General features: G+C 47.4%; 2 protein-coding genes across 4 annotated transcripts; both read right to left on the bottom strand.

Annotated features, from left to right (window-relative positions):
- Positions 1-12,730: 12,730 nt before the first annotated feature.
- Positions 12,731-24,941, bottom strand: nt5c1aa (5'-nucleotidase, cytosolic IAa). Of its 2 annotated transcripts, XM_072705660.1 has the most exons (7): positions 24,461-24,914; positions 22,501-22,545; positions 20,424-20,591; positions 19,003-19,132; positions 15,978-16,100; positions 15,266-15,450; positions 12,731-14,587 (listed from the first exon to the last, which is right to left on the bottom strand). In XM_072705660.1, exons 1-7 carry the CDS (start codon positions 24,602-24,604, stop codon positions 14,231-14,233), a joined length of 1,152 nt encoding a protein of 383 aa, XP_072561761.1. In that variant the 5' UTR covers positions 24,605-24,914; the 3' UTR covers positions 12,731-14,230. The 2 variants fall into 2 exon arrangements, with proteins under 2 accessions (XP_072561761.1, XP_072561762.1); XM_072705661.1 differs by lacking the exon at positions 22,501-22,545 and having other exon boundaries at positions 24,461-24,941.
- A 6,451-nt stretch (positions 24,942-31,392) lies between these two features.
- hpcal4 (hippocalcin like 4) lies at positions 31,393-43,777 on the bottom strand. Of its 2 annotated transcripts, XM_023831944.2 has the most exons (5): positions 43,626-43,777; positions 37,152-37,234; positions 32,542-32,716; positions 31,906-32,121; positions 31,393-31,590 (listed from the first exon to the last, which is right to left on the bottom strand). In XM_023831944.2, exons 3-5 carry the CDS (start codon positions 32,701-32,703, stop codon positions 31,393-31,395), a joined length of 576 nt encoding a protein of 191 aa, XP_023687712.1. In that variant the 5' UTR covers positions 32,704-32,716; positions 37,152-37,234; positions 43,626-43,777. The 2 variants fall into 2 exon arrangements, with proteins under 2 accessions (XP_023687712.1, XP_023687711.1); XM_023831943.2 differs by lacking the exon at positions 37,152-37,234.
- Positions 43,778-64,942: the final 21,165 nt, after the last annotated feature.

Below are 64,942 nucleotides of genomic sequence, written 5' to 3'. Positions count from 1 at the left end.
AGGCAGCACAGAGGGCTGGCATTGAGGATGAGGGCAACGGAGCGGGACAACCAGTGTCTGCTCTGCCAATCCAGCCCAATTCATGGGCATGTTACCCAGTGCCACCACTAGGGACGCTCTAATGCATGGGCTTACCCGAGCTAAAGCCTGGGGGGGGGGGCTCATCTCCTGATTAAGAGCAGGGTGGAGTGGGTCCTCAATAAAGCCTGAGTATGTATGCCCATACATACAAAAATTTGCAACAGATTGTAAAATGAAATATTTTTCAGGGGGGCACAATCTAGAACTGTTTATGGCCTCAACTGACCTTGTTTGATAAAATTTTAAACCCCCACCAACAGCTTCTACTTTTGCCACCCCCTGGACCACCACCATAGAAACAGCACAACTGAAACATCCCCGGGGCCCCTGCCCATGTTAATGTGCCCCCCCGCCTCCATCGTCAGTCTCATGAGTCTCTGCTCTGTGGGCAGAGGCAGGGGAGGGGCCCGGCAGCAGCGATGAGGGGAGGGCAGGGGCTAGAGGCGTGCAGGTTATGGTTTCACACTTTGTGGCGATGGGGTGGTGTCGCCATGGAGATCATGACAAAGCCACCCCCCCCCCCCAAGATCCCGCTTATGACATCACACTTCCGGTCATCGATAAGGTGCTTCCCGCCGACAAGATCTACCGGCAATCATGGTAGACGGTGCCGACGAGGCTAGCTGAGTGCGTCTGTGCTTTCAGAGATAAAAAATCAATGGCCGTCTCTGCACCGCTAATTCACGACATCACGTGTTTATCTCCTGGCACTCGCTGTGTGTGCGACTCCGCTCTACCCATCTACCAGTCATCTTCCAATTAATGCTTCATCATACGCAAAGGTAACACAATGTCTGCAGCTATATTAAATCATCAGTTTCCCTGCGCTGTGACTGTGTGCTCTGCAGGTGCTGGCTTGCATGATTTCCGTGTGGCTCAGCAAGTTCGGATGCTGTGTTAGGGATCGGAAGGTTGTTGATTCAAATCCCAGAGTTGGTTGTGTTATTTTGCCCCTGAGCAAGTCTTTAATCTCTCGTTTACTCCAAGGGCCGTCTGACCCCGCTTTCTCAGAGATGTACGTCGCTTTGGATAAAAGTAGCTGCTAAATAATGTAAATGTAATAAACTAAATTGACACAGTGATCCCTGGGATGGCGGTGTCATGGTGTCCGTGCCACGTTTGGCCATTTCCTGTAGCTGAGCACCATTGGAAATGGGAAAATATTATTCACAAGCACGGGACCTCACTGGGTAGCCGCTACAGATGAGGAGAGCGGGTTTCAATAACACTTCAGCAGTGAAATATACTGTACAGACACACACACACAGACACACACACACAGACACACAGAAACCTGCCCTTAATCTTCAAGAAAATGGAACTGAGAAAACACTGGTTTCTGGGTTATAGGCAAAGCTCAATTGGGACCACCCCCACCCCCACCCCCCCACAATAGCCATTTGGTCACCCTCCTGCAGTACCATAAAAGGAAATAAGGAAATGAAAAATGTCACCATGTGTGTGAGTGTGTGGACGAGGCCTCGGGACTGAAAGGAGGTCCTGTCCCGACACGCGGCCTCTGGCCGGCTCCTGCACGCTCTCTGTATGGCTCATGAATTATGGACGTGAAGCATCGCGCACTCTTACCAAGTTATGGCGCGCCTGCATTAAAAATGGAAAACCGCCTTCATCTGGCCGACGAGATAATTACCAGCATGGACCTCGGTGGTCTGATTCATTGCCAGCGAGTTCTCTGCACTCTGCATTCCCATGTTAACGCAGAAGTGCGGCCTGCTGATTCCCCCATTCCCAGCGCAGGCGTCAAGCGCCGACCGGAATGTTCCGGAAGCACCTCGGCACCCGGGCTGCAGAAGAAATCGATGATACTGACAGGCAGCTTCTCATTACTTGATGCTCCACTGTCTTGGCCTGGTGGGGGGGGCCCAGGCTCATGAAAGCATGACGCTCGTCCCAGTCCCTGCTTCTGGCATTATGCCTCTTTGTGCTGGACTCGTTTTCAAGGGGTGCCGTCTGTTTGTGTTTCTCCTCCATTTCTCTGATCAAATGTTTTTCTGCACTTGTTTTTTTTTTTCCTGTCCATTTTCCTTACAGGCGTGTGGTTTTGGACCAAAGCTTGCACAGAAAAACATTTCTGCTTGTTCCCCCCCCCCGTAAAAACACGGTTCCGCCTGTTCTGTAGCCATGCAGAACCTTTTTTCCTGTTTTTCTGCTGCAGATTTGCACAGATTATCCCATAATCATTGTAATCCCTGTGCTTTTCCTTCAATCTCTAATCATAATTCGGCCTGCTGCCTCTGCCCCCGTTTACCTCCGATTATTCTGGATGCTGACATGCAGCACAGCCCTGAACCTTAACGCCAACATGCCCCCTGGATAATCTGAGAGAAGCTCTGTACGCCTGCGCTCTGGGCTTGAACCTCTAATAGTGGAGGTACTGTCAGTGTAAGGACTCAGCATTCTGGTTTAACTTTATGTATAAACCACACAGGTGCCATAGCTTTTCATGTACATATTTAGAAGTAAAGCGACACACAAGCGAGGCGAACAGCACATTGCGAACATATATGCCGTTGGGGCATCAACTAGGCGTAAGTGCAACTGGGTTGAGCCTCCAGTCAACGCCCCGATATGAGTATAAGCCAGGAGCTACACAACATCTCCCAACAAAGCAAGAACCTAATAAGACTATTCCAGGACTAGAAGTGCAAGAGGAATATTCCGGGAATGTAAAGAGACGTCAGGCCAGTAGACCTTATACCTCCAGTGTGGTGGGTTTGAGCACAACATCCCAGTCTGCGTACAGTTTGCATGATTTCTCTGTGTAGGTTCCTCCCGGGTTCTCTGATTTCCTAACTGTGCTGTCACAAAATTTCCCTGAGCATGTGGCCCTGCAGTGCAATAGCTTCCTATCCAGGCCGGTTTGTGCGCTGTGCTTCCTGCGATCTCAACCCTGACCTGGAATTGCAGCTTAGGCAGCTGGATGGATTACATTACTGCTTCATACCCCCTCCCATATATTTCATTAACTCTCACTTCCGTTCGATGGTGTGCTCAGCAATTTGCCGGGCCTGCCAATTAAATAAAAAAAAAAAAAAAAAAACAACCGTGGAAACAGAAATCTCTAGAAAGCACCTCTAATTTTTGCTGTCAGTCACACTAGTGATAATCATGAGACTAAAGTCCAATTTGAGGCTTGCTTCACATGGGAACGATTCAATTAGTTTAGATTGCATTCTAATTAGCCTGCTTGTGACTGCCTTGGCTTTGCAGGACAAAAACAGGACAGACACACAAGGTATATAGGTCTTTTATTTTTACTCAGAGGTCAATTGTGTCCTGCCTGAGCCACGTAGATTTTTAGAGCTGCCGATGTCTTTGAAGGATAAATTTGGTGTCTCAACGTCTACTTGAGATTCAGCAAAAGCCAGATTCACGTGCGACGTGCCAAATTCCCCCAGGTGGGAGATGAAGAATGAGCAAAGCGGTGTTACAGAATGCGGTGGGATTTCCGCATGGGTGAGCAAACACACAATTCAACTTCTATATTGCCTATATCCCCCCAAAAAGGACATTTTCAAAGATCCTTGTTTCTCTATGTTTTGAACGTTTGTGCAGGTATAGTGGCCGTAAAGGAGGCTTTCCCACAACGCTTTAGAAGCACAGCTCTGTGCTGAAGAACAAGAGACCCAGGTGAGACAGACGACACTGTCATAAGTCAGGGCAAATGTATCGTGACGGTGTTGACAAGCGTAGAACAATGTGATCTGGCTTATGGCGACAGAAGTGCCTTCATTCAAGATAACAGAGGCAGGTGGGAGGTCTGGGGTTGCTATGGAAACAGAACCTGTAGGTGATTCCTTTTGATTTGTTTGTTAGCTTGTTTGTGTGTTTGTTTAAAGGAAAGTCTTACTAAGGGCAGATGTTAATCACAGGGGAAACCTTTTGGGGTCATCTGCAAGGAACTGGGGTGTGCGTGTGTGTGTACATACAAAGGTCTATCTGTGCCGGCTCTTGGACTCTCTCCAAGTGGGTTTTAGTTGGTAAGGACATCACGCCATGGTCTGGTGGTATTACATATGTCCTGTCCTGTGGAATATGTGGTGCCCTACAAAAAAGATACAGACAGCTGTGTTTGATGTGTATCAGTCATGAGTGGCTCAGGACTAAACGGTGACCCTGAGCATTGTGAGTAATATCTTTCCCTCATGGTATTTTCCTGCAGTTCTCTTGACATTTACATTATGCGGCATTTACCCCTATATAGATGTACATTCTCAAATTATCATGCCACGAATATGTCGTATACCTATTTGTAGCTCTAGCTCTATTTTGCACTTTTTGGATTAGATGTCAAACCGCATTTTGTTGTCTGAGTCCTTTGTACAAAGACAATAAAATTGAATCTCATCTAAAATAATGTGTTTTATGGTGAAAAAGGACCAACATTTTTAGACTGAGACACAGCATCACCCCCTTGGGTTGACAGTTTTAATGAGACCTCACGTTTTTATGATGCTTCGCTGTCCCCTCCGAATTTTACAGACGTTTTATCACCCATCTCACCGTCTTCACTGCAGTTGGGTTGGCGTGCATGCTGGGATACGATGCTCAGCATCGTGAACTGCTCATTAAAGGGTGGCGCGCATCGATAATGCCGTGAGCTGAAGATTAAGACACTGAGCCATGAATTATGAAGCGTCTGTCACGTTTCTGCTGTGCTGTTGGCAGCCGTAGAGCCTACCACAAACTCCAGCTAGTAACTCTGTCACTGCGCCCTATCAGGTATGTGCATGTATCTGCCAACCTTCAGAATAAAGTAATACAAACAAATATCGCCTTGAGAAATTGTCTCCTTGGGCCCCTCTCACGGCCGTGTTCTTAGGCAGACACCTGCGAGATGATGTGACGCTGGCTGTGTGCTTTCAGCAGGGACGCTTTTATGAATGAAACCTGCGCCCTGGGAACCAGACTTGTCTCCTCTCTTCTCCGTTTCCATAGAGACGAGAAGCAAGGGAAAAAAAAAAAAACAGCCCCCTCAAACGTACAGTAAATTGATTCATAAAAATGGCTGACAACAAAAAGAGGAAAGTATTTTTTTGGGCTTTTTTTTTGTCAGCGCTGGCATGCAGGCGTGCCTCGGGCAATCAGCCGGACGACTCTGTGACACAGCTGAGCTAAAGGGTCCTTAGAACTCAGCGATCCGATGAAAGACGAAACGTGAGCACCTGTGCTCCCCTTCCCAGGCAGACACTATGACTCTCTAAAGGCTGCCATATCTACACAGGACCCATCGATTCATGTGGCAAAGGGCTACATTTTTAATGCACTTTTCAAGAGTCTAAGTCAGATTACCTTTTTAGCCAATCAGGCTTGAAGGTTCTCTGACTTGGGGGTGGGGTTAGGGTCCTAGGATTACAGTGGTCAGATGTACTACAGGGTCTCAACAGGCCCTCCAAAGCTGGAAACAAAGGCCAACCCGAATGAGGGGGACAAACACTGCAAACAGTGAAACGTTTAAAATGGCAGGATCCCATGTTTGTGCTTCTAAACAGCAGCTAAATCACATGTGCAGCGATGTGAATTTGAGAAGCTTTGGGAGACTTAATTACCTCATGCAGAGAATCCAAGAACAAAATATTTTGACATCTTTGCCTCATTTTCTGTGTCGCTCTGATTTCATTTGTTTTGTGCACAAATAAAGTGTCTGAAAGAAACAAATATTAGGCCGTAGAACAATTTATGCCAAACAAAACCACAGTTTTGAGATTACGGTGAGCCAAGCTGGCTCACACTCCAGTGGGTGGCTTGGCGAGTTAAGACACCATGTCTCTGATCAGAAGGTCATCAGTTCGATTCTCAGAACTGACTGTGCGATTTTCCTGTCAGGCCCTTCAGCAAGACCTACAACACCCTGTCATGCTCCGTATAAGATCCTGCTTTCTCAAGTACATGCTGCTTAAAAGTGTCTTTTAAATGAATGTAAATCAAAATTAATTTTGGACCAACTTCAGTGGTAACCTGTCAGCAAGAATCGGTCTTCCGTCTGATTATCCACAGCATGTCATCTTTTACAGAATGTTACTTGTTACAAAATGTGGCAAATAGCAAATTCAGGTAATCATAAAAGAAATAAATATTTAATGATAGATGCTGGGAACCAAAACAGCTGGCTTCCTGTTCGGGACATGGAGTGAAGGCTATGTGAGCTGACACCCCGAGTCTGTGACGACTCATCGCTGGCAGTAACACCATGCTTAATGATTCAGCCTCAGGGCTCTTAAATACACATTTGGCTTCCAGATTTTTGTTCTAAGTTCAGGTTTTTACCCACTAGGCTACCCTGGGTTAGTCTGAAGCATTCAACTATTTACTGGTGTACATCTGAGGCAGTGGGGGTTGCAGTAAATACAGCGATGTACCCCCTCCCACCCTGACACACACACCAGCTGTGAGATATACAGGGCATTTAGACCCACAAGGTAGAGGGCTCCTCAATCAATGCTGTGGGCATTCGGCACCCCATTGGTTGCTATGGGAACCCTGACAAGGTGTTGTCAGTCTGATAAATACTGCAAAATCAACACTGATTACCCCCCGCTCCCCTCCCCACGGCACCCGCTCCCCCAGTCTATACCATGAGCCGTTCTCAGCCTGTTGCCATGGTGATGCCTTTTCCAAAAGTGACCTCTAGTCTTGTGCTCCAAAATAAATAAATAAATAAACCCAGACATTTAAAAGTTTAAACACTGCCGTTTTTTTCACATACAGTGCTGTCTCCGAGCTGCCACTGGGACAAACGATGCATTAATATGTAAATTGAATATATTTTCCTTTGCAATAAATCAATATAACTCTTGCCCTATAGTGTGTTTATTTCTGAGCTTTTTCTAACTACAGGAGAGGATGCAAACTGCACTGCTCCATTCCAGCACGGATGCAATGCATGAAGCAATCAGTTATTTAGCATCATGTTCAAACCAGCTAATCCAAGAAAGGTTAAGATACACATCAGAAGACAAAAAGACAAAAAGGTTAAGATCACACAGAAACAAAAATCCACCATCCCTTTACCAGTAAAAACACTGGGTAAAAAAGTACATACTTTGCACTTTCTGTCTATATGCACTGTCTTGCACCACTGCTTGCTTGTACTGTTAGCACTGAGTCGTTGTTCTGTTTTTGTTTTTATTTACACCCTCTACCTCCCAATATTTATTGTTCAGCTGCTATTTGTTCTAACTGTCAGATACTATAGATAATCGCAGTCTTGTTTTTATGTGCGTAAAGTGACTAGAATGTAGGAGTCCTGATAGTCAGCACAACATCAAGTTTGGGGGGGTAGCATCTGCAAGCGTTTATGTGCGACGCGGGACCAGAGGGACTGTATGATAATCGATATCCCATCCGTGCTGCCGCTCGCCCTCCCGCGGAAACCATGACAAACCCCCCCTTCTCTTTTTCTCCCTGTAAAACTCAAACGGTAATTGGCATAATATTGTTCTAATGGTTGCGGTCAGCATTACCGAGGTCCCGTCAAGCATTTAGCACAACTTAAGGAAGGACATCAACCCCATAACAGCAAACCTAGCTATTGAGTTCCATCAGGAAACATTTATCCGTGGTTTCCTGCGGCATATTTAAGAACAGTAATTTCAGCCTATAAAACGTAAAGGTGCCGCAGCCGATTAGCGTTTTGTTTCTTTGTCCTCCCTGTGATGGACTGGCTTCGCATTCAGTCTCCTGCCAGATTTGCAGGGCTACCAGCTCTCACGTATCTGGCGTGACCCTCGTGCAAAAAAATCTCACAGTAAATCTATAGGCCTAACATTCCATTATAAAATTAAAATTAGCTACATCAAGGGCGTTGGGGTAGTTTGCAAACCATACAGACTATTTACAAGGTAATAAAACTGTTACATACATGTTGTTGTAAATGTTTATGCGTGTGTGCGCAGGCTTGTCTCGAATTGTAAATCTCACGCCAGCCAACTGACCAAAGCTGGCAACCTTGGGTTCACTGAGACCCTGGGCTGCGTTACCTCTGGAGGTGCAATGTGTACTGGCTACCACCCCTCGATCCCAGGCATACTAAATAAACAGTGAGTTCTTGTGCAGAGATGTTTTCTGTTATGAATGTATTTCCTTGTCCAGTGCCGCTAAGCCACCGGCCCTCCCGGTTATCAGCTGCCGTTGTGCTCGCCGGTCTTTTATTCCGCATGCAGCAGCGCGCCTGTCCCGGCGATAAATTATTCAACATCGGTACAGGCCCTCGCGTGCGTCCCGGGCGAGCGTCACGATGTCGCGGGCGTGTCGGGCACGCCCTTACCGACACCCCGCCGCTGTCGCCATCCCAGACGCCGCGGAGATCGCTAGGTCTGACACACCGGCGCAGCGCTACCCCGTACGCTGATAAACCGCCTCCGGCTGCATGACGACTTCTGTGTAAATGCAATTAAATGTTGCGCAGGCGACAGGCGCGGGCGCTGCGCGGTGCGCCGGGTGCGGGGCTGAGACGCGGACTTGCATTAAGGGAGGGATGTTAAATTGAACCCAGCACAGCAGCACAGTGCATCCCCCAGGCTGAACACAACTGCTCTGGGGCATATAAATGCCCGCATGCATGAGGAATGGGCGCGTGGAGTTTGGGGCGCATTCTCTTTGTATTCAACCCCTTTGACAAGAGCAAGACTATGAATACTGTGAATACATTGTTTATATAAAAAAATGTGTTTGATTTTGCCAGCGGTTCCATGAAAGCATATTATACTGCCCCACCCCCCCCTCCAACTTAGATCAATAGGATTATTTTCCTAATTTTTTAGGGCTGCAGTCACTCAGGGCCCTTGGAATCGCTCCAACTTTCCCCCGCTTTGCGGCGCCCCTGGTTGTCGCCTATAAGCGTTATACAAACGTGGGAGTCGACATTCAGTATGAATGACTTCAGCCATATATGGTCATTCCAGTGCCAGTGATCATTATGTGAGCATTACAGGAATCGTGGAGGCTGTGCGTTATACATGCAGCATATTAAAAATGCCTCAGGAAAGACAGTGATCACAGGCATATTTGACTTGTCTGGGGTTCTATAAGAATATGTCCATTAAAACTGCACCACTAATAACCAGCAAGTGCCTTGTAATCAGCTATAGGAAGCGGAGACACTTGATACGTTCAAATAAAAAGACTCTCCTAGGGCTTTGTTGTTGTTAATCTTTACTCAGGTTTCCGAATAATATATTCTCCCCTATGATATAAATTATACATCATATATTCACCAAGTAACACGGGCGAACAAGTTTGCCAGAAAGCCCCGTCAGTGATGTTCCCCTACTGACATCTGGTGGATACATGTGGAAATACATTTTAATGTTACATAACAGAAAAGCGAAAAAGTGCTGTGATGCCCGGAAGTGTTTCATTAGTGAACTATTACAGACACATAAGAACATACGAAATTTACAAACGAGAGGAGGCCATTCGGCCCATCAAGCTCATTTGGGGAGAACTTAACTAATAGCGCTACACTAGCAGAAAGACTATTCCATACTCTAACTACACTCTGTGTAAAGAAGTACTTCCTCAAATTCGTTTTAAAATGTTCTCCCGCTAATTTCCACTTATGGCCACGAGTTTTACTGTTACAGACACATTAATTAGGAAATTATTTTCTTTCTAATATCGTGGACATGTGGCATCCCCCTCTCCCTTACTGAAGACAAACCCTAAAATCAACAGTCTAAACCATTCATAATGGATAGTCAAGAACATATCTTTCTTCCGAAAAATGACCCGTAGCGAAGATATACATTTTTAAATATGAACACGCTCTCCTTGGCTCATGTTTTTCTCGCCACAATTTTGAAGGTGACTCTCAACACAACTGATTTCCCGACTCTGACACACAAACGCACCTGTTCCATCACCTCCGGACTATTTAATATCTGTTCCTGAAAGCCTATAGTCACACATCTAGGAGTCACACTGGCCCAATACGTTGACACTGCCCTTTTCTCCCCATGAATCACCCAGCAGAGCATTCATAATCAGCTTGAAGAGCTGAACTGCCATCTTTTCAAGAACCACCGAAGGGCTGTTTTTGTACCTCATCGGTAAGACCCGCCCCTTTTGCCAGAACCCGCCCCTTTGGCAAACAAGGATACGCTCCTTTGACCAGGACCCATCCTTTTGACTAGGACCCATCCCTTTGGCGAGGACCCACTCCTTTTTCCAGAACCCGCCCCTTTGGCCAGAACCCGCCCCTTTGGCAAACAAGGATACGCTCCTTTGACCAAGACCCATCCCTTTGACCAGGACCCATCCCTTTGACCAGGACCTGCCACTTTGGTGAGGACCCGCTCCTTTGACCAGGACCCGTCCCTTTGGCGAGGACCCACTTCTTTTTCCAGAACCCGCCCCTTTGGCCAGGACCCACCCCTTTGACCAGAACCTGCCCCTTTGACCAGGACACGCCCCTTTGGCAAACAAGGACACGCCCCTTTGGCCAGGACCCATCCCTTTGACCAGGACCTGCCCCTTTGGCAAACAAGGACACGCCCCTTTGGCCAGGACCCATCCCTTTTCCTATTGACACTGTGCACTGATATTCACCATAATCATCTTTCTTCTAGACTGTAGTGCTTCCCTCTTGCCTGAACTGTTGCCATATGCCATTCGGCTCCGCATTCTGCTCACCCAGAATGTCATTGTGCCTCTTACTGTTGACATAACGCCTTCAGATCTTGCAGTCCTCGGGGTCTCCTTCGCCTTGCTACATCTTGGGCCCCATAAGGCTTTAACACTTTGATCTCTAAGTAACGTCGGATAAAAGCATCTCCTAAATAAACAAGCCTAGATGCACAAACATTTTCGAATAAAACAACACATGTTCTGCATCAGCTCATATAATCAGCAGTGTTGGGCTCACAACAGTAACTGGCTTTCAGTTCCACACAGAAGACGGCTGCTACAGATCTGATGCCAACTTATAACGAATGCAACGTATACCAAAGGACTCCGTGTGGTGGCCTGGCTGTAATATCTGCTGCTTCTGATTTGCTATTTTGATGAAACCGATGAATGAAAGCATTGATTCTGCTTGGACATAAATGATAAAAGTGGCAGTAAAACACCGTGGGACCTTGCACTCCTTAAGCGCATCAGGCATTGTACAATGTGCTGGGAATGGTCACTCTGTGGTTTTGGTGTCACAAATGATTCTGCTCACTGTTGTCCTGCTGGACGGGGAAAGACACACCTTCAGAACCTATTGCCACCATCTTTACCATGTTCAATCTCAATCTTCCAGGAATCCCTTCAGCGGCCCCTAGTGGGGAAGAATTAAAATCTGACATTGTCACCATGGAGGTGAGATTGATTTTGGAGACATCAACAGCACCCATTCTATTCTATTCTATTCTATTCTACAGATCCTATGGCTGCCTAGGAGAAAGGAGATTATGTGCTACATTATAACTTGATCTTCTGATTCTTCTTATATGAAAGTGAATTTGGCCGTCTAGGTCCAAAGGTCTAGGTCTAAAGGTCTAGATGAGGTCAACCATGTGCTATTCTGGTAGCTGCTGCAGGATCCCTCGGGATACACACCAACGTTTCTCAATATTCCCCCCCAACCCTTTCTCTCTGGAGCTTCCTGGTTGGTAACCAGTAAAGCAGACAGCGAGAGGCTGACAGTGTACTCAAGTACCTTGGATCTCGTGGTTGGCTCCTCTTTTTGGCAATCCATACCTCTCACAGGCAAGATGTTCACTTTTGCCAATGTTGCCTCCCTGGAGCAGCTGAAGGAGAAGGTGTTGTGCTATGACCTGGGGCTTTGCAGGTCCAGTGAATGTGCTTCCTCTAACGTCACCTTGACCGGAGCGCATCCACTGCCGTGTGCCACCGTCTGCCACTGACAGAAGCTGCAGGTACAACGAGCTCAAGTCCGAGGTCCCGTTTACTAATGTTGGAGGCGACTATATGTTGGTATGTCACCCTCCTCATCAGAAAGAAGGCCTCACTGCTCCAGGCTGTTCAGCTTTTTGTAGTCTTGTCACGCACAAGAACATTTGGACAGTCTTTAAATGCGGTTTGACAATTTCCCAGTGTTTACTGAACTTCAGGCCATATGCAGAATTTCCTGTTCTGCACTTTGATCAGTCGTACTACAAACGGACTTCGCCTGAGAACAGGGAACTCCTGGGTTTTGGGAGCTTACTCAGTGCCATGAGGGCTTCCGGATCCTTAGCCACTCTCATCTACTTTCATAGCAGCAGAAATAGATTGGCAAAGGTAGGGAAACCTCTAGCACAGGGGTGTCAAACTGCAGTCCTGGGGGGCCGGAGCGCTGTGTAGCTTAGTTCTTTCCCTGTTCCACAACAAATAATTCAGCTCAAGAGCTGTGTGGTAATTAGCTCAAGGAGCTGAATCAGGGGTGTTAAATGAGGGGAAACCCAAAAATGTGCAGGGCTCTGGCCCCCCAGGACTGGAGTTTGAAACAAGTGCTCTAGCACTTTAGAACTTCACTAGAAATAAGTTTCTGAAGTGACATAACATGTCACTTCAGAAAGTTTAAATTTCTGAAGTGAAGGGTTAAAATTCTTCAGATTTTTCCTTTGGGGGGGGGGGGTGCTTTATTGCCAGCTTCAATTGGAAAAAAAAAAAAGTTTTGAGTAATGGCACAAATCCTTACTTACACATTTAGTTGCATTTAATAGTCCCGCATACTACACAACTTCGGAGTACAGTTTAGGTCTTGAAAAATAAGGGATTCTTCTCCACATTTCATCACATGAACACCATGAAACAGTTTACATGAAACTCTCAAAAACCAAATCAAAAGAAAAGTAAGATATCACATACTAACTCGAAATAAACACTTGGGAGAGAAAGTTTAACCCTGGGGGGGGGGGGGATACAATGGTAAATAAGAAAAGATTAAATTGAAAGAGGTGAATCTTTTCAGTGGGGCAACGTCTACAGTAATATATACCACTGGTAAATATGTAAACATGGAGAGTAGCGGGGTGGAAGGGTGGAGGGTAAAGGATCGACATCGGCAGGACCAGCCCAAGGCGTAAGCGGACTAAGCTGCTGCTAAAGACCCAGCGACCACCAGGGGGCGCCCCATCTAACCAACCTGTCAGAATGGGAAGGAAGATGACGAGTGACAACTAGGCCCATCGAATTTTACTTGGGGCGTCAGAAAGGGTTTCGGCCAGCCCTGAATATCGGGATGCTATTTCTGGAAGGCTAGGGGTCATATCTGCGTAACACATACAGCAGCGTTTCCTCCCCAACAAAAATACCAAAAAGACAGCGTTTGCACTATCGACAGGACTTTAAAATAACACCTTTCAGGCACTTACAGTAATAAAATGAAATACCAATACTTATATAGTCTCCAAAATATTCTCAGTGTTTTTATATGAAAACGATATGGCTATAAGTAGCTGGAAGCCTTATCTCCAGCCAATGGCTCAGTAGAAGTTCCTCCCCCTTCTGAGGCAAGGTTAGGACGTGTCCGTCATCCAAACACAGCTATGCAGACCATAGGTTGCCATGGTACCCACAGCAGGAGCCTCACCTGCCCCAGACAGACCAGTTAGGTTTATTTCAACAGTATCAGCTTAATCCTCTAAAAAACTGCAATATATGTTATACTTGCAGAATATGTGACTGCATACGATATGGCATAAATCTCCTTAAGGTACATCCACTGTATCTGCAGACTAGACATAGAGTCTTCAAAAAGGATGACTGATCTTATTGACTAGGATTAGATTGCAGTTCCTCCTTTGGTTGAAATCTATTTTTTAACAGTAACAGTAAAAAAAAAAAATAGCTACATATAGCAAAATCAGGTTTTCTTCTTCACTAGTGTAGTGCACAGTGTGTCGACCTTCTCTGTGATCTCCAGGTTCAGTGCCGGTGGATCTGCACAGCTTTGCACGTGGCAGCTCGGTCTCCGGGCGCTAGAGCAATCATGTGACCCCGTGGGCCTCCGATGGAAGTTGGGGGGGTGGGGGTTACAGGAAGCTGCCACAAAGCTTATGCCATGCTGTGTTTGTGTTTTCCGCCCTTGAAAAAGTGCTGTTTATAAAAAATATAATATAGTAACGATAAAAAAGAACGTAAAGTCTGTAGCCTAGATACTGGAGATTCTGAACATAATCCCTGGGCTCCCCCCCACCTATTTGGCCTTGCCCATGTCCTTCTTGTGGGGGTACTTCTGGGCGATGCCATAGGGTACGTGGGCAGCGATGGTGCCCATCTCCGCAGCCCCTTTCACGTGGAACATCTGATCGTCGAAGTAGATGTGGGGCCGAATCTTCTCCAGCATGGGCCCCTTGGGGGCCCCGGCCAGGAAGAGGGCCTCGTCCGTCTCCAGTCCCCAGGCGCGCAGCGTCTTGAGCGCGCGGATTCCTGAGCTGGCGGCACTGCGGGCCGTCACCAAGTAGGTGCGAATAGGACAGTCCAGCCGGTGGCCCTTGGCGTAGAACTTTTTCTGGAGCTTGCCCAAGGCTTCCAGGAAGCCCTTCAGCGGCCCCTAGTGGGGTAGAATTAAAACAGCACTTGGCAGTGAATTGTCAGAACCTTGTGTACACTCCCAGGCACAAGGCAGCTTTAGGAGCATTGAGATTTTATGGATGTGTGTACAAATACAGACGTCAGTGTGTAGACAGAAATCTTAAGGCCAAGAACATAATCAGAAGGTGAGTAACTTCATGTAGGATTATGATTGACTGCGTGTTCTCCATGTGTTGTGTTGAAAAACATGCAGTTAGGGAAACTGGAATCTATAAATTGCCTATTCTGTCCTGCAAAGACATGCAATTTTGGTTATAAATCAATTTTGATAAAATGATGCAGTTACATCGTTTGGCCTTGGTGTGGCAGTGTGCATGTTCATCCTGTGATGCATCCTGTGCAGGGTGTCCCTGCCTTGTTCCCTGTGCTTCTGGGACAGGCTTCAGGCTCGTTAAGACAAATTACTGGATAAGCCGTTTTGGAAGATGGATGGATTACTTAAGATTTATGTTGCTAAAAATAGAACGCTGCACACGAAAAAAGGCATCAATACAGAAGGTATTTTAGAAAGTGTAATGTTAGGAGGTTATGAAAGCCATCCACATGCAAATGCATAAGCAAATGACTCAAAAAGTAGTCACACTCGAGCTATTCAAAATTCAGGCGGTTTAAAAAGACGTATGTGCGCTCAACATACGTGATCGAGAAGCTTGTTTTCGTGTTCCTTCTCATGCTCGAAGAACTTGTCGAGGCCGTGCGCCTTGTAGATACGCTCGGACTCGTCGGAAAAGAGAACGGCGTCGCCATCGAATGCGACTCGCAGCTGGGTCTCGGACACCTCCGTCAGCTTGTCCGGCGTGAACATGGTGGCCGCCGCGATGCCTGGGGGAACGCGGGCAGAAAAACGCTCAGCACTGGGGGGCTGACTAACGCAGAGCCAGAGACCAGTGCTGGCACAGTCCTGTTTTTTTAGTTCAATTATTATTTTAATTTGATTCTCCATTTTCTTTAGCTTTAGTATTCAGTGTCGTTTTATTTGTTTTTGTGGAGTGCTGTTAGCCATTTTTATGGTTGAAATACTACATAGAAGAGGCCCAAAGCATTGCATTGCATTTCCTCAAATGATTTTCATCAAAGAGGAAAGATAAACAGATCATTCCTTTGGCAATATTAGCCATGTAGAAATATCAATCGTTTTCATTGAGTGTAATTCTTAAATTTTATTTTCGTATCTTATTTCATTAATGATAATAACCCTGCCACAGACTGGTTTACAATATAGTGATGCTTTCCCTTAAAGGTCCCTTAAGGTTACCTGATACTCATTGGATGCTGCTGGGTCTGCCCCAGCAGGGGTTTATGGGACAGTCAGGGTTACTGGAACCGTGGACTGGGCACACTGGGCTCACCTTCCGCCAGTGCCTCTCGGACCTTCTCCGAGTCTGCAGACAGGTAGAGGTTGGTGTGGAAAGCCTTCAGGTACCCGATCGGACTGCTGCCCCCGGTCATGCAGAAGCGCTCGATGAACAGATCTGTGGAAACATGCCTGTGATCATCCAGTTGGTCCACCATGGTGACCACAACAACTAAAAGTCATTTTAGGGAACGGCTCCCTGTCACCCAAAAACAGGATCCTTCAGCAATTTAGGGCAGAGCTGGCAGATCAAATTTTGAAAGACATTTAGTGTTTAATTATTATAAATGAGAAAAACCATCCATTTTTTATGACTGTATATTCAGGCGTGAGGCAGGAGACACCTGCAAGTGCACAGACCCCCGGTGAAAGCTGATTGGCTCCCAGAGTGCCCCCTCCTCTGTCACTCACAGATTCAAAACATATGATTGGCTAATGATAAGGTTGGTCCCACTGTATCAGTTATGACCTCTTTCATGCCCCCCACCTTAAAATAATCCTAGAATCACTCATCAGGATGTCAGTCCATCGCAGGGCACACATATGCTGTGGAGACTACCATCACAGGGCAGACCCAGGACACGCTGATGTCTCCCAGCTGACCTGTGGATGGATGGATGGATGGATGGATGGATGGATGGAATGTCCCCAGTGGTCTCCCAGAAAGCTCAGTGGGCTCGTGTTTGAAGGCGGCTCCCTCCTCAGGCCGCTCCAGCCTCCTGCAGAGTCTCGCACGCCAGAGGAGCCCGAGGCTGACGCACATGAGGTCGGTGGTGGTGTGCGGGGGTCAGAGAAGCCACCCCCCTCCCAGGACCACGCACCCCCCCCCGGGGAGAAAGCGGAGCTCAGCGAGACCCCGTGTGCCTTTCTGACCGCGGTTCGCTCAGTGGGAACTGAGCTGGGGAGAAGCAAATGAGGCCATATAGTGCCCCTATAGGCCAGAAATGTAGTTACTATTAAGCCCCTGAATTATCATTTTACCAAGCTGCTTAGTGCATGGAATTATAAAGTTTGAAAAAGTACAGAGAGCATACACAGGGTGTACAAAGAGCATACGCATTTCAAACCGAGAACATACCCAGGGCATACAGATGGCGTACTTAGGACATACAGGGGACTTACAAAGGGGGTACTCAGGACATACCCATTTCATACCGAGAACATACCCAGGGCATACAGATGGCGTACTTAGGACATACAGGGGACTTACAAAGTGCGTACTCAGGACATACCCATTTCATACCAAGAACATAACCAGGGCATACAGAGGGTGTACTTAGGACATACAGGGGACTTACAAAGTGCGTACTCAGGACATACAGAGAGGATGCCTAGGACATTTCCAGAGCATAACCAAGTCGTACCCAGGACATACAGGAAGCATACTCCTGGCATACAGAGGGCATACCCATTTCATACCAAGAACATACCCAGGGCATACAGATGGTGTATTTAGGACATACAGGGGACTTACAAAGGGTGTACCCAGGACATACAGAGAGGATGCCTAGGACATTTCCAGAGCATAACAAAGTCGTACCCAGGACATACAGGAAGCATACTCCTGGCATACAGAGGGCATACCCATTTCATACAGACAGTGTATCCAGGACATTCAGAGGGTATACCCAGAACATACAGAGAGTGTGCCCAGGACATACCCAGGGCAAACAAAGAATGTACCTATGGTACACAGAGATCATGCCCACGACATACCCAGAGAATACAGAGGGATTACCCAGGGCATTCAGAGGGCGCACCCAGAGCAGACAGGGAGTGTACCCTGGACATACCTACAGGGTGTTTCTTGCCTTGAAAATGAATGACTTTCCTTATGTGTAACAATTGTGCACTAATCCTCTTTTGTGATTCGAGAGCTGGAAGTTTACCCTGAATTGCTTTGGAATAGTTTCATAAAGGGATAAAATCTTTTAAATGACTTTAAATAGAGCACATATTTATGCTACTGGTTTAGCGAATGCATTTTGTCCCACAGGGGTTAGTGTTGTGCTGGAGGCACCTGCTCAGATCAGCTGTCTGCTCAAGCCACGGGAACAGAACTGGGGAAGAAAAACACGGCCGGCGGCCTCCTTTACTGACCGCACACTTAGACGCCTGCTCCGCTAAGCCTGAATCGTCCAGATGGGCTCCGTAGCCCCTCAGGGGTCAATGGAGCGGTCAGGAACTCGCCCAACCCGTAGGCTTGTGGAGGACTTCAGGCCTCCAAATGAGAAGCAGCGTGGAAGTTCTCAGGCCATGCTACTGTTGCGTGCTCTAGCCATCGAAACCCCTTTGTTATATTACCCCTCCCCCTGTCCATAAATGGAACAACCCCCCCTATCTTTTCATCTTCACAGCAGTGGCCTTTTCGTGCAGAGGTGCGATGGGCTTGAGGTCGCCGGGTCTGCTCCACAGAGACAGCGGGGTGCGCATTTCGGCTACTCTCACACAGAACAAAGCTATGGCCACCAGGGAAGCGGGATCACAGGAAGAGGCAGGAAGCTAGACATGGGGTCACAGGTCACAGTGTTTGTGTGGGAAGGACAGGCCCAGTTGTTCTGGAAGCCCCAGAGTCAACGTGTGTAGCTCATAGCGAAGTTTTCCATCATCATGACGACGTTTGTGAACGTATCCATGGCAACAGTGAGTATGCAAGTAAACAAGTAATCCAGGTCCCTTACAGGTCATTTATAAAACAGGTATCTTATTAGCGCATGTCAATTAATATTATAGCTTCATCATGCAATAACATACCGAGGATTGTAGAGTATTCACTACATGCTGTTTCTGTTATGATGCTTATGTGTGATGTCATGAAATTAAGTAAAATGTATGTTGCTCATTTCCAAAGCTAATTAATGCAATTTTAGCCTAAACAGTAATGTTGCGGAATCTGATCATAACTAAACGGTAAAAAAACAGGAACCAGATCATTCATGGTTTGTGCCGTAACAGCAAGGTGACAGAACAGGATAGCGATGGGCAGTTTGGGACATTGCGAGATAACGTGCTGAACTCACTGTGGTAGTTGATGGTGTTGATGAGCCTCACCCCCACGTGGGCGTGGTTATAGGTCACCAGGACGATGTCGAAGAGCTCCTCGCTGTCGGGGTAGAGATCTCTGAGCCGCGTGTTCACCGCCTCCAGGGCCTGGGGGGGAACAGGGCAAAATGGGGGTGTGCAGTGCTGAAGTTCTTACTCTCCATAAGAAATTCACAAACGCACTCTGACGTGTGCACAATGTCCTGCTACAGGTTCGCCAGTAATAACAAAGAGCACTGAAAAACATTCACATATTATTGTCCTGTGTATTCAGAGAATACAATGAAATCCTTGTGCTATGGAATCTGTCCTACAATTACATGTAGGACGTGTTGAAGGACAACGCTGTTGTTCACCAAGACTGCAGTGCAACATCAGACGATGCAGTGCAAGGACCTAAAAATACAATAAGCTAGTATGATACAATAAAGCAGCACTAACTGGCTAGACTCTCACTGCTTTTCCTGTCACCTTTGGACTCTTTCTAATAGCGTTTATTTAATAATCTGCCTCATTCTGTTTTGCACATACGCATGGTATCATGTGTACACCTGTTTGCACATGAACACTCCCACTTCAGTTACCTTCTTACATAACCTCATCTCTTTTATCTTTTTTGTCTTTATACTTGTAATTTTTATCTTTGGTATTTCTCAGCTCTGTTTGTTGTTTAATCTTGCACGGTGAGAACTATGCCGTAGTATAACTTTCCTTCGGATGAATTAGGTTTTTTATCTTGTCTTATCTTAACAGTACAATGGTAGTGCAGTCGTCCAAGGAAAGTGCATGAAACCAATGTAATATTGTGCCATCTGAGATTGCACAACATCCACGGTCAGGCCAGGTCAGAAATACTACCATGGCATCATAATTCATAATTCTCTGTACATTTTGGCTGAATTGCTGGTGATCCACCACCTGTATTTGCTGAAAACCTCTTACACTGTATCATACACATTAATCTTCTAAACCACTGTTCTTCCACTGTAAGCTGTTTACAGTCAAACCCACTGCACAGTCCAAGTGAAAGGTTGCATGATATGTACAGCATATTTATTTGTTTGTTTATTAATTATCGCCTTGTGTGTTTATGTCATCATCATCATCAATGACCTGCTTGTCTTATTCAGAGTTGTGGGCATCCGGATCTCGGAAGCTACGGGCACAAGGCAGGGAATAACCCAGGACGGGGCGCCAATCCATCGCAGGTTTTATGTCGTCTTACGTGGGAAGCCATGTTTAAGGTCTCAGACAAATGCTGTTTTGTTTCACTGTATGGCTGACAGTAAAGTTTGACTTAACGTAACTACGTGACCTAGCAGTTGATGCTGCTCACTGCTTTGCCCGGCGGCTGAGGTCAGTGTGCTTGTGTGCAGCTATGTGCATGAACATCGGTTACCTTGATGAAGGGGAAGGCAGGCCCAGGTGCAAAGGGCTCCATCTCGTGCTCCACCTGATAATTAAGGTACTCCTCCACCCCTTTCTCCCGAAACACTATGTCCTCCTTCTCCGTCCTGAAGAGCACCCGTGATGACACAGCGATGGTGACAGCATTTTCTGGCTTAGGCTGGGGGGGGGGAGGGTGCAAGGGGGTCAGTGAGGAACCAACCGAAAGCCCCGACACATCTCTCCTGTCCCTGATCCGTGCCAAACAGTGCTGGGTCAGCAGATGACCAATGATAGGTGAGAAATTGCATGTCACCCTGTCAACACGTATTGAGGCCTCTGTGGAACTGTGTATAACTGAAAAGAAAATTGCAGCAGATCAGCACTATCAAATAACTCATAGGCTTACTCCCCAGCCAATCAGAGTTTACTCAGTCATTAGCCGCGCCCATACTATCCAGCCAATCAGAGTTCATTCTGTCATTAACTCCACCCTCGTTACCAGCAAGTTTTGTGTCTCCATCTCTGCCAGGTCCTCAATCAAGATTCTCCGGGCAACTTTTGAAAACTTACTCAATCCATGGGATATGTTGTAAAGAAAATTTCTGTGGACTTGTGTGAGTTTTGTAAATTTATCGAAAGCTCTTCATTGAGCTACATGCGGACTGAGTGAGTTTTGGTTCCCAATACTAACATGTGATGAGTAAGCCTGACTTTAGGTAATTGGCTGTCTCATCTCAAACACAACAAAAAAAAGGAATTTGGGAAATTTGTTATTTAATCACAAAGTGGCTCGCAGGGCACCTCTGTCAAGAAACATGACTCGCTATGTCAAAAATAGCCTTGAGTATTTAGTGTATCTTATATAAAATTTCCTAGGGACGGTGGGCACAGAAGATTTATTTCGTCATGATCCTCGGAGGACCCCAAGAGCAGGATACCTCCAGAGACCACTTTCCCAGATGCTCAGTGGTGTCCCGAGTGCCACGGGTGTAAAACGAGACCGGCGGTGACCAGGGCAGAAGGGGGTAAAAGGGCAAGCTGGACATTCCAAATGGGGCAACCAACAGCTCGTAAGTCATCCAGCACGGGGCGGCCCTGGGGGGGCTAATTATAGATGTGCTGCCACACAAAGCAAGGCTGCGGGGGGGTGGGGTGGACGTGCATGGGACCAAACAGACACACTCACAACCGCTACCTTTAATATCACCGTCATCAGCAGCTGAGCCGCTCGCTATATCCCATAATCGGATGGTGACACCTACCCTCGTACCCGCTCCACCAGCTGCACTTACCTAATCTTATCTTTTTCACCATTTCCCTGGGGCTGTTAGTACATGTTCTGAGTCAGTATTTTTACATTTGTAATTTTTATTCAACCATTACATAGGATCAAGTAAACCAGAGATTCTCAAGCTATTCCATCCCCGGGTCCAATAAGAAAAAAAAATACATAAATATATGTGTTTGTGTATGTAAGCATTTTTTTTTTATTCAAGGAGGAGCTCTGAGTTGCAAGCAAGCAAAAAAAGCAGGCAAGCAGCCAGTTTATGCTCTGTGTTTGCGATGCATTATTTTGTCCCACTGTAGCCCGGTGGGTCTCTGACCATGGACGGGCATTGGTGCCGGTCCACAGCCCGTAGTTTGAGAAATACTAATCTAAACCATGCCTGCTAATTGTTTTTAGCTACACAGAAACATTTTTATACATTATGTCATGACCAAACTGATGTTATTAAAATGCAGTCCTGGAATAGGTGGTATCCCACATTATAATTCAGATGTTTTTTTAATGAAGGTGATTGTGCAAAATACACACACACACACACACACACACATATCACACATAAATATATATATGATCAGCGTCAGTGAAAAAACTCATATATAATGCAATGCATTTTCAGCTTGTTCAGCCGTTATAATATGCAAACATTTTCAACAAGGCTACAGGTCACAGGTTTTCACTACAGTATGCACTAACATAAAGAATTAATGTCCACTCCGCATGCATTTACTCCACACTGGTCATGTGACACGCTTATCAAACATGGCACGGATGTTTCCGGATGCTCCCTAGTGATACTTACAAAGAAGATGCCTCCCTCCACCTTCCTGGCTCGCCGCACCACACCCTTCATGAATGGACAGGTGAGATCAGAATGGGGCCGTCACTTACTGAATGTTCACGCCTGACTTGGACAACTGACAATTTTCAATTGTAAAGAGCCATGGAGAATGTGTTAGCTGCTGGGATTTGATGTCATTTTAGGTCAATACTTAGATATAATCTACATACCAGCTGAACTAAACACCATGGAGCACAAAACTGATGCATCTAGTAGAATATTTTTAAGGTAAGCATTCGGATATTTCATACTATTTTAGGAGACAGAGAAAATAAATCACGTGCTAGATTCCCTTGACAAGACATTTGATCAGTGGATGGACAATTTGAATTACAGCCTTACATTGTCAATGCACTTTCATATCCACCAACATGAGCTTAACTACAGAATCATAACGGGTTTTCAAGAGGCCATGACTGGAACTGCCTGCCATATCTTCTCCAATTTCAAATGCACGTCCTCATTTAATGAAGTTCATCTGGTTAAGTTTCATGTAGATCTAATACATTCAAAAATATACATAAATTATTACAAATGTCATACATAAATACATTATCCAGAGAGAGCGTGTTTAGCCTATAGGCCACAGATAGAGTACAGGAGAAACTATGCTCAAGTAAGAGACAGGTTAGACATGACAGTGTTCTGTTAGAGGGAAGGTCAGGTGGAACAACATAAATCTTAGGGTTGGTTATTTGCACGTCCATTTATAACTGCCAGTCCTGACTTAGCAGTTATCGAAACACGTAAGCAGATCATTGAACTAGGATAACTGCTAATGAAGTCACTTGTGAGTCAGACATATTTAGTACTGCAAAAATTATGGGGGAATTGTTGCACTGAAACCTGATCCTAGGTAGGGTGTTGCTTGTTTGTGAGAAATAGCAGTACAAAATTAGAATGGAAATCAAAGGAGAAAACACACACAGACAACTGTTATGCAGCCAAGAGATGGTGCCCCATGTATGTCTGGAATATAGTGGACAGTGAAGAGGTTGTGGCTATTTATAGAGCTGGAAGGTGCCAGTGCAGTGGGAAAAGCACTGGATCGACTTCCATGCAACTTCCATCCTACAGAGTACACATTGTGTCATAAACAAGCCATCTCGTTCCATGCAGAATCAAGTTAACTGCTTATTTCAAATATCGACTTAAGGGTTCAACTGTAACCCGGACCTGCAGTAAGACAGAAGAGTCACTCCAAAGTTAGACATGTCACAAGCATATTAGAGGTATGATTTGTTTATATATATATTTGTTTGTTTGCTTGATTATGGCTACTGACAATGTGTTGGATCATATTTTCCACCAAGACAGACATGAGTGAAAAACGTGCATTTTCTGGCATGTTTTGATTGAGTGTGATCCCTCTCGCCTTCACCACTCTAAGCTGCACCTGATGCAGCTCAAATGGCATTAACTCCCCACTTATAGCCCTGTGTTTACTGAGCTGCCCGGCTCTGACCCTGGGGCTGCTGTCGTTGGTGTTTCCTGGACAATAACAACAGCCCTCCAGTCAGAATTCAGGATGCGGATCGATAAGCACCTCAGACAGCCAATTGCTGCCCAGTGCCGACCTAGGTCACCGACATTTTTACATTAATCACCACAAATCCTATGAGGACCCTGTCACAATCTCCACTGGACAATGTACGCCAAAAAATTAAATATGTGCTATGGAACATGAATCATAGCCATTGGTGTTTCTGTTTCATGGAATAGCTATACAAACGGATGTAAATGGTGTGAGGATTATGCTCCACAACGCGTGTTCAGAATGTAAACAATCGTTTTGCAATCTCCCTCAGCTCCCTCCATATTCCTCCTCACCTGCTGACCACGTGGGACAACCTCAGGGACTGTTGGCTTTGAAAGATGACCACAGAATCCAGCAACAGACAGGGTTTTGCGTCAAACTCACCGAGTTCTTGGTAGAAGCGTTCTGGTGGTATAACCCCTTTGGCTCTTCCCATGAGCTCAGGCTGTCCCCATTTGTGGTGGCATTGACAGCCGGGCATGGTCCGGCCTCCTGAGCAGTGGCAGCATTCACTGAGTCGAGGCTCATGGTCTCTCTGTTTACTCATTCACCGTCTTTCAGATGCCTCCTACCGTGTCTTGGAGAGCTCTGCTTGTTGTCCACTCTTGCTCTCTAAGCCCTCAGTCTCAAGGCCCCAGAATTCCCGTGGAAGGTCTTCTAGTGTCCTCCTTGACTCCAAAGCAGGGAAAGGTTTTCTCTTTTTAAGAAACCAGGATGTAAGGGGATAGACTCTGCCTGCGTCCTGACGTCTGTGGCTGCCTGGTCTTGTCCTTCTAGGCTGCTATCTGCTCCCTCTGTCGCATGGTGGCAATGCCGTCACACTCTCTCTCTCTCTCTCTCTCTCCCTCCCACTCTCCGTGCTGCAATGAGACGCTCGCACACGCACTCAATGCAGTGGCAACCTGCCCAGTTTTTAACTCCATGCTGGGAAGCCTCCAGGCAGGCGTGTGGTGTAGTGCGTATTTACAGGCTTTCGCCAACAACCATCAAACAATCACAGACATGCTCTCCAGACAGCACTCATCTTGCTCACACTGACCAATCATAGCCCATAGTTCATACGAATCGGCTGTCACATGGGGCTTCATTGTGCTGTAGTTAATCAGAAACGTCCCCCTCTCGTCATTGTGCTTTACACCGACGTGTCACTATAAAAGGTCCGAGGCACTTCCGGTTTACTGCATGACTTACAAACTGTCTCATCTAATACAATAAAGATGGTTTAACTATCTGAATGTCATGCGACAGCAGACTGTCAGTGGTTGTACAATTGTTTTGCTGAGAAAAGACGGAGGGATGTGCGTAGTGCTTTTCTGCTGAAACGTGTCAGCAAAATGCTTAATCTTTGTGAGGATGTTACCTTGGAATTTTGAGAAATTCACCACTTAAAGACGATCTTCAATTTTCCTGGACACTGCTTTGGTAATCATCAAGTTCTGTTTTCACTTTACAAGCATTTACACAAAATATATTATCCATTCATCTTCTAACCACATTTTCTGGTCAGAAACGCAGGTGGGGGGGTGGGGCCTATTCCTTCCAGCATGGGGCATGAGGAGGGGTACACCCTAGACGGGATGCCAGTCCATCACAGGGCACAGCATATATGCAGAAACACACTCATATACTATGGGAAATTTAAACCCCAGTTACCTTTAATGTATGTCAGTGGGCTACAGTAGGAAACCCATAAGACACAAGGTGGACTTTGTTGTCCAACTGAGAGAAAATATATTCTCAAAAACATTGAGAACAACAGTTTCAAACTTTGTATTGATGCAGAGGGTAGAAGACATCTGGCTGAAGATGACAGTGACAATTTTGCATCATGGTTTGTCAAGCCAGCGATGCTATGACCAGTTGCTAAGCAGCGCTCAGTCTCCCTCCTCAAAAACTGCAGCCCATTGGTCTGCTTCAGTGATGGCAGATCCGCTGCACAAAGTGCTCCTGTCACCATCTTGTGGCCCAGCTGAGAAATTACAAGAGAGCTTTGTGAAAATCAGCATCAGTACTTTGTCTGCTTCTTGGGTGGGCTGTCGGGAAATGCTGCAAAGCTACACACCATGAGTTCTGGCCTGAGTTATCGAAAGTATTATGGGTTACAACTTAGGCCACAAGTTATGAGGTATGGACAGGAGGATGAACTACAGTCAGCAGAAATAGTTGTGGTCAGAACCAGAGGTACAGTATTTACAGTCAGAATTTACAGTGGTGGTTGATCAGGTGACCAACATTCAGCAGCATAAGGAACAGTTATCAGTACAGTCTGTTTTCATAGGTATCTACGCCATCTATGCTTAAGAGTGACAACAGCGATCAGCAGTATATTCTCTGGGCAGAGGCATTAGATGCAAGGTGGGGGGGGGGGGGGGGTGATAACAGCTACATCGGAGAAGGCCATAGATGTCCCCAAAATCAACATCTCATAAACAGCAGCAACAAAAATGACACACAGCTCTTCCATCTGTTTCACAGACATTCATATTTTTAATTCTATATGTATTAAAAATAATTACACATCTCTTTGTTCTATGAGGCATACAAGAACAATAAAAAAAAATTATTGTAACCTGATCATAAAACCAGACGATCACATCACACGATGCAAAACAGAATCATACTGCACAGGCAGAGTGCACACGTATGCAGGGTCTTCCTCACTTCACTATTTGCACTGTTGGATACTTAAATTTATATATAAGAGCGTTTTACTGGAGTACATCAATGCCTGACTGCGTATTCCAAAAGGCATATTGCAGTTACATAATTTTAATGTTCAGGTGGTCGCCTCAGAAGCTAGTCTTTGGTTCATCAACCACAATGGTGTCAGATCACTGGAGACACCCATGGCACAAGGTTACTGCTCAATGCTGTAGTGATGGCCAAATGAAACTTCATGAACCAATTGCTCTATTTTCTGACACCACTAGATGGTGCTCACTGTTCAAAATAGGGCTCAATTCATGCCCAAAAGCAAACCAAGAGTGAGGTAAAAAAAAAATACAGAAAATGGCTCGTGAAGCTTCATTTGGTCATAAGTACAACACACCATTCTCTATGCTCAACTCCAACCTCGAAGCCGGAATGGATGGTTTTGTGAAACCCAGAGATGTCCACTGGAATTAAGATGCAAGGAAAAATCTGGAAAAATGTCAGTGAGATCAAAGCCCCATAAAGGATGACGGAGTCTCACCTCACAACAACCGCAGCAGTTTGAGTTAAAAAAAAAAAAAAACAGCTGCATCTTAAAATCTTAAATATATCCCAAAGATTTGTTTGGTCGGACAGAAATGCAGTTTCACTCTGATTGCAAAACATGTCCTGAAGGTCAAACAATGAATGTTTACCTGCAACAGCATTTGCTCATGATCACTCATGTCAGAGATTTAATTGAATCATTTGGTGATTAAACGAGGGGAGAAGCCATCTTCATTTAATGGAGACCATATCTTTGTTTCAAGATGGCACCCAAGCAAGTGGCATAAAGAAAGAGATATATAAACCACATCATACTCAGAAACATAATAATCATCCCTGGTGCCAGAATCACATTACAAAGTACAGTGTATGTCAACAAAGTTACCACAATTAGATCATTTAAAAAAACAGCGGCTTATCTTGTTATACAGCATAATGCATTCACATACTTGAAGGTAACAGATTTTCTGGTTAACTATAGAAATAACCTGAATTAGACTTGCTACCTATCACTTCACTTCCATTGGCGTACTCGTAACCTTAAAGACACCCCCCCCCCAAAAAAATAAAAAAAAATAAAAATTAATGTCTCTAAAACACATTGGTGTATACATGTACCTAGTGTTATACGTAGCACAAGAAATTAGCATCACACAAAAGCCATCGTTGCAAGAACACCTTACAGCTTAATAGCTTGAAATGCATTCGTGATTTATTACACTTTTGCTGCGTATTTAACAGAATTCGTTAACATCAGACAATACTGGTACTATTGTTATGTATTTAGCTGCATCAACGAGCGACAGTAGAACGGAATTCCGATACCGCGAGTCTGCTTCCGCGGCATTCCTTACGCACAGCTGCGCCTCACACTGAGAGCCCGCCTTTGCGTCCTCTCGGCTGTCAGTACGGGCCAGCGGCCTCCATCGAAGCAGCACAAATATGGACAATAAATAGATACATGCCCCCTTGCTTTCGTACTCGTGTCGTGGGGGGGGGGGGGGGGGCTGACAGTTATTAGGTCATGTGACTGGGAAAAAATAAATACAATTAGCATATCCTTAAATAACAAAATAAAATATTCCTGTACATAGTTAGATGGCCCCATTGAAAAATGCTGAGAATATGAAAATGAATTATCTATGCAATTTCCATCCATTGAGTGATCTGCTAATATTATCCACGTCATTAACATTGATGGTAAAATTGGGTCTGGACATCTTTTAAATATTTTTCCACTGTAAGAACAGGAGAAACAATAAAATCTTCCACCTTCTAAAATATTTTTATATATATATATCTGTGATCACTGCATTATTTACAGTTTAGTAGGTGACTTCTCATATGCACTGCAGTGCTTTCCAGTCCCACAGCATATCACTGTATATACAGCTGTTACAAATGGTTTTGAGCAGATAATTGTTAGAACTCGGTCTAAACAATAACTTATTGGGCGATGAAGCTTACATCGTTTGGCCATAACTTCGACAGCACAATATGTGATCCTGGTCATTTTAATATCCACCATCAGTACACTCAGAAGCTCTAGGCAAAAATTAAACATTTAAACTGCATTTATGCACTTTACAGTATATATCTCAGTCAATCGAAGCTGAAAGAATTTTCCATCACTCTTAGCTGCATCATAAGAACTGAAAGTGTTACATTGGTCACGCTTAATCTGCAGGAGCGTGGAGGTTTTTGGCCTCTTTCCGACTGAGACTGACTTCAAAGAGTTTCGAACCGGTGTAAATAGATTTACCCATGAAAAAAAACAAATTGGATTGGGCGGAGGACACGCTGGAACAGTCCTTTCCAGGGACAACGAGCTGAGGTCGTCCTCCATTTTAAGCAGGAAAATTGACAACCTTGATGAGAGCCAGTTTTCTTCATTCTGCCCCTGGGTGGCGCTGCGATCTAATTTTCTAACAGCAGAAGGGATATAAGCGAATTCATTTCTGTTCTTAATCACTTTTTTAATCGTTTACTTAAAAAAAAATTCTAAACAAAACCAACCCAGCTGTCATTTCTGGATTGCAATATAATGTCGTTCTACACCCCACAACGTTGTTGAGAACTCCCAAAAAATAATAAGAAAAAAATGAATATGCCTAAATAAATAAAGGTGAAGGATTAACGGCGGGAATGTATACACTAACTTCCAGATGGATAATTTGCATGCAAATCTTCAGATGGAATGAAAAATAAAATTATACGCCATGGAGAAATTATATCCTGCCCAGACATAAAAACCGTTTTCTCACATGTGAAACATGTCGATGACAGATTAACCCCCCGGAAACCCGTCCACCCACCATGGAAACTGCACTTATCCCCGGGAAAACAGTGACAGGACGGTCACACGGGTGAACGTGCATGGTACCACCTGCGATGGCTTTTTGACTGACACACAACACACTGGGAGATCGCGAAAGCTGCCGGCGTTTGGTACATACTGCTACGTTATTTGTATGCTCGTATCACAAACGGTGAGAACAAGACACTTTATTACCAGTTATGCTTCTTCAGCAGCGCACACACACACGCGTGCGCACGAGCACGCGCGCACGCACACACTACTCACTCCACATACAATCCCACTCGCGCGCACGCAGACCGCTGCCACTTGTATGAAGAGGACGCGAAATAAGCGTAACATTTACATATACATATTATATATTTATACATTTACCCCATACATCCATCCTCCAGTCGCTTATCCTGGTTAGGGTTGCGGATTTATACATTTATATTCGCACATATTTATATTATCATATACACTTACTTTAAACATTTAACAAAACCAACTGTGCACGGCCCACAGAAGGTGAAGTCTTCTGATACGGGGAGAGACCTAATCCTTCATATAAAATACGTCTGCACAAAGGCCGTGCTTTATCCGGAAATATTCCCATTTTCAGAAATGCGTGTCCCGCATATTTTTTTTTTATCAGTTTTTCTGTTCTTTTTAATCTGCATCGTATACAACACCTTCTACGCACGCCGCACTAACTCCCGGTTATCGTTTAGCTCCAGAATTTCCAATCAGTAGCAATTTGTCTTATATTCTTATTGCACTGATACAAATTGCTTTTTCCCAGTAAGATTGCTTTTTTCCCCTACGTAAGAACTCTCACGTGCTCTCCCCAAAATGAGAATTTATGAATCTGCAGTTCTCCCGGCTTACAAAAATAACACATGATTATTTATTTACTTGGTTATTTTTGTGTGTGTGTGTGTGTGTGTGTGTGTGTGTGTATATATATATATATATATATATATATATATATATATATATATATACACATATACACACAGACATATATATATTCCGATTCAGTAGAACTTGTTCTGAGCTGTCGTTTTCCGCTAGCTGTCGAAGCGCTCCCGCCAGTCGCTCGATGGTGCTTTGACGATCAGTGGATACTGCTCTCCACTCAAGGATTTCAAGAAGGGGAGGGGAAAGTTACTTGACTGACCCAAAAAATGCAAGCGCGCTAGCCAAGAAGCTCGTTCCAAAACATTAGCAGATGTATCGAGCTAGCAGCAGACCTGTGTCACCAGTGTCAGTCCTCTAGGGCTGTTTTGCCAAGTGGACCGTGACTGACTCCTACTGGGGGACGTCAAGGCCGTGAAAGTCCTGAGCAATGAATTTTGCCTCTTCTGCCAAAACAGAGACATGAGAATAGCAAATTTAGGGAATAATTTTGACAGGATTTACACCAGCTGGTCTTGCGGCCAGCTGGAGTCGAGGGATCCAGTAACACAGCTATCAAGGGAGTCTGGAGCTTTCGGAGCTGAGCGTGCCCTCATTTAATAATTAATAGGGTCCGAAAAGCCCCTCGATTAGGGTCAGGTCTGGCGCACCGCTTCTACAGGAACAGGCTGTCCTCGTAGAGGGCTGATCCACAGCTTGACAGCTAGAGGAAAACAGGTTATTTTCCATAGGACTCCCTCTTTGTCACTCTCAATTTTCTGCTCAATACCATCACTATTCTATTACCTTTCCTTCACTTTCCATTCTCTCCACGCCATCCCTCAGCCATGCACCCCCTCGCCTCTTTACAAGCAGCCCCCAGGCTAGCCCCCCCTTCCCGTCCTCCTCCCCCCCCCCACCCCTACTTCTGCATGTCGCACTGCAGCAGGAGCACAATGGAGGGGTCGCTCCTGGCCGCCTCTTTGAACTCCTCCAGTGTGATCTCATCATTGTGGTCCTTGTCCATCTTGCTGAAGATCTTGTCCACGCGCTGCTGAGGGGTCAGGCCATCCTCATTCATGCGCATCATGATCACCGTGCCCACCATCTTGTAGATGGCCTGGGGACGTACAACACAGAGTCAAATCCCTTGACCTCCCATGGTTGAGATGAGGATTCAAGCATGCCTTATAAACAATGCTGGAGTGAAACCCTCTGTTCTCTGAAACTGCTTGGTGATATTCGACAGTCCTCACTAAAAACCGACTGCTTCCTGCACGTTTAAAAAGATCCACTGCACATCTGCAACTGCTCTGTGTCTGAAGAAATTCTGTCTTCCTTTCCCTTAGAAATCCCGTTCCAAGAATCAGGGTGGGAAGAAAGGGTGAATCTTTCCTTCATGCACACGGACGGCGTCAAACACGCAGCAACTCACCTCAATGATCTCCAGCATCTCCATGCGTGTGATCTTCCCATCCCCATCCAGGTCGTACATGTTGAAGGCCCAGTTGAGCTTCTGCTCGAAGCTGCCCCGCGAGGTGATGGACAGCGCGCAGATGAACTCCCGGAAGTCGATGGTGCCGTCCCCGTTCTTGTCGAAGGTGCGGAAGGCGTGCTGGGCAAATTTGGAGGCATCACCGTAGGGGAAGAACTGAAAGAATGAAGAGAAAGCATTTTCAGGTTGAGGTTTTGCATTTTTGGTATAAGGTACATGTTCCTTAAGCTACCTACTGAGCTCCGAACACTTAAGCAACTGATAAACCAAGTGGAAAGTGGATTGCATTCTTCTTGACTGTCAACACATGATCTCAACGATGGTGCCCAGCTTACATTTCACCATTTTTACAGAATCTCGGCAATTCTACTCAATCAACGCATGTTTCTGTGAGAGTCATAGACAATTACACACAATTACCCAGCAAGGCAAACCAGAATCACTGTAATTCCCATTTAAAAATGAAGCCTTCGCAGACCACAGTGGAAAAGCAGCTCGTACTGGCGTCTAATGCCAGGAGCATCAGAAACGAGCTTGTGGTGCGTGCCTACCTGCAGCCACCCCACGCTGCCTCACCTTGACATAGAGCTGCTGGAACTCTTCCAGATTAAGAATGCCGGTGGGACAGTCCTTCAGGAAGCCCTTGTACCACTGCTTCAGTTCGGCCTCATTGAACTCCGTGTTCTTGGTCAGGTCATCCAGGACTTCAGGCGCCAGCTTGCTGTTGTGCTTCCCCATTGTTCCTAGACCACTAGGGGGGGCAGGAGAGACACAGAGCCAGAAAAACATTGGTCAGCATGATAACTGGTACGTTATAACTCAAACAAGGCTCGCAATTAAGACCAGTGTACACATGAAGCATCTTCCAATCTACAGTGCTGTCACTGGGAGATTTCATAGTGTCAGATTGTCCACCGATAGTCATTTTGGAGCATTACAGAATAACAGCCCACAAAGATACCTGTCCACCCTATTCTTGCACCCCTTTGGTGGTTTTTCCATTAGATTATTACACCGATCAGTGGCCTTTGTGCAATTTCGTCTGAAGTAAGTTACACTGCTTATGGCCGCAGTCATTATGGATTTACTGCTAATTTCCCGGAATAGCATGCAGTAACGTGGCAGCGACGTAGAGCTGTAACCTACAGGCAGCTCACTTGCATCCCGGGGAGGGTGTACTGAGTATTTTAAGGTAAAAGAGCAAAGCCCCTCCGCCGTCAGAGATCCTATAGACCTCTGTTAGCCAATAGGAGACTCATAACAAACTGCAGCGCGTCAAATGAATTCCGCTGTCCCATTTCATATCGAAAAATTCACAATAAAAAAAATTCACATTGCTATTTTTAAATGTATATTTATATTCAAGTCTCAATTCGATGGGCATGCAAGTGACCCATAACACACCTTGCACCAAACACAAAAATCAGATATTATCTGGAATATGACCTGTCTCCTCATATAATATTGAGTTACGGCGGTGGCTTGTATTTAGTCTTGCTGTATTTGGGGCTGTAGCCAGATATAAATACGCTGTTGACTTTCTTCCCTGTAGAGACTGACACAGTATAATCAGCAGTGCCTTTTTAAAGGGACTCAAAGGCAAACAATTCCAGAATGTTTGAGCAGTGATCTGTTTTGATTACAGTGTTTAGAGGGTCTTAAAGGGCAATTGTGGGCATTTGAGGGAAACGTTGTTGTCATCTCGTATCGATCCCATAGCGCTCCGATCCTGGAGGGGAACGTTTGCCGATGTCGCATTCTGAATGAGTGACGGTGCACCCTTTTCATCCGCCAGTCTATGCAGATAATTAAAAACTGATGTTTTTCCTTTAAAAAATGAGCACGCTGCCCCCCTCCCACTCTGCAACACAAACACACACAGCTATAAATTCTGTAAGGGCGACCCATGTTCACAGAACAACATGACGTGTGGCTTATAGGTAACGACAAGTGTCCATGGTACTGAATCGGACCGGATCAGACTGGAGCAAACCAGCCAGCTCGGGACACAGTCACCTCCTTACTAATGTTCCCTGTTCTTCCTCTCCTGCCAGCTTCCCGCTATCCCATCATGCCTCACAGACTCCATGCAGTCCCCACATGCACCGCGTCTCACACACGGCTGCACGGCTAGCCTCTTAGCTAGCTATTATCTTCTATGTTTGCTAATTCTTTTTACTTATTTTTAAACATGTAAAAAAAACCAACATTCGGGGATGTGTTTGAATGAATGTTTACGTTCCTGGTCAGAACGGCCACGGCATGTGGGGATGACATCGGCGTGCAAACACACCGCGGTGCCTCAGGAAATCATGGCACCGTGCGTCTGAGGCTGTAGCCAGGACCCCAGCCTGCCTTACAGCTTTCTGGGGCGGCAGGCAGGTGTGGCAGCATGATGTCAGCACTCCCGGCGCCCCCCCCACGGCCACTCCTGAGAGTTACGGCAAGAACTGAGCGCCACGGAAAAGTCACGAGCAGAGAGTCTGGTGCCATTAGCTGCGACAGGCCTGCAGAAACACAAAGGGCGGGTACTACGAGCACCAGCGTGCGATACACTGGGCGTCCTCCAGGGGCTCTGCTAACTCCTCAGCTCATAGGGAAAGTGGCCCCTGGGAACTGGCGCAAACAGGAAGTGACTAAAGGGTGTGTCACAGGAAGCGAATAAAGGGTGTGTCACAGGAAGCGACTAAAGGATTTGTCACAGGAAGTGACTAAAGGGTGTGTCACAGGAAGTGACTAAAGGGTGTGTCACAGGAAGTGAATAAAGGGTGTGTCACAGGAAGTGAATAAAGGATGTGTCACAGGAAGTGACTAAAGGGTGTGTCACAGGAAGCGAATAAAGGGTGTGTCACAGGAAGTGAATAAAGGGTGTGTCACAGGAAGTGAATAAAGGGTGTGTCACAGGAAGTGAATAAAGGGTGTGTGTCACCTCCAAAAATGTTACACCTTCCGAAAATGTAACTTCTGCTACTCCGCATGCGCACACTTATGACTTCTGTGAGGAGGTGTGCTATTTTTACAGCATCGTGTCACATTTCATCGCCTGAGAACGTCGACAGCAAGAGGAAAGAGAAGATTAATAACCGGATAATGACAGACTTTTGACTTTTACTGCACTTTAAAAGATTTTATTTCGTACAGGGCATTAATGCCCAATATGCCTCAGAAAGAGCGACATAAATTCGGTAGTGACAACTATACGTAATAAAGAAGTGCCGGAAAATGTGGTTTCGTGGACGCATGCGTGATGAATATGCGCATATGCAGTAGCGGAAGTTATATTTTCGGTAGGTGTAACATTTTTGGTAGTGACAGTGTGTCAGAAAGGCAAGAGGATCTGGCTGCAGAACTTCGGGCGATCTCCACTGGGGGAAATCCACTCACATGATCTCCACACCTGGCCTGGACATGGACACTATGCAAGCTTCAGGAACAGAGGCAGTACCTCCACTAGGAGTCACATGACCTCCACGACAGTGCTGGATATGACATTAGTGCAACATCGTTATGTATTTACTATGGATATGACATTAGTGCAACATCGTTATGTATTTACTATGGATATGACATTAGTGCAACATCGTTATGTATTTACTATGGATATGACATTAGTGCAACATCGTTATGTATTTACTATGGATATGACATTAGTGCAACATATATGTATTTACTATTTCAATGATATTAGTGCAACATCGTTAATGGACGTTAGTAGTCTCATTTAAATGTACGGGAATGGATGTTAATAGTCTATTTTAAATTTGCTATTTTGATGTGAAATTCTCATCTTTATGTAGCTTAGGATATTATGAGTAATATCCTGTTGATAAATACACTCTCTATCCACATGTTCATGTCCGGGCCAGATGTGGAGGTCATGTGATTTCCGGGCCCACAGTGGAAAGCCCTCCTAGTGGAGGTCGCCCAGTGTTCTGCAGCTAGACCCTTCCCCAGAAAGGTCACCACATGGATGTGAGACAAACTCTGAGCTTGCTGTGAGGGTGGGCAGAGTAGATCCTCGCCTGACCTCTTCCCAATCCACCTCACGCAATGAAGTACCGCAATTTTTTGCCATATCCTCACAAATCCTCCGAATAGACCGGCTATCCGGATGGACCCCCGCTGAAGGCAGACTTCAGGGTACCTGCTATCGTCATAGTGTGCATCTTGGTAAATAAATGACTAGATGGCCAAATAAACAAACACCGTGATGGAAAATCAATCTTCAGTGTTTGTGTTCAAAACGAACTGACATCTGCAAACTCCTTCCATTAAATGGATCTAATCGATGGTGTGATTACTGGGGGGAACTAAAACCAGCTTTTCAGTTGGGGCCCCCATATTGTTAGGCTGCCCCCACAAAGAATGCTGTCCTGGAAAGGATCTCCAGTTAACAGGAGAGCTGGCTGCCGGTGTAAAGAAATCACTGGCAGATATAGATAAGAGGTGTTAGTGGAGCTTAGCAACCAATAATCAGCCTCCGTGTCCTGATCTTTTTTTCTGATTGGTTAATTCTTCATCCCCATTCACTTCTCATAAAGGAAAAAGCAAAAACTTTGAGAGATGCATTTATGTGTGAGCTTCTGAGAAAATCATAGCTAGACCATGCAATGTCCTCTAAACTTCTAAAAGTGTTTTGTTTTCATGATGATGTGTACTAACCTTCTAGAGCCATAACATAATCATGACACAATAGCAATAACAAGTATTTGCTACCCTATTAGCTCTTAGCATGTTGCACATTTGCCAAGGGATTCTGATGTGGAATTTTTGAGACATCCTGCAGTCTGTGTCCCCTCTGCCCCGCGACGTATCGATTGGCCTTAATCCCCATGTGACTCGGCCGGCAGGGGGTGGGGCCAGGCCACGATTAGCCCGCTGATCTTTCTTTTTCGGCAGGGGCAGGGACATCAAGGCAAAATTAGCGCCGCTCCAACGGACATGGTGAATGGCCATCGAAGGGGGCCGTGTGAGTCATTGCTGCCCCTTTACGTCTTTATGTCACCTCTGCGGGGTTGAGTCAGTGGAGTTAATGGTGAGTGTTCACCTTCAAGGTTAAGGTGAATAAAGACAAAGCAGTAAGTGAATACGTCCCAAATGAGACCGCGATGGGATGTGCGATACGGAGCACTACAACTCGTTCAAATGGCAAGTAAAGCATAATTTCATTTTTCATTTTTCCATACTTTGCGCCGTCTTCTCTGCTGGATCTCTCGCTACTGGTGTCATCGAATGTGGGATTTCAGAAGCCTTCTTTGGAAGCTGCAAGCTGGAAGGACAAGATGCTTTGGGTTTTTGTCACAACACAACAACAACTTCCAGTTCACAGGAATTCCAGCATTGTATGAACCATAAACCAGTTTACTTGACCTGTCGTTTTCCAATGGCATAGATGCAGGCCATCACTTACACAGAAATCACGAGGAAAAACAAGCCTTTGCGGCAGAAAGACTTTTATTCTGCTTCAATAGTTTCTCATATCTGTGCAGGGGTGACTGTCCCACCATCACCTGCCTCACACACCATGACAAAGTTTCATTACATATCTATGCCAGCTTTCAACGGGGCATTCTTATTTTTAAAGAATGCTCAGCGGTTGGCACAAAGTTAGCTCATCAGAAATAATTAGTTGTTGACGACAGTTGCTTGACAGCAGAGTCTAGCCCCCTGAAACAGCGTTGTGTTGATCGATATCCTCCATCTGTCAATAGTCAGTGCTTTTGTAGCCCATCGGCTAGAGGTGATTATATGCAATATCGCCACGGGCAACCACAGGCTCACAGCTATGATGAGGAGAGGACGAGGTTCTACATCCTTTATCAGTGTGTTGGGTCTGAGTCAGCAGGAAGTCACAGGCACTGGCCTACATGTCACTGGGACTGTCACTGTGTCACTGTTCCTCTTCCTTCAAGCCGTCTGTTTTCATGGGCGAGGGTCATCCCATCCTATCATGACCCCATGTGTAACCTCCATGCCTCGTGGTTCCATTCACTATTGCAGGCGACGGGATTCTCACAGGCTCGGGGAGCGGAGGGGTGGGGTTGCAAGCGCTCGATTCCTGATCTCAAACGCACGCACCCTGGCCCTCTTGTGATGGAAAACGGTGCCACAGTAACGGTGTGTTTCACCCAGAGACTGGGGTGGGGAGGGGGGGGGGGAGAGCTTTCATTCAGATGCTCCTGCCTAATCGGTTCCCACGGCAACGGGCGCCATGGCCGCCACGGCCCTCGTCCCAGGGAGCAAACGTAACCTTGGCCACCGACTGCTAACAGAAAGCAGTAGCCTTAGGCGATACAGTACATATTACCATAAATCAGCATTCTGGGAAATATACATCAAATGTTTTGAATCCCAAAACATAATTTTATTATACATGCCCAGGACTGATTTTTCGGCAAGACTGACACTGGAACATGACTCGCTTAGTCTAGTACACGCAAATAAAGAATCTGCTCTATCAAGTTATTTAAGCAGGAGAGAGTTGCGAATGCTTCTGATTTTGACCCATGTGAACAGGAGGCCAAGCATGTGTCTCGGACATTAAGGGGAAGACGCGCTTCAAAGGGCCTCAGAAGTGATTATGTGCGGAGGTCGCCTAGCCCTTTAGCCGCACCGGTTTCTGAGGCCTACAGCTCGCAAGTAAAGAGAACAAGACCCACAGTGCAGACTGAGCTCACCACAACCTGCCTATCACAATATCCTGGCTGAAACCAGCATCTCATAATCTGTCCATCGAACTTCCAAAAGGGCTTCATCAGTGCTGTGTCACTGTGAGCATGGAGCCTATAGGCGGAGGTGACACCCAAAGGACGGGACCAATGTCCTTTGTGAGTCACATGCCCGCACACACAATCACAGACCACGAGCATGTTAAAGACATAGATTCTGTCTGATTTTGATGGCTGAGTGGGGAGGTGTACAACCCAATGGGTTAGGATGCTATGCTTGTAATCAGAAGGCCGCTAGATCAAATCCCATGGGCGGGAGAGTGATTTCACCGTCGGGGCCCTAAGCGGTGCAATTAACCCCCAGTAGCAGAAGGGACTGTCTCCACCCTGCCGTCTCAGAAAGTACGTTGCTTTGGAGAAGCTGTCTGCGAAGTAAGATGTAGCATAAAGCGCACGCGTTGGTGTCCTGGCCTGTTCGCCAGCAGGGGCACCGCGCCTCCCCGCTTCCGCCCCCAGCTCACCTTCGCCATCCACACACTCTGCTCCTTGGCCGGCCAAGTGCGGCTCCTGCGGCGGCCCCAGCGCTGCCAGCCGGTCGTTAGCATTGCCAGATGGCTACTTATCTGTCCGGCCTTACAGGTGAGCAGAATTCACGCCCACGCCCCTGTTATTCCTGCACCCTCCCACCCTCTCAGAGCCCCCAAGCGCGTAACTGTGGGACAGCTATCAATGAACATTGCCTTATTCGGTCTTTCCATGCCATCCTATGAACAATAATGCGTAACCAGGTACTGGTCGCTATTATCATTACACTGCCCTAAATTTACCATTACAATTAGGGGGCATTAACTTAAAAATCACTTATGATTGTTACTCTTGCTAGTGGGGACACAGTGGCTCAGTGAGTAGCATGTCATATACCCGTGTGTCCTGTGGGCACCCCGCTATGCCCCCCCAGACCAGAAACACGCAGTTAGGTCTCTAAGCTGTCACTCTGCCTATAAACTGCCCGTGGTACGTGTGCCATGCTACGGACTGGCATCCCGAGCAAGATGCCACCGCCTTGTACCCTCTGCTTCCTGGAAAAGGCTAACCACTTGTGTTAGCTGGATGGATGGATGGAATGATTTACTGCAACTCCTTAATATAAAATTGAATCTTAACTTTCTTACACAGCTTCATCATCCATCCATCCATCCTCCAAGCACAGTTGTGGGTGGGGCCAGGAGCCCAGCACAGGAAGCCCAGAGCACAAGGCACCTCGGATGCGATGCCAGTGCATATAACACTGCTTACAGTTTTCCATAATTTTAGACATTTTAGCCACCGATGTCAAGCAAAGGCTACTGCCAGCACTCAAGTGAAATGCTGCCCATTGGTGGATGGAGAAGTGAGTGAAAGGATGTCAGAGAAACGCCCAACAGGAAGTCTGGGTTTGCCGTGGTGCCGCGGCGATGCCAGGTGAGCACAGGGACCTGGGACATAGCAACAGGACCCGAGCGAGTTCCCCTGTGCCCCACAGAGCGCTCTGCCTGGCACGCGATCGGTCATGCCACGGCAGTGACATAACGCCCTGCCCACCGCATAATCTCAGGTTAATGAAAACATGCCCCCCCCCCACCTCGGCCTGGCTGTGTGCCGCTCAGATCAACATCCATCAGTTATCCTGGCAAGCCCCCCCGCCCCGCCCCCCCCCACACCGGCACTGAGAATGTGATTTTCTTACCGACAGCTTTGAACAACAACGTGGACACTGTGCCTCCGTGTCTGAGATTCTCTGGGGTCATGTGGTCCATCTCCCCCCCCCCCCCAACCCCCCACCCCGGTCAACATGATGTCTACAATCACTGCCAGTGGGGGAGAATGCATGTAAGGTGGGTAAAAGCAGAGGAAGGACCAGGGAGACAGGAAAGCAGCATGGGGGGGGGTGTCAGCCACGCCCCAGACCCTTCACCTTCCTGGACTGGGGGGCCAAGCAGAACCGGCCCGGCCCCAGATCTCCTGGCTGGCCGCCTGCTTCTGTCTATTTCAGGACCCTCTTTGTTTTGGTTTTTCCTCCAGGAAAAAGCCTGTAAACTGATTCCACTGCAGCAGCCGGCGCCCTTTATCACCCCACCTCCTTCGGAGCTCCCTCGACGTGATGCCGCTGCGGAGAAGGCAGCGTTCGCTGTAACCTGGCGCCTCCGTGACTGTGGACTTACGCCGTGTGCGCCGCCGTAGGGAGTCACCGTGAGGCGCTGTCCTGGGCGGGGCCATCCGCTCTGAAGGCTGGGCTCTGACTCACCACAGCGTGCGTTTCTTTAACACTGCGTTATTTAATCTTAAGATTCTAAATGCCAACAGTAAGAAGCCACCCCCTACCCCTACTCCCAGCACCACGGATTTAGAGAGATTTACGTTTTTTTCCCTTACCATCAATTTTCCCCTTATCAATTTTGCACCACCAACTCAGTCGCTGAGACTCTATTCTAAGACCATGCCCATTAATAATGTCCTCGAGTCAGTGTAGTGAGTCACAGTATGACAGCACCAGCCATAAACAGAAGGATCACAATTACGGGCATCCGAAGGCATCGGTTACCGTGGAAACACCCGCTAATCACTCACCCGCGACTGGATTCCATCTACGTTCTGTTGTTATTGTTGTTGCTCTTCGTGTTTTATACCCAAAAGCCCAAAATGCTAAAACAGACTAAATAACACAAACACATGGGGAGTTATTGCATATTTTGAACTTGCCAAATGAAGAAAATGACAACAAAACCTGTAAATTGGGTTATCTCAGGTGTTTTGGAAATCTGCAAATTGGTTCCTTCTTCTAATACACGGCAAGGAAAAAATGCTGTCAGTGATCCATAAGGCCATGAAACACTCACTGAGCGAGGGTCCCCAACTCAGAGAGAACACCACCCTGACCTCATACCTCTCCAATATCCTGGGATCGATGGTAACCTGATGACCCAGCCCGCCGGTATCTGCAAGGAGCAGTTTGCCTCCATTCTCCATCCTTTGGCGAGATCTGATGAATTCAGCCCCTAACTGGATCTGACAGCATCTCCTATTATTGTAGCGTTGATTCATTACAAATTGCAGTAAGACTCAGGTAGTCTTTTAAAGGTGGCTCACAGAAGGCCGTAGCTTACAAAAAGGCATCATCGCAGAGCCACGTAGAGGAAGAAAACAGCAAAACAGTCGCCCCATTGTCTACACATGGTTGTGTTGTTCCAGGTGGGGTCCTCAAGCTCCGTGACTCTCTCTCCAAGTGTCTTTGAACCTCTACAGAGTCCTTGGTTCTTCTGGTGCCTCCAAGTTGCCGAGAGTGGCAAGGTAACAGCTCCGGGGCATTCCAGTGACGGCACTCCGTCACTGCCACCGCCCACTTGTGAGAAATCGCATCAGCTTGCGTAAGATCATGGCAAAGCGTTATTTAGTGGGAAGTGCAGGGGCTTAAAGTTAACAGACGGGTTCGAGTTTTTTTTTTTTTTGCTTTTTTGTTTGTTACTTTGGCCTGTAGAAAAGTTTAAGAAACTGTCCCTCCAGAAAGTAAGACAGAAAGATGTGAAGACCTATGACAGGGAAACAGCAGGGTAACACATCTGGATCCATTTGGATCTGTGTGATCTTAATTGATCAGCATGGCCGCGATACACACTGATTTCCAGTGAAGAGTGAAATGGTGATGCAGTGAAGCGACACAAAGGCACTCCTTGGGGTACCGAAGACTTAATTCATGCGAGGAAAAAAACCTCAGAGATGCTGTGACGTGCATTGAAGCTTTTGTCAGAATACATAAATGAATGTTAATCGGCAGAATATTCCAGAAGACTCTTCAGTGCATTTTGCTAATACACTGGATTTTGGTGCAGGATTATTTCATGTCGATTTGTCTGGAATATTGTCTCTCTGCTTTTGGGTAACCAAATGTCCTTTGCTCAGTGTTGATAAAGTCTCTCCCAGCGTCCTCATATGTTCACATATAAAAGGACAACACACATCCTGATGCTGGGGTCCAGTTACTCACTGGGGAAGTGTAAGTTGCATATATAAGGGTATGACTGCAGACACTGTCCCCATGAATGCAACATACACCTCCCTCCCATGCACCCAAAAACGCACGCGCGCACGCACACACACACACACAGCGATCAAAGACCATTAGCGTTACATTTCAATTCATTAACAAACCGCTAGAGGAGAAGTTCCATCCGCAAGCCACCGAACCATTATGGAGACGCACGACTCGCCGCTAGTACCCCGCAGGACTGATCACACCTGCCGACGCGCAATACAGAGAAGCGCGCGGGGAGCGCTCAACCTGTCAGCCTGGACATGAGACACGATACTGGCATAATCCCCACAACGACCATTCTGTCGTGAGCCTTACAGAAACGGCATTTCAGACACATGGGTACTCTGCTGTGGTCTCCCGCTGGCGGGCGCCGCTCTCCACCATCCGCTTGCTTATGCCAGTCACAGGGCTGAGCAATGCTTGCATCCCTCCGGCTGCTGCGCGCTAAGAGCGCATCCCGGTCTGAGCACTGGCGGCGTGGCCGTGCGTCCCTTCCAGTCCCGTCTACACGTGTGTGTCCTTTGACAAACATACATGATGCCACAGCGGCACGCGAGCGAGCGGCCGGCGCAGCGCGCGCCGACAGCATTACACCTGAGTACGCGGGGACACCTGTGCGCGCGCTTTCGAAAGCCATTCCCGAAAAAGAAGCGCGACGCGGCTGTTAATTTCCCCACTACAAATGTCCCACTCTATTCAGATGCAAGAAAAAACAGAAACGATTCTGTCGTTGTTATGCGTCTCATACAAGTAACATATTTGCTATATATAAGCAAATTCTGTCACAATTGTATTACGTTATGCTCAAACAGAGAAAATCCACAAAGTTCTATCTTATGAAATATTAATAATTACAGTATTACAAGTGTTGATGTAATGTAATAACAGTTGCGAACAGTGCAAATAGCAATACTGCCACTTACCCGGATAGTTTAAGGAAAGTGCCTTCTGCCTGGTATGGCAAGTTTCTCCTTTACGGAGGCCCGCGGATCTTTCCTGACAGCGTCGCACCAGCAGCACTCGGACAGGCGGAGAGTACCCGATTAGCCTTTTCTTCCAGTCACCTGAAAATGAATGGACCGCTCGCGTCTCCCCTGCCAACACATTTGCGTAAGAACCGCCCTCCGCGGCCTCTGATTGGATGCGACAGTGACATGTTTGCATTTCGCCAACTCCCTGTCTTGTAATTCGACGCCTGTCCCTGTCAGTCAAAGAGCATCTCCGAGCGCCGTATAATACCGTGTCTCGCCTGTTTCTTACCGATTCCGCTGGTATGCAAATAGAGGGGTGTTGTCATTTATACTGCTATGCATATGTCGACACTGGTAACATTTAAATCAATGCTCGTTCTTATTTATTTAATAAACTCCCTAGAAATGTATTAAATATTAATGCATAAACAAATCTGGCCAAAACAGCCGTGCGTGTGGGGGGTGCTGTGCAGCTCAGTGGGTTAGAGATGTGTGCTTGTATCTGGAAAGTAGTGGGATCTAATCCTCTTGATGATAGAACAACCATTTCACTGTTGGGCCCTTGTGCAAGACCCTTAACCGCAATTGCCTACCCTACTCGATAATCCTTATTTGTATGTTGCTTTGGACAAAATTGCCTGCTAAATAAATGTAATTCCAAACAGAATGCCTCAACAATGTTTGAGTAAATAATATTGCATTAAAGTCTTTCCTTTGGCAGAGTGATACCAGTGTCATTAGTTCTGTCATGTATCAGGTTGTCGATCAGACACTTGGGAATTGAGTTTAACTCTTAATCAATTGATCAATCGATCAATCAGTTCTTGTTGTCATTGTACACATCAGAGCAACAAAATTGAGTTGGCAACTTCCTGAGCGGCGTAAATAAAAGCATAAGACAAGACTAAACATACGTAATATGGATATAAACAATATGTACGAAATAGTCAACAAATATGTAAGGGAAATTTGGAAGGGCAGAAGTACAGATCCTTGTGCTTTATCTGTAGCTGTGTCACCAGCCAGCCTCCAGAAGGTGACATCACCGTGGAGCCAAATAGGGAATGTGACATTCCTGGTATTTTATATCTCGCCAAAAACCTCACTTCACAATTCTTGGTCTGCTGTTGATAGAGCATGAGAGCCTGAGAGTAACGATGGGCGCTCTCCACAACAAATCTCTATAATTTGACACTGCGCAAGGTTTTATTACGAAAACTCAGGCCATCCCTGCTGTTTGCTGCCAGAGAGTTTTAAAATATCACAACATGGTGAGCTCTGGCTCACAATTGGATGGCGTCCAGGCTTCACATTGGAAGAGTCTCAGAAGTTCTTATAAGTTCATCTTTAACGTCGGTCCAGCCAACACGGCATTGATTTTTTTTGGCAGCATAATGCTTGTGTTCGTGTCCTGTTACAGTCTTCCTGGATGTCACTGATATTCCAGACCGTCATTTACCACTGTGATCACCAAGCAGGTTCACCAGGAGTGTCGTTGGAGCTCTCATGATGTGCTGAAGCCTGCTGTTGGGGTGGTGGCCAAGAAGCAGCTTTAGCGTTAATGTCCAGGTGGGGAAGAACCTTTGTGTGCCTGGCCGACGTCCTTAATGCAGATGATCCAAGTTTACATCCAGCTGCATACAGGTGGAGGTGGGTCAGATCCTCAAAAGCCTTCAGCTTGGTCGTGCTCTGACATCAGTGGCAGCCAACAGCTCATCCTGTAAATGAACCCCCCTCCCCCCGCCCTCCTCCCCAAGCCTGTTGCCACCTCGCCCTGCTCCAGTCCTGGAATTAGTCCCGTCCTGTCTGTCGTCCCACTCTGTGGCAGTTCTCTAAGCTCCAGTTCCTGAAAATATGCAGAGGAGTGTACTGCACGATTTAATTTTTCCTTCCTCTCACTCTATAAATATAATTTGAAAGTGAATCATGGTAGGTATGCATAACACTTTCTGATATTATTTGTCTGTCATGCTGTCTTCTGACTTATAACAAGTTGTTCCGGAATATTCTCAGTAGTGCAGGCTAACTTTCGCACAGTCACGCTAAATGGGGTTCGGCGGCAGATCTGAACATCACGGCATGCACTCCTGCCGCCCCCGCTCCATCACCCTGCCTCATGAGTCTGAATCCTCCCCTCCCCCCAACCCAAACAGGAAGTGGCTCATTTCACAGCATCACCTCTGTGCCACCCAGCAGCTGGAGGTAGGTGGATGTAGTATGACCCCCAACCACGTCTTGCTGTCTCTCCCTGCAGTGAAAGACACTGGTGAATTCCCCCCCCCCCCCCCAAAGTAGGATGGAGCCACAGCAGGTACTCTGGTCGATGAGAAGCAGTAAATGCATTACGGATTGCTTCTGTCAAAGGTGGGGCCCAATCCAATACCAGCACAACAAACTAATTCCAGCGATTCACTCACCAGCCTGAAGACTGACATCTGATGACATTCCACAAGTCTTGTTTTTCTTTGACTCATCTTTTCATGCCCCTCCCCCACCTGGCGCCGCACCCCTGTGATTCGCCGATTGATTGGGCTGCGAGCCAATCCGCTGCCACTGTCAGGTTTCTCCCCACAGTGTACACCTGTTCCCGAATGTTAACAACCAGAAAATGCCCCCTTCCTACTGTGCCTTTGTATGCTGATGCTGCCTGTAATTCAGGGCTAAACGAAACCGGCGTATACAGAGCGAAATGTCTGATATCGCTTCAGTTTTGACAGCATCATCATTTGATCTTCTATTGATACGATCAGTTTGATTAAACCACCTTTGAAGTGCTTTTATCTGGATTCGATGCCACCAGCAGTGACGGTTTAAATGTACCAACAAGCTGCATTTGCTCGTTCTCAAAATGGTTTCTCATCTACGACCATGACGGGCGTCGAGCCTCCGGTTGCCACCCAGTCGCGGCAGAAGGGGGCGTTTTCATGGATTAGACGACCTTTCCATCCGCCTTAAAGGGCACCCCTCTCCCCTCCCTGTGCCTTGCCATCTCCGTCCCCTCCCTCTCGCCGCCTGAGCCTCTTGTAGGGAAAACAAATTAATTAGCATCTAGAGACGGGAAACTGTTCTGCTGGCTAATTACGAGTGGCAATAATTAAGCGGGAAGGAGCCGCGTGCCGGCAAGCGGGGGAGCGAGGAGGGCTCGCGTTGGAGGGGAGGCGGAGGCGTGGGAGCCGGTGCGGGGCGGGGCTTCCTGTTACTCCCGAACCCGGCACTCTGCTATATCCATGACCTTTACAGCTCAGAGCCCCGCTTTTGTTCTCTGTGGCTGATTCATAGGACCTAGTGGGGGCAGGGGAGCAGGAGGGGCGTGAGCGAAGAGCAAGCTTGTGGGGGGGGGGGGCTTGCGGAGCTACAGAGATTTCCTGTCCTGTCTGTCCATGTGGCGACACATCTCTTAGCTAAAAAAAATATATATGTTAGCACAGATGCTAATGCTAATGTCATCGGCTTAGAAGGCTTACTGTCACTTACATTTTCACCTATTACAGATAACACATGATGGAACTTTCCTGGGGGGGGGGGGGGGGTTGCCACTCCCAGCATAACAGTTCCTCCTTAAACAAACAAATAACAAGAAAGTGTACCACTCATTTCATTTTTATTTCATTTCATTTAGGTTCTGCAGGTGAGGAAGGCACATGCTTGCACACACCGAATGTGTGTAACTTGATACACAGCTCAATGTTTCGGTAGAGCAATTATAGATAAGATTGCTGGCAGGATAGCGCGGTGATCGGCATGATCAGAGGCCTGCTTGCCTGCCTTGACGGCAGTGCTTCAGTCTGACAGAGTAGATGTTCTACATAATCCAGGCTATTGATCCAATCATCGCTATCGACCCTCTCGCAGTGACACGGCCTGGAGCTCCTGACCAGAATCACAGCTCCCTCATCTTAGCTATGATCAGGGGACTTGTACGATCAGTCGTACTTCCGATTGGTACATTTATAAACCAAGTACCCGTATGCTTGATGTTAGCAATTTTTTTCCTTTTATGATTCCCTTACTGGGGGCAGCAATGTGGCGAATGATTAACACTGTTGCCTCACATCTGAATACCAGGGTTGGAGTCTTTCTTCCAGATTCTCCAGTATCCCCCCGAACCCCCCATCTGCTAAAATCATGCTAAGGTGAATTGGACTTAATAAGTTGTCCATAGGTATGAATGGTGACTGTGCCCTGCGATGAGTTGGCGCCTCATCCTGGGCTATTCCCTGCCCTGCGATGAGTTGGCGCCCCATCCTGGGCTATTCCCTGCCCTGCGATGAGTTGGCGTCCCATCCTGGGCTATTCCCTGCCCTGCGATGAGTTGGCGCCCCATCCTGGGCTATTCCCTGCCCTGCGATGAGTTGGCGCCCCATCCTGGGCTATTCCCTGCCCTGCGATGAGTTGGCGTCCCATCCTGGGCTATTCCCTGCCCTGCGATGAGTTGGCGCCCCATCCTGGGCTATTCCCTGCCCTGCGATGAGTTGGCGCCCCATCCTGGGCTATTCCCTGCCCTGCGATGAGTTGGCGCCCCATCCTGGGCTATTCCCTGCCCTGCGATGAGTTGGCGCCCCATCCTGGGCTATTCCCTGCCCTGCGATGAGTTGGCGTCCCATCCTGGGCTATTCCCTGCCCTGCGATGAGTTGGCGCCCCATCCTGGGCTATTCCCTGCCCTGCGATGAGTTGGCGCCCCATCCTGGGCTATTCCCTGCCCTGCGATGAGTTGGCGCCCCATCCTGGGCTATTCCCTGCCCTGCGATGAGTTGGCGCCCCATCCTGGGCTATTCCCTGCCCTGCGATGAGTTGGCGCCCCATCCTGGGCTATTCCCTGCCCTGCGATGAGTTGGAGCCCCATCCTGGGCTATTCCCTGCCCTGCGATGAGTTGGCGCCCCATCCTGGGCTATTCCCTGCCCTGCGATGAGTTGGCGTCCCATCCTGGGCTATTCCCTGCCCTGCGATGAGTTGGCGCCCCATCCTGGGCTATTCCCTGCCCTGCGATGAGTTGGCGTCCCATCCTGGGCTATTCCCTGCCCTGCGATGAGTTGGCGCCCCATCCTGGGCTATTCCCTGCCCTGCGATGAGTTGGCGTCCCATCCTGGGTTATTCCCTGCCCTGCACCCGGTGCTTCTGGGACAGGCCCTGGACCCCCATGACCCTGCATGGCACTACACGGGATGGACAATGGCTGGATGGCTTCCTTTAGCAAAATGTATGCATCATAACAACTTTCAAGTAAAAATGTTGGACGTTAAATACAAATTCCTATACACCTAGAGATTTGTTCATCGTCATTCCTGTAATGGTGGGCCCCCCAGCTACAGGGTCTGAGTGTCCCCCCTCTGTGGGGGGAGATCTTAAGCCACACTGCCCTGCACATCGTCTGCAGAGAGGGCCGTCTGTGCTCGGTCCGGCCCATGCGGTCCACCCCTGTGCAGGTTTCGTGGGCCTTCGCTCGGCATGGAAGGAACGGCACACAGATTAATTGCTTTCTGTAATGAATTAGGGACATCAGGGTTGGGTGATTACAGCGCTCGCCTCGTCGCTGAAGAATATCCGGTGAATTTCCACAGGGCCCCATCTGAGCCGACCACCACATTAATATATAAATATCATATTTCTGCCTTTCCCCTTCATTTTCACTCCGTCGAAAATGGATAATTAAGCCCATAATAGGTCTCACTCTCAGTGCCTAAAACCATAGGTACTGGGGGGGGGGGGGGGGTTAAGGGTGCAGACCACCCTACCACGTGTGTGTTTTCAGACACCCACACCCAAGCTGACAGACTTCATCGAGTTTCGAGACACTCTGGGAAGGAACCGCAATTCACTCAGTTCTATTTTTTTTTTTATTTTATTTTTATTTGCCCGACACTTTTGCCGCAAGTGACATGCGAGTCACGTAAATAGCACGTTACAAACATGCGTGCTGTCAAGGCATCAATGCAGCACAAGAGCGGCTGGAGATGAACGGCCAGGGACGAGTGCCGGTGTTGCAGTGGAAGCTTCGCCACCGATGGAGCTAATAAATCTCAATGAGCAGAAAAGTGCAACATTAAGAACATTCCGAGAACATAGAGCAGGATCAGGCCAGTAGATGAATTATTGCACCTACAGGATGTTTCTGAATACCCATTCTATGTCCTCTTCCATTGCCGAACACCAATTCCAATACTCAAGAACAGAAGTACAGAGATGGTAAAAGCTCCCGGATGTGGTTGTCACCCCTCCCGCAATATCAAGGAAGCAACGATTGCATCCTTGTCAAACGAGAACAATCCCATGATTCACTGGGCTCCAAGTTCATTGTTGGGAGGCAAGTTAGCAAGACTGTTCTTGACAAGAGCACAAATACGACTTTTGTGTTCTTGGTATTTGCCCGGATGATGACAGACGCCACCGTTGAGTAATGAGGAGCTGAACCGTCCCACCCAACCTGATTTGCGGTGATTGTTGGGTTTCTGGTCACAGACAGCTGCAGAGATGCAGTGGGGATGCGATGGTGAAATAAACAAATGTTTTCCTATTTCCCAGCCTCATCTTCCCTCCTCTTCCTCTCAGATCAAGCCAATCATGATCAGAGAGCACTGAAAACGTTGACTGTGTAGGGGGGGTATTGTCCTGAGGGGGTCAGCTGACCCTCAAGAGCTGGAGTCAAGGGTAATAGTGGAAAAATCGGAGGTCCAAGTCCTTTTTTATGAAATTTGCCAAATCATGAGGCTTTTTTCAAGTCCAGCAAACCGTTCCCAAAAAAAAAAACGGAATTGCGTATAAGACAGACTGGGTCCTTTATTCCAAGATCACATGGTTCAGCGAGCGTTCTCAATGAGTTTGTGTTTCAGGATCTCCACAGGCCTGCATTCGTCACCCATTCATCCACCTTCCCGCTGTTGACCCGGGAAAAGGTGACAGAGAACCAATCCAATACATAAGAGGCCGTGAGGCTGGGGTATATCAGCCTATCGCAGGACACGCACAGGCACAGACTCACAGAGACACCAATTCACCTAACTGTACATCTTTGGACTACAAGAAACCCAAGAGACATGGATAGAACAAGCAAAGTGCAGGCACCGGAGCGGGGATGGGATCTGACCCCCAGATGCGGAGGTGTGAGATAACAGTGATGCCACTTTGCTCCTCGCTGCTCCTTTCTGTCATGCCAGTTCCCACTCCCTCCCTGTCTGCTTCACTCGCCCCCTCCTCCCTCGGTCTCTCCCTAGCCATTACCTCACTCCCTAACCCTCTAACCTCCCGCTCGTCCCCGGCCCAAAGCTGCGCCCGCCCGCTCTCCTTCGCCCCCCCCCCGCACGCCACACCCCCCGCTCTCTTCCTCCGCCACTCGCCGAGGGCTCTTTCATCTTTTCTGCCAATCATCCGATGGAATCTGCATACCCCCCCCACCCCTGCCCACCGCCGATTTCTCCCACTCCTTTATATACCTGTCACATACGCTAATGCGATCTGCTACCCCGACTGCTGCAGACCTGACCCAGTTTCCATGGCAACAGCATGGGCCTCCAGCAGCAGCATGACTCCTGTCCGTCAAAGCCAGAGGCCCGCCCCCTTGTCGCTGGCCCCTCCAATGCCTGAGCTCCTGGAGGTCTGCGGTGCTCTGCTCCTTAAATCCCAGGACCATGGAGGTAACCGAGAGCATCCTGGAAATAAGGATTGAAGGGAACAGGCAGTTCCTGGTGCAGCAGGCCGGACTCCCATCAGGCTGTGCGGGTGTCATCGGCACGTCTACTTCAGTGCACCCTTCCAATGGTGTCTCCGGGTCTTGTCACTGTCACCCCTACACTTTCTTACCCTCTCCTTCTTTTCAGGAATCCTCACAGCTGGCTTCGTAATCAGGCACGAGACGTGGATGGGCAAAGGGCCACATTTTACCTCCTATTTCCACACCATCTGCTTCACATTCCTCTCCACGCTTCTTGTGTCTTGAGCGCCCTCACCGCTGGCTTAGAAGGCAAGTCCTCTAAGGCAGAGGTTCTGCAGGGGACTGGGGGACAGTGAGCAGCTCAGTGGGCTAAGTCTCTGTGCCTGTGATCAGAAGGTTGCTGGTTTGAGCCCCGGTCGGAGCCGGGCAGTCACATGTCCATGGGCTATTGATCAAGACCCTTACGCTTCAGGGGCACCGCATGTTAGCTGACCTTCTGCTATGACCCACCTAAGCTATGGAGAGCAGGAAGGAGTCAGCATAGAGAGGCATCCCAATGTACCTCTACTTGTGCAAATAAAGCAGGTAGGTTCATATCCAAGAGTAAACTCTATATTTCCTATCTGTGTCTTTTTTTACAACCCTTGGTCACATCTGAAGAAAATGGAAACGGTTAAACTTATTAAATCTGTCCCACCGGCACCATAAAAGGGCGGAAAGTCAGAAAGATTCCAAGGGACTCTGCGTAACGGGGGCCCTAAACATTTTAGAACATCATTGGATTGGTCTGAGTTGGGGGGGCGTCAATACAATATACTTTCATGGGGCCCAAAATATCAAGTGGCCCCCCTGCCACTGATCGCCCCATTGCCGGCACCCCATGTTTAATTTTTGGACAATGTAAACCAGGCTATGGTCATCAAAAGGCTGGGAGCCCTAACTCTAAGGCAGCAGCGTGTCTCATTAAAAGTTGTGGGAATGACAGTACATAGTTGTTCTAGTTTAACCCTTTCAGGCAGTGTTGATCAGGTGGCCCATATCCTGCAACGTGCCACCACACCCCATCATGGTTTTACGCCACACGGCACCTGATCATCCAGGAACAGCCAATCCAGACTGGAGTCCTTTCATTACATCCCCAGGTAATGTTGTTTAGGAAAACGCACGCTTTATCTCAGCTTGGTGCTCCAGGTCTCAAAAAGGACATTGATCCCATATTAGCAGGACAGTGATAAATGTTGGAAGCAATTTCATTTTGATTGGCCCCTATACATGTGGGAATAAGGTCGTGGACATAAGATTCATGTCTATTAGAAGAAGAGGTATTGGACAACAGATTAAAAGCGGCATAAAATGGGTTGTATTGACCTACTGGAACGGCTCTGCTCAACTTCCCGCTTTTCCACAAAAAGTCGGCTGGTAATGGTGTCTGTAGATGGCAGGTGGCTATTTTGGTGATGGCTGAGTGGGGGGGGGGGGTCAGCGTGCTGGGGGGGGCATACAGCTGGTCTGAAAGCGAGGAGATTGTGCTTAACGCGGGGGTCCCAACACTGTTGAGGGGGAGGTGCAGACAAGCCAGAGATCTCCACTTCAAAGGCGGCCCGAACCAGAGCGCAGATTAAAGCCCAGCGGGAATCAAAGACCCTCGAGCATCCCGAATCGCACAGGTGCTGCCGTGTGCCGATCGAGGGTCTCCATTTTCTGCTGGACCAAGACACTCAGGCTAAGCGTGTGGGCGTCCCGGCCCAGGCGGGTTCACACGCGTTGCACGGGGATTATCACTATCAGCGTACAAAGTGTGATGGCTCAAGGTGTTGATGTAGCTGGTTTCATTCCAAATTCCCCCCCCCCCCCCCCGCAGAGAGCGCCAGCCTTGTCATTGATGTCTCAGTCAAGGACAGACTCAACATGTGGAAACAGCCAGTGAACATTTCTTAGTACATCTGCAGGACGATGGTGACTGTGGCTCACTTTGGCTTCTTATACACCTCTGAAAGGTAAAATTTGATGTATATAATAATATTTCCCGGCGTCAGCCCTTGTGTATGTATGTCTGTACGTCTTGGTGTCCGCGGTTCTGACTGCCACGGCACACTGGACAAAAGACGTGCAGTGCTGTTGTCAGGGCGACTCTGGAAACGACTCCACTTCAGAGATGACAGGGCCCATCCAGAAACGGGCGCTCGCCCCCCCCCCATCCAGCTCAATAATTCCCAACTATCGATCGTCTGGCTGGGGTGGGGTGAGGTGGTATGGGGGGGGACTCCGTTGTCAGGGAGGCTCATTTACCGAAACAGCCAGGGCTATTTATAGCCAGGGGGTGGAGAGCTGCCCCCCAGGATGGCAAAACAACAGTCCCTCTCTGGGACGATCCCATCAGGCTCGCAGACTGGGCTCCACATCACTGGCAGACCGCGCACTTTCTCATGCAGCATCAAAATTTTCAGTTTGGGTGCAAACAGGCAAGAGTGTCACTACAGATTTATGATGGGGGGGTAGGCCTTTACTAGGGGGTCTGGTTTAATGAAACTGATTGAGAACACACTATATAAACTAATTAGTGTGCATTTATTTGGGGGGCTAAAGTTTCCCTAAAACAGCTCAAGTGACACCCCTGCAAACACAATGTGATTGAAACCTAAACAGACACACACACATACAGACAGACACACAGACAGACAGAAACACACACACAGACAGACAGAAACACACAAACAGACAGAAACACAAACACAGACACACACACACACAGACACACACACACACACACACACAGACAGACACACACACACACAGACAGAAACACACACACAGACAGAAACACACAGACAGACACACACACACGACAGACACACAGACAGACAGAAACACACACACAGACACACACACACACACAGACAGACAGACACACACAGACAGACACACACACACACAGACAGACACACACGCAGACACACACACAGACAGAAACACACAGACAGACAGACAGACACACACGACAGACACACACACAGACAGAAACACACACACAGACAGACACACACACACACATGACAGACACACACACAGACAGAAACACACACAACAGACAGACACACACACACAGACAGACACACACACATGACAGACACACAGACAGACAGAAACAAACACACAGACAGAAACACATACACAGACAGACACACACACATAGACACACACACAGACAGACACACACAGACACACACACACACAGACACACACACAGACAGACACACACACACACAGACAAAAACACACACACACAGACACACACACAGACAGAAACACACACACAGACAGACACACACACGACAGACACACAGACAGACAGAAACACACACACAGACACACACACAGACAGACACACACAGACAGACACACACACAGACAGAAACAGAGACACACACAGACAGAAACACACACACAGTCAGACACACACACACAGACAGACACACACATACACGCAGACAGACACACACATACACAGACAGACACACACACAGACAGACACACACACACATACAGTACAGACACACACGCAAACAGACACACAGACAGACAGACACACACATACACGCAGACAGACACACACATACACAGACAGACACACACGCAGACACACACACAGACAGAAACACACAGACAGACACACACACACACGACAGACACACACACAGACAGAAACACACACACAGACAGAAACACACACACACATGACAGACACACACACAGACAGAAACACACAACAGACAGACACACACAAACAGACACACACACACACAGACAGACACACGCACACGACAGACACACAGACAGACAGAAACACACACACAGACAGAAACACATACACAGACAGACACACACACACACACATAGACACACACACAGACAGACACACACAGACACACACACACAGACAGACACACACACACAGACAGACACACACGCAAACAGACACACAGACAGACAGACAGACACACACAGACACAGACACACACACAGACAGACAGACACACACACACACACACACACAGACAGACACACACACACACACATACAGACACACACACATACAGACACACACGCAAACAGACACACAGACAGACAGACATAGACAGACACAGACACACACACGTCATCCACAATCAGGTGTATGTGAGCTGTACCCCTGCGGATGTTACATGTGCTTCTTAGCAGCCGATACGGACAAGGTCCAGCCTGTCGCTTCAGCACATACGCACCCGCTTACGCAACCTGACTATTATCTACTGGTGGAACGCACCCCCCCCATCCCGTTACCCAGGTAACATGGCCCAGTGAGGATGTGTCCAGTGTTTGATACCTACCCCACCCCCCTCCCCCTCTCACCACGGCACCCCAGTGAGCAGGCGTGTCCTTGGAGGGGCGTGGCGTAACGGAACGTGCGAGCGGCCTTGATGGGGCATCACTGCCGGAGTGACACCGAGGGGCCCCCAGGTCACCTCGCTTGGGGCGTGTGTTCTGTCGCTCGCCCGGATTGGGGGCGGTACCCCCCCCCCACGCCCCGGCCCCTCCAGTGGCTCTGCAATATGGCCCAGCTCGAAGTGGTCAGGGGTTGCCATGGCAACACAGCGGAGGTCTCTCAGTGGTGAAACGAGGCAGGCTGTGCGTCTCCACCCCACTGGCGATGGACACACGCGCACACACACGCACACACACACGCGCACACACACACACACGCACACACACACACGCACACACACACGCACACACACACGCACATGCGGGTTAGTCACTGCACGCCCCCCCACGACGACACACTACCAGCAAGGGTGCGTTGAGATTTGGGCAAACATTTAAACTTATTTAAATCGCTGATACATCTCTTAAACTCCATTCAGGGAAGTTACTTTTCAGTGCAGTTCTTCTAACTCTTTTACAGTGGTTGAAGAAACACTTTGAGTCCTTGTTGTGGAAAAACCCTTAAAAAAGATTGCAGATGTCAACATTTCAGAATAAAACACCCATTTTGGCTGTGCACAGCTCTATCATGCCAAGTAAAGGATCCTCACAAACCGTTAGGTGATATCATCTTGCAAATATTAGCAAATATCACAATAGCGTTTATATGATTTATATATATATATATATATATATATATATATATATATATATATATAATGGATTATATGATTTTAGTCATTTATATGATTTTGTTATATGATCCTAATCACTATAACCTATATTGGTATTTAGGCATTTCTTAAATTTCTAAATTATTCATTAAATACTTTCAGCACACCAGACAAACACATACTGGATCCTGCATAAGACTTTAAAGATAATATTTATTAATATATGAATGTTTGCTCTCAATCAGAATAAAACACCCCAGTATATAATTCGTGTGTGTTTGGAGTCACGTGGTCAATCAGTTCAGCTCCAATTTCATCTGACATGAAATGCATCCCTGTTGGATTAACGCCGCCGTCACCGCAGCAGTGCGCTACACCGGCTGTGTGTCTCACACCAGCAGACTGTTTGCCATGCAGCGTTCTCTCTTAGTGTCAGTAATGTTGATGCCATGCTGCCCTTTAACCTGCGGAAGGCATTAAGGAACGAGGCATGAATGTGGACACGCTTCGGATTGACAGACAGACACCTTAAGCTGTAAGAAAGTATCTAGAAGCGTGTTTATCTTCCTGAAATTAGATCCGCACTCCACTAAGATAAAATGACTAGCATCTAACCCAGGTGTGTCATTAGGCCTATTTTAGGAGGGGCTTAAGCTCCCCTAAAATGATTTTAGCCCCTCCCCTAAATAAGTGTACAGTAATTAGTTTAAATAATGTGGGCCATTTCCATTAGACCCCACTAAAAAAGGCTTAGACCACCCTTACATAAATCTATAGTGACACTGCTGATCTGACCAAAGATAATGCTCAGGATGTTTGCTAAATCACCTTTGTAATTGGCTTCGCAAACTGCCACATTTTCCCCTGGTTTTTGTGGCTGGGATTAAAATCTCTTGTCACTCTGGGCAGCAATCAGGTGTCGATGACAAAAGCTTGCGAGTGCAAACACACGCGAGCTTGTCAGCCCTCATTATTGCCACCTTGACGAGGTTATAAAACAAAAGCAGCCGATTTCAGGGAAGATTGCCGTTTTATGAGCCTCTACTACCATCTGCTGTTCAGAGGAGAAATTACAGTCATTATTGCTGTTGCGGCTGCACATGATTGTCTTAATGAACACGAAACAAATTGTACAAAATATATTAGCGGAGACAAATTACTTAGTATGTTAAATAAGTATTTATTGGACCGATTTCTGTACATTTCTGTAAAGACTCGTAATTTTGTAAGTAAGACATTCTTTAAGCTAGAATTTGTGGTTTCCGTAAGGAGCAGAAGACTCGCTATTGCAGTCACCAAAGCTGAACACTAGAGGGAGACAGATAAAAGGGTTCTGTGTTTTTCCGGATTTTGGCTGATATTGTCTTTTGATGTCACGTATGCGAGTAATCAGAGAGACTGAAATGGGAAGCTTGGTAAAATATCACTCATGTATGGATGTACAGCTAACAAACAGGAAAAAAAAATCCATCGGGGCAATGAATGACAGAAAGATAAGAGGAGGAGAAGCCAATTTCAACAAAGGCAGGTGCAAAAAAGATGTGTTAGAAAAAAGAACCTAGCAGATTTTCTTAATGAACCTTTCTAACAGGAAGTCAGACTTTCCAACACCCCTCAGACTTGGATTCTCCCAATTCATCAGGGCAGATGAGCAAAGCATGCTGCCAGCCAATAGCCAAACAATATGCAAATTAGACAGCAAAAAGGCAGAAAACTCTGCTGGCTCCAGTGCCAAGAGGCCATGAGCAAATATGCTGCCTTGAGGAGCCAGTGTGCCAGTGAGCCAAAGAGGGGAGGGTGATAGCACAGAGATCCAGCAGCACTGCAAGGGTGAGCAGTGAGTCCGCGCTCACCTGGGACAAGCAGGAACACTACGCCCCACCTGGGACAAGTCCGTGCGTGTGTGTTCACACACATGTCTGTGTGTGTGTGTCTATGTGCCTGCTGTGCACACAGACACAAACACACAATTGCACACACACACGCACACACACACACACATGCACGCACACACAGACACACACACACACAGACACAAACACACAATCACACACACATAGACATGACAGACATGGGAGCCCCCAGCCTTTCAGAATGTGTCGTGTCGGACTCCCTCCTCAGTGCCAGCAGCTGTTACCCTCTCCCCAAGCTCAGGGGGGGTAAAGACCAGAGGGGATTCTTTTGCTGGTGGTGGGGGGGGGGGGGGGGTAGAAGACACAGCCAGGGGCATGCGAGCTAACAGAGGCAGAGCCATTGCAGCCATTCACAGCTGCGGGGGTACGGGGTGGTCACTAGGTCACTGTACTTACTCGTCGCTTTCCTACAGAACTTTCCAGAGTTTGTTGTAACTCATCTTGGCACAAGTAGAAGTTAGGGCTTCTGCCCGAGGATGATCCTGCGTCCCTCTAGGCTGCAAGCCCGATAGTCGATTTGATACGTTAGGGATGTTAATGAGCGTGCCCACTTCTGCCAGGAAATCTAGCTGCTCAGCGAAGGGGGTAAATGATCTCCCAGGGATCTACGGGATCCGGAATAATCTGAGGATTCTATGTTTCCTCCTGTTACCCCTCGAAATGATCTAATCTTTGGGCCCTGTATTGTGGCACTCCAGTCAAGTCTCATATGTGTGTGTGTGTGTGTGTGTGCGTGTGTGTGTGTGTGTGCGTGCGTGTGTGTTATTTTGATGCGTGGTGACCATTTTGTACAGTTCCCACAAGGGGAAATTCAATTTTTATAAAAATCTGTGTCCAATAAATATCTGTGTCAAGTATATGAATACAAACGTATACATGTTGGTGCACCAACATCGAAATGGGGACCTTTCATTCATTTCTATTGGAGAAAACTTAATCCAATCATGACACCCTTAACCCTTACCCAGCCATAACCTTAACCATAAGTAACCAAACAAAATACAAGTCTTTTGGCATTTTTACTTGACTGCATTCACAGATTTTTATAAAATTGAGGTTATCCAAATGGGAACCTGGAAAATGTCCTCAAAAGCAAGGAAATTTCAGGTTTTATCACACTTTGGGAACATTTTGGAAACCCACACACACACATACACACATACCCCAGGCCATTTAAAGTGGGCCAACGTCAACAGCAGCTTGCAAATGAGCCCCCTCCCTCCCCCCTCTCACGCTGCCCCAGCCTCCGCTTCCCATTTCAGCATGACTGTCCTTTTGTCACAGCAACAGATGGGCAGGGCGTGGGGGGGGTCAAAGGTCACCACCCCTTTCATGGGTAAGCTTACTGACGACTGGGAAGTTCACACCATGCGGAGACTCAGCAGCTCAGCCTTGTGTTTTGCGACCGGCCTTTCAGGTCTACAGTTCCTCATTTGTTGTTTCTCCCTCCCAGGGGGTCCATCCTGACCCTTCACTTGGGTCCATCACTTTCCTAACTAGACAGATTTATCCAGCTTTTTATCCAGTTTACCAAATGTATCCAGTGTTTATTGATCAGTGTTTATTGATCAGTGTTTATTGTTCAGCTGCTCTTTGTCTGATGCTCTGAAGAAACACAATTTTTTTTTCCGCGCGTGTGCGATAACAGTAAAGTGATTTGACTTGACTTTATCGCTCGCCGCTCTCTACAGGAGCCGTACACTTCAGCATTCCTCAGTGTCCCGTGGACCAGATCCGCGGTCTGAGAGTCGAGTTCCCCGCCAGAGCCCGCGGGGATGACGGATCCGGTCGGTTCTGCTGAAACGGGGGACGAGAGCGACGCCAAGCGTCATCGCTTATGCCGGGGGGGGCGTCATTGGCTGAAACGTGCCCTGCTTTTCCTCTCAGCCGCGAGCAACAGCACCCCCTCAAGGTCATGCACTAAAATAGCGGCTCTCTCATTCATCAGCCTAATCACAGGGCTTCAGCAGGGTCATTATGGATTAAAGAGACAGAAGCCTCAGGCGCAACTGGCAGCTGAGCGATCCTATCCCAACAGTCCCAGGTGGAGGGGGCGGGCCCTCATATCCCAGACACCAAACATATGTCACTATGCGCCGACAGGTCCTCTGTCAACAAATGGGACTGAGTAATCCCAGCAAAGGCCTGGTTTACGAGCTGCAGGATTGGCAGCTCCATTAATCTTTTATGGCTGTCCCGTTCTTACCCTGCCACCTCCTGTGATGCCCCCCCCCCCAAAGCATCATACCACGGCCACAGGATTTCACCAGAAAGTTGTAAATAAAGACACAGAGCAAGCTGGCCTGCGTTATGCCTCTGCGATTCACATGCAGAAGTGTAGATGGTGGAAGACTCAGACTCTGAAACGTGAACAAGTTCCGGGTTTAGCTTGGTCACCAAGACAAAGTATATCTGCATGATTTTAAGCATCAGACTTCCTGTGATTCAGGGTGAGGGGGGTATATACATAGAGGCGATATGCTTAAAACAACGCTGATCGTTTTCCTGCTTCGCGTAGCCACTTACGCTATTCCGGAGAAGCAGAAGCTTTTCTGGTCTGAAAGCCGCGGTGGGGTCACGTGACTCTGTGCAGTTCTGTCCCAGCAGCCCCTGAGTCCAGCATCGATGCAGCAGGCCCCCTCTGGCATTAACCGCAGAGCTGCAGCCCGCTATCTCAAGTGTCGGAAGTGAAAGGCCGTTCGATCGTGGCTGACCACAGTTTGCTTACGTCTGATTTTTTGTTTTTTGGGGTCAATCTAAAAAAAGGCCCAGGCCTCCGTCTCTCAGAAACCACACTCATGTAGGTTTCTCTAAAGTGCGTGTGTATTGGCGACTAACTGGGGCGTTAAAAATGTGGCCTCGTGCCCCCCAGCAAGGTCCGGTCTGGCTCCCAGGAGACGTCAGGTCCATATGGAGACCTGGATCCAGGAACAGCTGCCGTCGTCTCGTCAAGTCCCCGGCCCGGCCAAGACGGGGAGGCAGCAGGCTATCGCACGCATGGGCTGAGCTCACGCCCCGAAAACTGCTCGCAACAGTGCGGCCGCATCGCCTGTTCTCACCATCCAATGAAACTCTCACAAACGGTGCCCACAAACTCAAGCAATAGAATGAAAAAATTCCATCAGAACCAGGAACTGTCTAAAAATCATGACACAGAGAGGTAAAATCCCATAACCCTCAGCATCTAACTGTCAATTTGGGTTCATTTTAAATGGCCTGTTTCCAGAACTGGCAGCGGCCAGGACTGAAGCAAACAGCTTAACGTTGGCAAAGCTGTGTTACAAATCATTGTATAATAATGGAGCAACAGGATTACTGTTTGTAATAAATGTCCAGTTGGTGTCTCTGTGACCCCGTTTTGAACAGCTTCACCTCTTTCTCTTCTAGTCTTTGGACTTGCATGAATTCTTTCTGGCACAAAGTAAATCCGTTAGAATAACAACGTCCCATACTGTCTGTGTCACTATTCTACATTTAAAAAGCTCCAAATTTAACTTTTAAAATGTGACATGCCGGAAGGCGTCGCCGGACTGGCTCGGCTTGCTTCGCGCGTGCGGCAGAGCTGTGGTTATCTCTGAAGACATTCTCCTGGTAGCTTAAACAGTCTCCCCCATTAAAACTGAGCACTACTCCCAGCGAGGGCCTGCAAGACTCACTTTGTACTCAGATTTCTGCAGAAAACGGGAGCCCACAGGTCCAGCAGATGTTTTTTAATGATAGTAAATCCCATCCCCGTTTTTTTTCACCCTCCCCCATCCCTGGAGACGGTGACACCTTCCTTCTCATTCTTTCTTTTCTTCTCCCGCTCTTTAGAAGGTCGTGTGACTAACCGGATTTGCATCCTCCATACATAATCATTTCTTCACCCTCACGAAAGCTTCCACAAATTATTATTTATTAAAAAAAAAAAGAAAGTCACAGTAAACCTTGAGGCTGAATTTCTGCAGATGACACAAAAGGGGAGATGGCAGACACACGGGCGGGAAAAAAATTGCCAGAGATTGCCAGTTGCCCCTGCACTTCCTTCTGTCTCCACTAGGGAGTCGGAGTGATGCGGAGGAGGTCACCGGAGCGGGACAGACAGGGGCTCTGTGCCGGCAGAAGCATCATCAGGGCAGGAAAGGCCATTACCTCCTTAACTAACCCTAAGGGGCCACACTTACCTGTTCTGCATATTCATCATTTAAAGAGCTACATGCATCACTGTGGGAAAATTAAACACTTATTTGGCGATTTACGAGAGTTTAAAGTTCAGGGTATGCTTTGACCCCAAACTATACCAGATAAGGATCCTAACATATGACCTCCTGTTTTCATTAGCAAGGTGAAACAAAAAGATGCTTTGCTTCTGTGTTTATGAGCGGATTAAGCATCCTACTCTCCTGCCATCCCATAATTTCTATGCGTCTGTATCTCATTTATTTTCTCCGTGGGTCCTTCTGCAATGGGGGGGGGGGGGGGGGGTGATAATGCTTTGCATTTGCTGTCCTTTGTGCAGTACGACAGGCCCTATTAGACATCCAGCAGACCTGGGAGACCTCGATCCCCACAGGACACGCTGGAGCCCAAGCTGGCACACGGCAAAGCGGGGCGGGGGCATGTCCTGCAGCGGGGGGGACCCTCATGACGCACTGTGTACTGAATGTTTCATGCATTGTTGCAAACACGCAACTTCCCACCACTGCCCCCAACCCCCCGCCTGTAAATAACCTCACATGTCCACACACACACACACACACACACACACACACACACACACACACACAGACCTGTAATTATATGTAGGGACTGTCCATTCATTTCTATGATCAAAACTCTAATCCCAACAATGGTGAACTTAACCCTACCCCTTAACCATAAGTAACCAAAGAAAATACAGGTCTTTTGGCATTTTTAGTTTTGTGATTGCAGTCACAGATTTTTATAAAATTGAATTTTCCCTTGTGAGGAAAAAAATGCCCCTACAACGTCAAAATAACAGGTTTTTATCACATTGGGGGGGGGGGGGCGCACACAACAGCAACACAAAGAGACACAGCAGGAGCAGCAAGCCTCCCGAAGAGGTTCTCCTGCCTTTTCATAACCTCCAACAAGCCTGAGCAGAAAGGGGAGGTTTGGCTTTAAAAAGACAGAGAAACAGAGAAAAGTAGGAGCGGTGAAGGAGGTGACTTGGCTGGTGGGGGGGGGGGGGGCGTGTGTGACATCACACCGGCGTGAGGTGCTCCCCCACGTCCAGCTTCATGCTCTGAGGACAAACGGAGGAGAGCCGAGGAGCTCCTGGTGGAGCTGTACAGTAAGAGAGAGAGGCGGCATGAGCACCAAGTGGAGGTAACAGAACTCAGGGGGACAGGTAACCGTGGCACTTGGGGCTGATGCAGACATCAACATCACATTTTATTGATTTAACAGATGCTTTAATCCAAAGCTGGGTCAGATAGTCCCTGGACCAATGAGGCTTGAGGGCTTTGCCCAGGGCCCCAACTGTGAAATCACTGCAAATCTGGGATTTGAACCAGCAGCCTTTCATTAGAAGCATAGAGCCAGACACTGCCCCCTTGATTGGCATTTTGACGCCCCTATCTGTCACAATGTCCTTCTCTAAGTTGCCCCGTTTTTAAAACCTTCCCACCCACATGTCCGGTCTCTCATTCTGCATATAGTGGCTGGCACTCGATGCCAGCCCTCCCCAGCCGCTGGCTCGCTCATTCGCATCCTCCCTCCCCCCCGTAGCCCCATTGTTCTCGCCCTCTCCATCAAGCCACAGTCCCCTACCTGCCTGCCCACGCTGGCACGGCCCGCTCGCGCTGCCTCTCTCAACGCATTTTGTCCTTATAAGGAGAGAGAGAGGAGGCCCACCAAGAGCAGAGGCGGAACGTACTAAGTGCTTGCACTCCGTGGGGGTGCGCGGGAGGGCGGTGGTTGCTGTGAAGCAGAGGGGCCAGTGAGTAATGCCTTGTAAACGAGCGCATCCTGAATGCCTGAGAATAAAACAGATATAGGCCGGGGGGTGGGGGCAGAGAACAGAGAATTTGTGTTATAATTTTAGAGAAATGCATCAGCTAAGGAAAACTACAGCATCCAGAAGTGTAAATTTGACTGAGCATTTCTGATAATGAGCTTCTAAAAATACTGCAAATGCATAGCATCATTACTGCCTCCGCCAAACTCAGACTAATATATATATCAGACTGGTGTTCAGCAGAGAGCCAGACTGGCAGACTGGGGACTCAAAATACGACACCAGTATCACAAATACTTTTCTTTCCTGTAAAGCTTTTCGGAAAGGCACACAGTGTCCGTCCATTTTTGAAAGACGGCGGAGAATCGCTAAGGGGAAAAGCCTCCTTTCCTCAGGGAATCAAAGCTGCACCTAAGATAGACGTGGAAGCAGAACCGGGAAATGGACTGTCAACCCAAAGAGGATCAAACGAGACGTGTGTCTCATGGAAGAGGGTAGCACTGTTTCACTGGAGACAGGAGAAAGGCCCAAATTAAAGCAGCATCACCCCAACATGCACTAGAGGGAACAACTGACCTGCAAAAACTATGGACAGATTGTAAAGAATATAAGAGC

The sequence above is a fragment of the Paramormyrops kingsleyae genome, chromosome 23 (assembly GCF_048594095.1).
Source record: "Paramormyrops kingsleyae isolate MSU_618 chromosome 23, PKINGS_0.4, whole genome shotgun sequence".
Taxonomy (NCBI): domain Eukaryota; kingdom Metazoa; phylum Chordata; class Actinopteri; order Osteoglossiformes; family Mormyridae; genus Paramormyrops; species Paramormyrops kingsleyae.
The sequence above is the reverse complement of the archived record's forward strand: the minus strand, read 5'-3'. Positions and strand labels throughout refer to the sequence as shown.

Bases quoted from the DNA above. Each gene is read 5' to 3' on its own strand.
- nt5c1aa (XM_072705660.1), bottom strand. From the start codon at position 24,604: ATGAGCCTCGACTCAGTGAATGCTGCCACTGCTCAGGAGGCCGGACCA. The intron at 22,546-24,460 runs GTGAGTTTGACG...CCATTCATGAAG, and splicing joins ACGCTTCTACCAAGAACTCG to GGTGTGGTGCGGCGAGCCAG. The intron at 16,101-19,002 runs GTGAGTTCAGCA...ATGTTTCCACAG, and splicing joins CAACACCATCAACTACCACA to ATCTGTTCATCGAGCGCTTC.
- hpcal4 (XM_023831944.2), bottom strand. From the start codon at position 32,703: ATGGGGAAGCACAACAGCAAGCTGGCGCCTGAAGTCCTGGATGACCTG. The intron at 32,122-32,541 runs GTGAGGCAGCGT...TCATTCTTTCAG, and splicing joins TCCAGCAGCTCTATGTCAAG to TTCTTCCCCTACGGTGATGC. The intron at 31,591-31,905 runs GTGAGTTGCTGC...GTACGTCCCCAG, and splicing joins AGATGCTGGAGATCATTGAG to GCCATCTACAAGATGGTGGG.